Source organism: Scyliorhinus torazame, chromosome 28 (assembly GCF_047496885.1).
Source record: "Scyliorhinus torazame isolate Kashiwa2021f chromosome 28, sScyTor2.1, whole genome shotgun sequence".
NCBI classification, from domain to species: Eukaryota; Metazoa; Chordata; class Chondrichthyes; order Carcharhiniformes; family Scyliorhinidae; genus Scyliorhinus; species Scyliorhinus torazame.
The window spans coordinates 22,370,039-22,422,675 of NC_092734.1; the positions used below are offsets into that span (position 1 = coordinate 22,370,039).

At 45.0% G+C, this 52,637-nt stretch overlaps 1 protein-coding gene across 1 annotated transcript; it reads right to left on the bottom strand.

The window, feature by feature from the left end:
• Positions 1-5,694: 5,694 nt before the first annotated feature.
• LOC140403573 (erlin-1-like) lies at positions 5,695-45,853 on the bottom strand. The gene is made up of 12 exons (XM_072491631.1): positions 45,776-45,853; positions 32,184-32,306; positions 31,229-31,310; positions 26,962-27,008; positions 25,212-25,273; positions 23,223-23,348; positions 22,369-22,442; positions 21,932-21,990; positions 20,913-21,004; positions 15,842-15,931; positions 13,913-13,992; positions 5,695-7,948 (listed from the first exon to the last, which is right to left on the bottom strand). Exons 2-12 carry the CDS (start codon positions 32,297-32,299, stop codon positions 7,700-7,702), a joined length of 1,077 nt encoding a protein of 358 aa, XP_072347732.1. The 5' UTR covers positions 32,300-32,306; positions 45,776-45,853; the 3' UTR covers positions 5,695-7,699.
• Positions 45,854-52,637: the final 6,784 nt, after the last annotated feature.

The window sequence follows — 52,637 nt, forward strand, 5'->3', positions numbered from 1 at the left end:
ACAGATGTCGTCTTTTAAAATCTTTCCTACTTCAAGACTGTGTAAAGAAGGCAAATGGTTTGCTGGCCTGCAGTGAGAGAGGATTAGAGTACAGGAACAGGTATGCCTTGCTGCAATGATACAGGACCTTGGTGAGGCTAGACCTGGAATATTGTTTGCAGTTGTGGTTTCCTTACCAGAGGAAAGATGCTCTTGTTATAGGGGGAGTGCAGCAAAGGTTTTCCAGACGGATTCCTGGAATGGCGGGACTGATGTAGATGAGGTGCAATTGGTTAAGATTGATAGCTGCAGTTCAGAACAATGAGGGGGATCTCATAGAAACCTATAAAATTCTAACACAGGACTAGACAGATAGAACTAAAGATTTGGGGGGGGGGGGGGGGGAAGGGAAAGTCAGGGAACCAAGAGGTGAAGTAATCAGTGGGGCGCGTAGCTGCTTAGGAATACAAAAAAACACGAACAGACAAAACTCAAGAGTGGTTACGATTGTCCCCATCCCACAAAATATGACACAGTGTATGGAAAGGCTCAGTTAACCAAGGTCCACCACACTAAGAAAACAAAAAGGGACGGTCAATAGAGAATTAAAGGTGCTATATTTAAATGCGCGCAGTGTACGGAACAAGGTAGATGAGCTTGTGGCCCAGATTGTGACTGGCAGGTATGATGTGGTAGGCATCACAGAGACATGGTTGCAGGGGGTTCAGGACTGGAATTTAAACATTCAGGGATTCACAACCTATCGAAAAGACAGAGAGGTGGGCAGGGGGTGGGGTTGCCTTGTTAATTAGGAATGAAAGTAAATCAATAGCACTAAACGACATAGGGTCAGATGATGTGGAGTCTGTGTGGGTAGAGTTGAGGAACCACAAAGGAACCACATAATGGGAGTTATGTACGGGCCTCCTAACAGCGGTCAGGACCGGGAGCACAAAATGCACCACGAAATAGAAAGTGCATGTCAGAAAGGCAAGGTCACAGTGATCATGGGGGACTTCAATATGCAGGTGGACTGGGTAAATAATGCTGCCAGTGGACCCAAGGAAAGGGAATTCATTGAATGTTTACAGGAGGGCTTTTTGGAACAGCTTGTGATGGAGCCCACAAGGGAACAGGCCATTCTGGACTTAGTGTTATGTAATGAGCCAGGCTTGATTAAAGATCTTAAAATAAGGGAGCACTTAGGAGGTAGTGATCATAATATGGTAGAATTCAATCTCCAATTTGAAAGAAAGAAAGTAGAATCAGATGTAAAGGTGTTACAGTTAAATAAAGGTAACTACAGGGGCATGAGGGAGGAACTGATGAAAATCGACTGGGGGCAGAGCCTAGTGGGAAAGACAGTAGAACAGCAATGGCAGGAGTTTCTGGGAGAAATTGAGGACATAGTACAGAGGTTCATCCCAAAGAAAAGAAAGGTTATCAGAGGGGGGATTAGTCAGCCATGGCTGACAAAGGAAGTTATGGAATGCATCAAAGCAAAAGAGAAAGCCTATAATGTGGCAAAGAGTAGTGGGAAGTCAGAAGATTGGGAAGGCTACAAAAACAAACGGAGGATAACAAAGAGAGAAATAAGGAAAGAGAGGATCAAATATGAAGGTAGGCTAGCCAGTAACATTAGGAATGATAGTAAAAGTTTCTTTAAATACATTAAAAACAAACGGGAGGCAAAAGTTGACATTGGACCGCTCCAAAATGACGCTGGTAATTTTGTGATGGGAGACAAGGAAATAGCTGAGGAACTAAATAAGTACTTTGCGTCAGTCTTCACAGTAGAAGACATGAGTAATATCCCAACAATTCCAGAGAGTCAGGGGGCAGAGTTGAATATGGTAGCCATCACAAAGGAGAAAGTGCTAGAGAAACTAAAAGGTCTAAAAATTGATAAATCTCCAGGCCCAGATGGGCTACATCCTAGAGTTCTAAAGGAGATAGCTGAAGAAATAGTGGAGGCGTTAGTTATGATCTTTCAAAAGTCACTAGAGTCAGGGAAAGTCACAGAGGATTGGAAAAATCGCTGTTGTAACCCCCCTGTTCAAGAAGGGAACAATGAAAAAGATGGAAAATTATAGGCCAATTAGCCTAACCTCCGTTGTTGGCAAGATTCTAGAATCCATTGTTAAGGATGAGATTTCTAAATTCTTGGAAGTGCAGGGTCGGATTAGGACAAGTCAGCATGGATTTAGTAAGGGGAGGTCGTGCCTGACAAACCTGTTAGAGTTCTTTGAAGAGATAACAAATAGGTTAGACCAAGGAGAGCCAATGGATGTTATCTATCTTGACTTCCAAAAGGCCTTTGATAAGGTGCCTCACGGGAGACTGCTGAGTAAAATAAGGGCCCATGGTATTCGAGGCAAGGTACTAACATGGATTGACGATTGGCTGTCAGGCAGAAGGCAGAGAGTTTCGGAATGGCAACCGGTGACGAGTGGTGTCCCTCAGGGTTCAGTGTTGGGGCCACAGCTGTTCTCCTTATATATTAACGATCTAGATGACGGGACTAGGGGCATTCTGGCTACGTTTGCCGATGATACAAAGATAGGTGGAGGGGCAGGTAGTATGGAGGAGGTGGGGAGGCTGCAGAAAGATTTAGACAGTTTAGGAGAGTGGTCCAAGAAATGGCTGATGAAATTCAACGTGGGCAAGTGCGAGGTCTTGCACTTTGGAAAAAAGAATAGAGGCATGGACTATTTTCTAAACGGTGACAAAATTCATAATGCTGAAGTGCAAAGGGACTTGGGAGTCCTCGTCCAGGATTCTCTCAAGGTAAACTTGCAGGTTGAATCCGTAATTAAGAAAGCAAATGCAATGTTGTCATTTATCTCAAGAGGCTTGGAATATAAAAGCAGGGGTGTACTTCTGAAGCTTTATAAAGCATTAGTTAGGCCCCATTTAGAATACTGTGAGCAATTTTGGGCCCCACACCTCAGGAAGGACATACTGGCACTGGAGCGGGTCCAGCGGAAATTCACACGGATGATCCCAGGAATGGTAGGCCTAACATACGATGAACGTCTGAGGATCCTGGGATTATATTCATTGGAGTTTAGGAGGTTGAGGGGAGATCTAATAGAAACTTGCAAGATAATGAGTGGCTTAGATAGGGTGGATGTAGGGAAGTTGTTTCCATTAGCAGGGGAGACTAGGACCCGGGGGCACAGCGTTAGAATAAAAGGGAGTCACTTTAGAACAGAGATGAGGAGAAATGTCTTCAGCCAGAGAGTGGTGGGTCTGTGGAATTCATTGCCACAGAGGGTGGTGGAGGCCGGGACGTTGAGTGTCTTTAAGACAGAAGTTGATAAATTCTTGATTTCTCGAGGAATTAAGGGCTATGGAGAGAGCGGGTAAATGGAGTTGAAATCAGCCATGATTGAATGGTGGAGTGGACTCGATGGGCCGAATGGCCTTACTTCCGCTCCTGTGTCTTATGGTCCTATGCAAGAAGGATGTTCCCAATGGTGAGGGTATCCAGACCCATGGGTCACAGTCTGTAGAGGATACAGGGTTGTACAGAGGGGAGAAATTTCTTCACCCAGAGAGTGGTGAGCCTGTGGAATTCTTTACCACAGGAAGTAGTCAAGGCCAAAGCATTGCATGTTTTCAAGAAGCAGTTAGATATAGCACTTGGGATGAAAGGGATCAAAAGATAGGGGGGGTGGATGGGATTAGGCTATTGAGGATGATCAGCCATGATCATAATGAATGGCGGAGCAGGCCTGAATGGCCTCCTCCTTTTCTGTATTTCTACCTTTCCAGAGGCAACCCCAGCTCCTGCCCGAGTATATTTAACTTTTCAGCTGGTTACTCTTTTCTGCCAATTTTTGAGGAGGATACAGGGGTTAATATTGGCAGATACGTATCTGATCTTTCTAAATGGTGTAGTGGCCAAATGAAGCATTGAGTTTCTTCCAGACAAGAGGAATAAGAGAGTCAGATAACCCATTCACTTCCAATCTGTCATGGCAAGGAGGGACATTATGTAGCTCTCACGATACCATACTTCTTTGTGAGTTAATTTCCAATATTTTCTTATCATTCTTTGAAAGCTTTCATCAGTAAATGTGGGCCCATTATCTCACATTCCTTATCTGTTCTCAGGCCTGTCGTCTCATATCAGCTTGGGCCCATGCTAATTGTTCTGAAACCCAATTGTCAGCAGAGATGGTCTCTGGACAAAAGAACTTGTTAATGTAGTGCGGTGTCTCCCATGTCAGCAATTTCACATTTCATTAATTACATTCAGTGAAGGTTTCTTTTACTCAGTTTTGTAAAGCTCGACAGTTAAGTGCCAAGCACAAATACAGTTATCTATTGTATACCTGTGATTACGGTGATCATATCAAGACAGTAAATGTTACATATTCAAAAATACCCATTATAATAAAGAGGCATACAAAGTTACTATCTCCCATCTGTTCAGTCACCTTTGTATTAATAAATATACATGGTAAGTGCTCAGGAGAACCTTTTTGATCAATATGCCCCTGGTACAAGTCAACAACGTTGCATTAGACGTGATCTGGGAAGTAAGGCAAGTGTATGTTGTAGGAAGACTTCCACATTTTTAGAATTTTGACAGTGGAAATGAGAAAACAGAAATAACTTTCATGCAATGTGAATTAGTAAACTTAAGCACAGGAGCCAGTCATTTGCTCTTGTTGTGCCTGTGCTGGTTCTTAGAAAAAGCAATCATGCAGAGTTGTAGCTGTAACCCTGATAGGTTCAACACCTGCCAATTCCCTTTTTTCAAAGTTGTTACACATCTTTCAGGTAGACCATTCTAGATCCCAGAACAGTCAATAAAGAAATCTCATTGTCCCTCTTGATCAAAACAGTCCAAATGCTCATGTCCGTTAGTTAATCCTTATTTGCTCCATCAAAACCTATCTTGAAGACTTTTATTGGGTCACCTCTTAGCCTTTTCTGCAGGGGCTTTGTAGCATCCTGGTAAATCTCCTCCATCTTTCCTGAAGTTATGGCGTCCCAGAATTATTCACAATATGGAGGCCTAACCAGTGATTTATAAAATTCTAGTATGATCACTTTGGCTCTATATTCTATTCCTCGAATAAACCCCAATTAAACATGCCCTGCTTCACCTTTAAAAGACTATATGGACACCAATGTCTCTACTCGTCTACATTTTTCAAGATAGTACATCAAATGCAAGTCGTCCCACATGTCCTCCTCAAGTGCAGCACTTCACTGCATTACTCAGTTGCAGTTTAATTTTGCCTTTGTGCTACCCATGTTAAATTCCTTCTTAAAATCGTCGAAATTAGCCCTTCACCAGTTGAACATTTCTATCAATATTTTCTGGTCTCTTTCCACAATTATTTAAACTAAATTGTGTGGCTGCTGTTCTCTAGATGGTCTCCCATTTTAAGGCATTTCACTTCTCAGAACTAGATCCAATACTGCTTCCTTTCTTGTTGTACTGGAGACTAGATCCAATACCGCTTCCTTTCTTGTTGTACTGGAGACATAAATCGATCAAGAAAGTTCTTCTGTGCACAGAAATTCTTCTTCCATTTCTCAAAGCAAGACGTGTTTTCCAGTCTATCTTAGTAATTAAGGTCTCCTAATATTCCTACCCTATCTTTGTTGCGGCAGCACTTACTTGAAAAGCAACCCAAATGGAAAATATGGACAACAGAACAATCCCCTTTAAATAACACAAAAAGACAGACCATGTGGTATTAAAATAAGTTTATTTGTGAGTTATTGGAAAATGTCAATTTTGTGCCTTTATAAAATGTTGTTTTTAGAAGAGTTACTTATGTTCTTCAAATGCTCCGAACCCATTTGCCAGTTATTTAAACTTAGCTGATTTAAAAGATAAAATTCTAGGCCCCAGCTCAAAGCATTTAACACTTGTAAACTTTAACTTCACTGATTCCCATCATTTCCCAGATGCAGAAAATCTTAAGATGCTTAACAACTGAGAATCGGCAAGACAATCAGAATTTTGGAATTACTCAAGTGCAATAATTTTGTACGCTTCACATCAAAAATACCAATCTAAGACACAAACCTGCATTGTATATTCAGTGCCAAAAGGAGCAACATTATAAACCCAAATCCCAATATAATGAAATCAAATTTAAATCAATCCAGAGTGCTTTATATAGATTTTTTTTTTTTTTTTTTTTTAAATACTTTTTTGGTACACCATTTGAGACAGGCACAGCTTTATATGATGAGAAATAAGTCAAACCTATTGGAACCAATATTAAATGTTCACATCAAAATCTTAAATCTGGGGCAAAGTTCAGTGTCAGCTCAATACAAACATTGCATATAAAAGCTAAAACACTACAATATATCAACTACACATCATGATGTAAAATGGTTCTATTGTATAATGAATTATCAAAAATAAACATTAGTATCTGCATATACCAACTGCCCAGAAGTCAGAGCAGGGCTCTTTGCAAGGAAAAGTACTGTTAACATTTGCCTGCAATTCAGCCAACATTTAATATTTATTTTAAACTCATTTAATTTTTCCAACAATTAAGCAATACATGTGTGGGAGAACTCAGTTAGCAAAGACTATTAATGGAATCTAAGAAATTTTGCATTATTGCCTAGAGTTCAGATCAGTCGTGAATGACTACAGCAAATTTTCAGGGCGAATCTTTTGACCTGGCAGTACTGGATCCCACATCAGAACTGTAACTTGCAACTTTTAAGAGTTAAAGACAGGTGACTATGCACCATACCCTTGATCAGTGTTGTATCCCTACAATTGATAATTTCTAGTCTGCATGACAAATGTTGATAAATTGGGAAAAAACAGCAGTATAAAAATTATTTTCCTAATTTTACACTGCAGGAAATATGACACGTCAAAACAGTTTCCAAAACCACCTGTAACCAAATCAATGAGAAATGGAAATGATGCACCTTCAGCAAAAATCAACACTCCCTTTCACAAAGCAGTCTAATGGGGTTTGTTGCGCTCATTCTACAGGTAAACATCTTTTTATTACCTCTCAAAAGTAGTCACTGAGCACAGATGCCAATGTATTTTTAGGGCTGATGTATTTTTGGAAGGCAGGATAGAGTTAAGTACTCTCAGAAATAAAACAACATTAACATAGATTATTGTATTCGACAACTAGTGACTGGGAAGGTTGATTTTCATGGTTTCCGATAATAAAAGTAAATAGGGGGTGTGAATTGTAGAAATACTATAGCATTTTGATAATTCTAAAGTGTATTTTCCAATTCCACTGATCTGCTTAGAACAGTAGTATTGTAGTTTGTCCAAAGTTAAAAAAGATTTCTTCACCTGCCAATCATTTTCCTGTTGATTTGATCATAACAAAATCACAATAGCAAAATAGACATTCCAATCACAAACGCTGTGACATCCTTAAGTAATCCATATTACATGTATTTGTAAATTCACAGAATGCCAAAAATCAGCGTTCAGTTAGGCGCAACATTTTGTATCAGACATACAGCAGCTTTTGACATGGAATAAGTGTTTGGGAACACTGATCATTAGACAAAATGTCATCCTGTTGCCATTCCAGCATTGCTTTATAAAACCACTGAGTGTCCCTTAATATAATGCTGCACCCAATCTGACGGTCATCATACCAGAATCCATGTGAGCATAATCCAACAATGTTGTGAAATCCATATTCTGCCACATTTAACAAAACATTGCCTCTTTCATATGCTCACACTAGGTTGCGGTTTCTGTGGCGTCCTTTATCGCATCTTTTTGTTTCTTGCCTGATGCTGTTTTCGATGCAGACATCACCTTGTCCGTCACCTTACTGGAGGAAGCTTCCTCAGTCCTCCTTTCAGTGTTTTGCTGAAAGATATTAGTATCCACAAACATGCCTGGGATGTCACTGCCAAAGTAAATCTTGCTGTTTGCTGAAATTGCCTGGTATTTAGTCAGCTCCAAATACTCTTTAGTCAGTTTCAACTGTAAGGAGGGAAGGAAGGTGGAAAAATAGTTTTTAATTCACTTCCGAAACATGAATAATCCCATATGAATGGTGTATAATCAACGGTTGCAAAGAATTCCTGGGTCCTTATGATACACTTCCTTCTCATGGAAGTAAAACACTTTTTTCTTTTCCCTGTTCAGTTGGAATCTTAAAATAAACAATCTATTGAAATAAACAATCTATTGAATAAATTAAAACAAAATTACAATTGAGCATATCTTAACCAAGTAATATTTGCCAATGTCAGCTGGCATCGCCGCAGGCATGTGTGCATAAACAACCCCAGAATCATACTGATAAGAACAGAACAGAATATTAAAGAATCACCTACTCAAATCAAAGCTTCGTTAGTTGAGCACTAACGTGCCCCGAATACGCTGGAACAGGCAAGTGGATTTCACCTCTTAAAACGTACATTTAAAAAAAGTTAGGTCCTTGGAATTATTTGGTTAGTATCCATTGCTGGTGCAATTATTTTAATGCACATTTTTTTTTCTTATAAATCAGAATGCAGAAAGAATTTACACTTCTCAAGTCAGGCCATGTGCAGACAGCGGTTTGTCACTCCCAATATTTGCCTTCCAAATGATGTACTGGTAGTAAAATGGAGTATTTCTTTAACAAAGTGGAAGTTGAATAATTGCTTTACTGAAGTAAAGCAATCCTGAAAGGTAACTTGATAGGAGAGAACAGTGAACCAAGCTAGCTGGGCGGGTTAGCTCACGGAAGCGCAGTGGGGGGTGAGCAGATGTTATGCTTGTCGAAGGGGTCTGTTTACATTGTGCTGTTACGGGGGGGGGGGGGAGAAAGAGAGAGAGATGTTCTGCTGACGGGGGAGGGACTGTTGCTGAGGGACAGAAAGGAGATCGGGGGTGGAGGCTGCCTGGGAGCAGGCTGGTGGAGGAGTGTGGATGGAGACTGGCCCAAGAAAGGTGATGGCTGATCGACAAAGGGGGGGGGGGGGCGATGAGCCCCCCAACTAGGCTGATCACCTGGTATGTAAGAGGAATAAATGGGCCGGTTAAGAGGGCACGTGTTCGCGCATCTGAGGGGACTGAAGGTGGACGTGGTAATGCTACAGGAGACGCACCTTAGAGTAGCTGATCAGATCAGATTAAGGAAGGGATGGGTCGGACAAGTTTTTCCACTCGGGGCTGGACTCGAAGATGAGAGTGGTCGCGATCCTGATTAATAAGCGAGTGGTGTTCGAGGCGGGAAGAATAGTTACGGATGTGGGAGGCCGGTACATTATGGTCAGTGGGAACGTGGATGGGGTGCAGTTGGTAAATGTGTATGTGCCAAATTGGGATGATGTAGAGTTTATAAAGGGGATGCTGGGGAAGATCCCGGACCTACATTCGCATAAGTTGGTCATGGGGGGGGGGGGGGGACTTTAACACAGTTATTGACCCTGGCTTAGACCGGCCGAGCTCAAAGACGGGCAGGGTGCCAGCAACGGCAAAGGAGCTAAAGGGGTTCATGGAGCAGATGGGGGGAGGGGGGTGGACCCATGGAGATTTGGGCAGTCGAGAGTGAAGGAGTTTTCCTTCTACCCGCACTTGCATAAAAAGTGTACTCCCGGATTGATTTCTTTATTTAGAACAGGAGTCTATTGACAGGGGTGGTGGACACGGGGTATTCGGCTATCACAATCTCAGATCATGCCCTGCACTGAGTTGACCTACAGGTTAGCAAGGAGAGTAGCCAGCACCCACACTGGAGGCTGGACGTGGGACTTTTAGCAGACGAAGAGGTGTGCAGGCGGCTGAGGAAATATATTCAGAACTACCTGGAAGTCAACGACACGGGTGAAGTTTCGGCAGCGGTGGTCTGGGAGGCATTGAAGGTGGTGGTTAGAGGGGAGCTGATCTCGATACGGGCCCACAGGGAGAAGGTAGATAGGGCAGAGACGGGCCGACTGATAAGGGAGATATTGCAGGTCAAAGGAGGTATGCGGAGACCCCAGAGGCAGGGCTTTTAAGGGAACGACGGAGGCTACAGGCGGAGTTGGCTTGTCAACTACAGGGAGGGAGATAGAGCAGCTGAGGAAGGCAAAGGTGGTGATTTATGAGCATGGGGAGAAGGCCAGTAGAATGCTTGCACAGCAGCTTACAAAGAGGGAGGCAGCCAGGGAGATAGGGAAAGTAAAGGATGGGGAAAGGAGCCTGGTTGGGGACTCATAAGGGGTGAATAAGGCGTTCAAGGAGTTTTACAGTAGGCTGTATGGGTCGGAACCCTCAGCAGGGCCGGAGGAGATGAGGCACTTCTTAGGGGGGCTGAATTTCCAGAAGGTGGTCGGGGAGCTGGTTGAAGGGCTGGGGGCCCCGATCGGGTTGGAAGAGATAGCGGAGGATCTGAAGGCCATGCAGTCAAGTAAAGCCCCAGGGCCGGATGGGTACCCAGTGGAGTTCTATAAAAAGTTCTCTGGGATATTGGGGCCGCTGTTGATGAGGACATTCAATGAGGCAAGGGAGCGAGGGGTGCTTCCCCCGACGATGTCACAGACCACAATCTCATTGATCCTGAAGCACGACAAGGCCTGGAGTTGTGTGGGTCCTATAGGCCGATATCCCTATTGAATGTGGAGGCCAAACTGCTGGCCAAAGTCTTGTCCTCTAGGATTGAGGATTGTGTCCCAGACGTCATTGGGGAGGACCAGACGGGGTTTGTTAAGGGAAGGCAGTTGGTGGCCAATTTAAGAAGGTTGTTAAATGTGATCATGATGGTAGGGAGGTGGAGGTAGTGGTCGCAATGGACGCAGAGAAAGCTTTTGATCGGGTAGAATGAGAATATCTGGGACGGTTCGGATTTCGGTTGGGCTTTATTGGCTGGGTCAGGTTGTTGCATCAGGCTCCTGTTGCGAGCGTACGGACGAATAGGACAACATCGGACTATTTTAGGCTGCATCGGGGGACGAGATAGGGATGCCCCCTCTCCCCACCGTTGTTCGCGTTAGCCATAGAGCCGCTGACAATTGCGCCTTGAGCTTCAAGGGGCTGGAGACGACGACGACCACAGTGTCTCGCTTTACGCAGACGACCTGCTCCTGTATGTATCGGACCCATGAGAGGGGATGGAAGAAATGAGGATTCTGGGGGAATTCAGCCGGTGTTCAGGGTATAAACTAAATATGCGGTCCAGGCAAGGGGGCAGGAGAGGCGACTGGGGAAACTGCCGTTTAGAGTAGTAGGGGGAAGCTTTCGATACCTAGGCATCCAGGTGGCACGGGGATGGGAACAGCTGCACAAGCCGAATTTGGTCAGACTAGTTGACCAAATGAAGGACGATTTTCGGAGATGGGACGGGCTTCCGTTGTCACTAGCTGGGAGGGCGCAGACAGTGAAAATGATGGTCCTCCCGAGATTCCCGTTTGTGTTTCAGTGTCCCCCATCTTTATTCTGCAGTCCTTTTTTAAACTGGCCAATAAGGTAATCACTGGCTTTGTATGGGTGGGCATGACCCCGCAAATAAAAAAGGGGATGCTTGAGCGGAGCTGGTGGGAGGGCGGACTGGCGCTGCCGAACTTCAGTAATTACTATTGGGCGGCAAACATAGCCATGATCAGGAAGTGGGTAGTGGGGGGAGGGTCGGTATGGGAGCGTGTGGAGGCGGCCTCATGCAAGGCATCAGCTTGGAGGTGTTGATAACAGCGCCTTTGCCGTTCCCACCGGCACGGTACTCCATCAGCCCTGTAAGTGGTGGCGGCCCCGAGGGTCTGGGGGCAATGGAGGAGACACGTGGGGGCATCGGTGTGGTCTCCAATCTGTAATAACCATCGGTTTGCCCCGGGAAGGATGGATGGAGGGTTTTGGAGATGGCAGAGAGCAGGGATTGAGAGGATGGGGGATATGTTTATAGAGGAGAACTTTCCTAGCCTGAGGGAGCTGGAGGAGAAATTTGGATTGGCGAGGGGAAACAAATTTAGGTACCTGCAGGTGCGAGACTTCCTACGCAGCAGGTTTCAACCTTCCCGCTCCTACCACCAAGGGGGATGCAGGACAAGGTAGTTTCTGGAGTGTGGGTGGGAGAAGGGAGTGTCTCTGACAATTACAAGGAACTCACAGGGTCGGAGGAGACGCAGAATGAGGAGCTGAAGCGCAAGTGGGAAGAGGAGTTGGGAGGAGAAATTGAGGATGGTCTCTGGGCAGATGCGTTGAGTCAACACATCCACAACATGTGGCAGGCTCAGCCGGATACAATTCAAGGTCGTTCACCGGGCTCACATGACAGTGGCCTGGATGAGCAGGTTCTTTGGGGTGGAAGATAGGTGCACAAGGTGTGCGGGAGGTCCAGCGAACCACATTCATATGTTCTGGACATGTCTGAAGCTTAGGGGATTTTGGCAGGGGTTTGCAGATGTCATGTCCAAAGTATTGAAAACAAGGGTGGTGCCGAGTCTCGGGGTGTCGGAAGATCCGGGAATCCAGGAGGAGAAAGAGGCAGACATTCTGGCCTTCCTCTCTGGTAGCCCAGAGACGGATATTATTAGCTTGGAGGGACTCAAAGCCCCCAAAGTCAAAGATCTGGCTAACTGACATGGCTAGCTTTCTCTGTCTGTTCGACTTGAGAGGGTCACTGTTAGGGTTCGCCCGGAGGTGGCAGCTGTTTATCAACTTCTTTGCGGTAAATTAAGCGTCAGCAGACAGGAGGGGGGGGGGGGGCTGGAGGTTAGCTTAGTTTAGAGTAGGGGTTTAGTAAAGGTGGGACCTGTAAGAGAGGAAGATGGCTTTTGCACAATGTTTCTAAATTCATGTACATTGTTTATTTTGTTGTTGTTGTAAATCTATAAATACCTCAATAAGATGTTTATCAAAATTAAAAAAATGACAGTGACATTTCTAAACATTACTTCTGTACTATGAATGCATTCAATGGCCAACAGGCAATAAAGATTTCCGACGATCATTTAAAATTGCACATCAGAAAGCCTGAACCTCCGAGCAGGCGGGGAAGGCACCGGGACCCAACGGGTTCCTAGCGGACTTCTACAAACAATTTGCACCAGTCCTGGCCCCACACCCAAGGGATATGTTTGCAGACTCACTGGCAGGGGCACACTGTCTCCCATGCTAGCGCAGGCCACAATCTCACTGATACACAAATGATAAAGACCTGACGGAATGTGGATCGTAGAGACCCATTTCATTGCTGAACGTGGATGCGAAAATACTCGCAACGGTCCTGGCCAAAAGGCTGGAGGCCTGCGTACCAGAGGTGGTCGCAGAGGACATGCTCCTCTATGTCTTGAGGCCACAGGAGGGACTGAAGGCAAATACTGAAAAAGTTTGGAACCTTCTCGGGCTACAAACTTAACCTGGGCAAAAGCGAGGCATTCCCAGTGAACTCAAAAGGGGGAGAGTCAAAGCTGAAGGGGCTTCCGTTTAAAATGGCCCAGAACAGATTCCGTTATCTGGGGATCCAAATAGCCAGAGACTGGACACAGATCCACAAGTGGAACCTGACCAGCCTGGTGGAGGAAGTAAGAAAAGACCTTCAACAGTGGCTCACTCCCACTCTCCCTGGCGGGAAGAGTGCAGACGATCAAGATGAACGTACTGCCAAGGTTCCTCTTCCTGATTAGATCCATCCCGATCTTCATCCCCAAGGCCTTTTTCCAAAACGTAGACAGGCTAATCATGGCGATCGGAATGGAGACGGCACTGATCGGAATGGCGACATTCACAAAAGATCATGGTTTGGGGAAGTGGAATGGAGAAGTGAAATGTGAGAGAATGTTTAAAAAAACAAAATCAAAACAGGAACCATAGACAAAAAAGAAAATCAGGCACCAATTCTATACATTAAGCCACAAAGTTCCTCAGTATCTATTCAGAAAGAATCTCCGCTTTCACTACAACTATTCTACAATGGAATATACATAACACTTTGTATTTAGCAATTACATATGGAAATTGAGTGCACAACAAAGGGTTTCATACCTGGTTGGCCTGTGCAGCCTTCTGGGTAGTATAGAAGTCTGCATCTGCTTTAGCTTTTTCTTTGGCTAAATAAGTAGTATCTGCAAGCAAACATTAACAATTAAATCTCGTACCTCTCACTTTAAACATGGGATAGTTAAAAAACATTTTAACATCTAATCTATGTAGCAGCGATAGATTGCTACTAAGCAGAGCACAGTGAACTAGGCAGACAGAACTGTTAAAACCAGCAGCACCTCTTCCTCTCTACACAACCTCGAGCTGTGCTCCTTTTTGAAACTGCCATATCACGAGAAAGTTTGTGAATAATCATTTGTCATGTAAAGAATTGAAATTAAAAGCTATTTGTTTGTAAATCCCAAATCTATAGAATTAGAGAAACCAGCCAAGACCTCTATTGCACGTGAAACTTTATTTTGGGGCGGCACAGTGGTTAGCACTGCTGCCTCAACGCCAGGGACCCGACCCGGGTTTGATTCCGGCCTTAGGTGACTGAGGAGGTTTTACATTCTTCCCGTGCCGGAGCGGGTTTCCTTCCACAGTCCAAAGATTACATAGAATTACTTAGAATTTACAGTGCAGAAGGAGGCCATTCGGCCCATCGAGTCGGCACCGGCTCTTGGAAAGAGCACCCTACCCAAGCCTACATCTCCACTCTACCCCATAACCCAGTGACCCCACCCAACACCAAGGGCAATTTTGGACACTAAGGGCAATTTAGCATAGCCAATTCACCTAACCTGGTTTCGGGGCTGGTTTAGCACAGTGGGCTTAACAGCAGGCTTGTAATGCCGAACAAGGCAGCAGTGCGGGTTCAATTCCCGTACCGGCCTCCCCGAACAGGCGCTGGAATGTGGTGACTAGGGGCTTTTCACAGTAACTTCACTGAAGCCTACGTGTGACAATAAGCGATTAATTTTATTATATTATTAACCTGCACATCTTTGGACTGTGGGAGGAAACCGGAGCACCCGGAGGAAACCCATACACACACGGGGAGAACGTGTAGACTCCGCACTGACAGTGACCCAAGCCAGGAATCGAACCTGGGACCCTGGAGCTGTGAAGCAATTGTGCTAACCACTGTGCTGCCCAAATGTGCAGGTTAGGTGGATTGAACATACTAAATTGCTCCTTGGTGTCCAACGACGTGCAGGTTAGGTGGGATTAAGGGGATAGGGCAGGGGAGTGGGCCTAGGTAGGATGCTCTTTCAGTGTCAGTACAGACTCAATGGGCCAAATGGCCTCCTTTAGCCCTGTAGGAGTTCTATGGTTCATGCCTCACCATCATGACAAATAATATGAATGCAATAACAATGAAGCTCAGACTAAGCCACAGACTGTAAAATGAAAACATTCAACGAGGTTTCCAAAGAATCAAATGGGAAGCAGGATTATGTAGATATAGTGGTCACCTTTTGCATGCAAGTGATACTCCATTTATTGAAACAGACTGAAGGGGTGGGGGATGAAGTCAGAGACTCCAGCTGAAATGAAGTTCTACTTGGTTAAGCAATTTAAATGAATCTGTCCCAGGAGCTGGACTGCTAAATCTGGTTCCTGTGCCAGATTTTTTTTTGGGGGGGGGGCACGTGGCAGGTTTCCAGCTTGTGATCACTATTCAACAACAACGTCTGAGAAACAATTGTGAAGATAGTGAAATAGTCCCCTTGCTTGTCCATTTGATCTGGCAGATAGTAACTGGCACCACACAACTTTATCCAGAAGGAAATCAAGTCTTTTACAGGAGAGAAATTGGAACAAAAACTGTATGAATTAGATGGGCAGTTAGATACTTTGCATCCTAGTATGGATAATTAAGATCAAGCTATAAAAGATAAAGAGCATGTCACCGCCCAGATTAATTTCACACATTAAAATTGGTTTATACTTTAGAATGATGATGAACAGATGTTGACAAAATCTCACCTTCAATTTCTGAAATCTTCTTCAGTGTTTCCTTTTCCATAACCTTTTGTTGCAATTGAATCTGTGCTACTTGTGCATTTTTTTCTGCCTCTATTATATATTTTTAAAAAAACATGCAAGTCATGGTATTTACAAAACAAATGTTGAAGCAGTACAGTATTTTGCAATTTCCTGAAGGTTGCAAAAGATCATATACTTTATTTTTATTCATTCATGGGATGTGCAGTCACTTGGCTGGGTCAGCATTTATTGTCCATCCTGGAGGGCATTTATCCACATTGCTGTGGATCTGGAGTCACATGTAGGCCAGACTGTGTAAAGAGAGGACACAGATTTTCTTCCATGAAGGGCATTAGTGAACCAAATGGGTTTTTACGACAACCGACAATGGTTTCATGGTCAGCATTAGACTTTATAATTCTAGATTGTGTTTAAAAATCTGAATTCAAATGTCACCACCTTCCATGGTGGGATTCGAGCCAGGGTCCCTCAGGCATTATCCTGATTTACTGGATTACAAGTCCAGTGAAAATACCACCATGCCACTGTCTCCCTGATCAACTGTATAAAAATATTGTTTCTGATCAACCAAAGAAATATGGTTTGTGCCATTGTTATTAACTATATTCTTAATGGACAACATTTATTTAAGGTATGAAAGCACGAGTATCATGTACATAATACAATGGAACACCAAGTACTTCTTTGTCTTGCAAACCTTCACACCAAAAATGTTACAGGACAAATTCCATACCCCTAGCAAGCTAGAAAATGGACATCTAGCCAATGTGAAAAATTGTCCAGGCATGTCTTGTCCACAAAAAATAGCAGGACAAATCCAGTCCTGCCTTTTACTGCCTCAGCAGCGAGCACCTTGATCATCAGCAAAGTGACAGACGTGTTGTCGACAGTGCTATCAAGTGGCACTTACACAGCAATAGCCTGCATGTTCAGTTTGGATTCCGCCAGGACCACTCATCTCCTGATCTCATTACAGCCATCATCCAAATGGACAAAAAGTTGAACTCCAGAGGGGAGGCGAGAGTGACTGCCCTTGACATTAAGGCAACATTTGAACAAGTGTGGTAGCACCAAGAAGCCAGAATGAAATTGAAGTCAATAGGTATCAGGGTGAAAACTCTCCACTGGTTGCAGTCATACCTGGCACAAAGCAAGATGGTTATGGTTGTTGGAGGTAAATTATTTCAGTTCCAACACATCACTGCAGGAGTTCCTCAGGGTGGTGTCCCAAGCCCAATAATTTATCTGTTTCAATTATGTTCCGTCCATTTCCATCTGTTTCAATTGCCCTCAGTCCATCACATCATAAATTGGGGATGTTTGGACTTTGTTCATAAACATTTGCGATCCCTCAGATACTGAAGCAGCTGTGTACAATAGCAAGACCTGCACAACATTCAGGCCTGGGCTGGTAAGTGGCAAGTAACATTCACACTTCACAAGTGCCAGCAATGACCATTGCTATGATGACAAAATGAAACCATTAATGTCACTGAAATCCCCCACCAAATTCTTGGGGATACCACGGACAGAGCTGAGCTGGACCAGCCATATAAATATTGTAGCTAACAGAGCTGGTGAGACGCTGGAGTTCTGCAGTGAGTAACTCACCTCCCAACTCCCCAAAGCCTATACACCATCTACAAAGCACAAGTCAAGAGTGTGATAGCATACTCTCCACTTCCTGTATGAGTGCATCTCCAACAACAGAAGCTCACCAACATCCAGAACAAAGCAGGCAGTCTCATCTCATCAGCATACCATCCACCTCCTTAAACATTCACTCCCTCTAGCAGCAGCTTTGGCAAGATATGCTGCAACATGCCACCGAGATGGCCAAGGAAACAAATGAATTTGAACACTCTCCCCTGAAAGCTTGGTTCTCTTGACTTCGAGATAAGTGCCATTCTTTCCTGCTGTTGTATCAAATTTCTAGAATCTCTTCTGAATAGCACTTTGGGAGTAACAACACCAGATGGACTGCACTACCTCCTCGAGGGCAATTAAGGGCGAGCAATAAATGCTGGTCTTGCCAGCAGTGCTCACATCCCATGAACAAGAAAATAAAAAATTTACAAACGTAGTAATCCTTTGCAACGAATTCAAAATATTCACGACAGAGAAAATGTCAAGAAATGTGCAGCCTACCTAACTGCATGTTAAATGGTGTGCAGTTAATTAAACTAGCTGTCAATAATTTTAAATGCCTGAAGGAATTGGCAACAAAGCAATGGGTCAGCACTAAAATTTTAAACTGGCATTATGATTTGAAGGCAATTAAATTTATTCTATTGTCACAGATGATTAAATTATAAGCTATAGCATTGAAACAATCATTGTTGGGAAATGGAAATCATTCACTAAAGTGAGCATGGACTCTAGCTACTGCATGCAAGTGCTTGCAAATGCAAATCAACATTGCCCCTGGAAAGAGACATAATTTAGTAATTCTTTCACTCAAACCTTTCATTACTCATTTATGCCTGTAAGGCTCAGAAGCCAGGTCTTATGGGAAACATATCCCCCATTCTATACAACAAAAACAAGGTGACCTGTGTAAAGTAAATTTACTACATTAAGATTACCAGAGAATCAAACTGATTATTTTCAGATCTTCGATGTTACATGAGAAACAATGTTTTGTTATGATCCCATTTGATGTTACCACTGGACAAGTCAGATCCCAGGGTGGAATCCTGATTGATAAATCCTAATATTTATTTTCAGTTTAGTTATGTGGAAGGCAGCTACTGAACAGAGCTACACGAGTCAGCTGATTAACTTTTAACAAAAAGACAAAACAACATTTATTAATCAAAAGATTGTCACGTGTGAGTACCTTTAAGAAATGGGTGTTTATCAAATAGCTGCAGTGATGTCAGTGTGTGGGTGGAGCTGAGCTCTGCTCTGTCTTTTATTTTCAGTCTGAGCTGGTTGCCATTTTGTAGCTCTGTGTGTTTTAGTTTTGGCTCTGAGTTGGAGTGCTGCAGTGAATGCAAGCACATGTGTATCAATCTCTCTCTGCAATCTAAAGAATGTTTCCAGCTCATTTGATGATTTCAAATGTAAATTGTTTCTGTAAGGAATGCAAACTTGCTGTCTGTATTAAAAAAGGGTTTATGACTTAATGGATGGTGTTGGGAAAGTTGTTGAGGGGTACCTATAGAATATTACCTTTGGGAAAAGTATCGGTGTTAGTATTTGATAAGATGTTAATGTGGGTGTTTATAAAGTATTAACTGGATTCATAAAAATAAACATTGTTTTTGTTTAAAGATTCCTAAAGTCTCTGTTGCATCACACTTGGAAAGTAGGCCCTGTGCTCCCCACAACCAAAATCTATTAAAAATTGTGGGTCAAGTTAACTTGATATACTTTGGAGTTTGTTTAAACCCTGGTCCACTATAAAATGAACTATGATACACTACTGCTTTATAAGTATATCCAGGTTTGGAAGGGTAACAAGAGTTACAAAATCTATCTTACATTCTAATTTTCTAAGTGCACAGTCGTTGTAAACCAACAGGAAAAACGTAGTCCGACACCCACACTCTAAATGGTAGAAACCATCGAAACAACTTTCACGATTTCTCATCAATTCCCCTCAGACGTTTGTCACACTGAGGGCCAACTGGTCTCATTGGACCTCTGCTTTCCACACAAGTGTTTCTAATCTCCACTCTCGAAAGCACACACCTGAGAATCTTCCCCCAAATGACAATATTTCTCGGTTGTTCTCACCAAGGATTCAACTCCAGGGTTTCAGCCTCTCCTTTTGGTTTTCCTCTGCCCTAAATTTACACGCGTCTTCAACCTTCAGCTTTCTCACACTATTAGATGCTCAACTGTACCAACAGAATATCACTGCTTCATAATCCAGTAGCAAGGTGTCACCAATATTCTGGTCGCCTTGGACCTCTGGCTTCCCACCAGCCGAAAGTATCTAAGGTTGCACCTGCAGCCCTGTCTTCTACTCCTCACTCTCAACTTCACTAAACAGAACTCACCCCACCCCACGCACACCCCCTCCCGGATTCCTGTTCTTTGTTCCTTTGACCAGAAGCTCTTCCTGGAACTTGCTTCTGTCCCTCTTACTGGTTTCTAGGATTTGCTTTCTGTCCCTGTATATTGTCCTGCCTGCATTGGCAGTGTCAGTGAAGTCTTGCCCCCAACTACATTGACCTTCTTGCAACTGAACTAACTGTTTCTGCTTGTGTGGGACCACTGGTTGCTAGGCAAAAGCCCTTTTTTATACTGCTTTTTTTAGGGTTGCTAAAACCTCACTTCAATGCCGGCCATTTAAACACCAACCTAATAGGCACCTTTTTAAAATGAAACTAAACTGGAGGAAATAAGAAAACCAAAGGACAAGTGGATATTGACTTAATAAACCTTGTTATTTGTGAAGTTTGGCTTAATGACCAACTTACTTTCAATTTACATTCTAATTTTCTAAGTACACAGTCCTGGTAAACCACTAGGAAAAACATGGTCAGGCACCCCACACTCTAAGTGGTAGAAGCCACATTGTGTTTCATGTAACATCGGAGATCTGAAAATAATCAGTTTGATTCTCTGGTAACCTTAATGTAGTAAATTTTCTTTACACCGGTCACCTTGTTTTTGTTGTATAGAAAGGGGGATAGGTTTCCCATAAGACCTGGCTTCTGAGCCTTACAGGCATAAATGAGTAATGAAAGGATGAGTGAAAGAATTACTAAGTTATGTCTCTCTTTCCAGGGGCAATGTTGATTTGCATTTGCAAGCCCTTGAATGTGGCAGCTAGAGTCTTTTGTTCATTTTCCCACATGTGTTCAGCACCCTTTTTATTTCCTCTCTTCAGATTCTCACTTTTTCAAAGTTATTTGCATGTTTGAGAGATTTCTTCCTTGCTCATTCATTAAGGCCTGGGCCCACCTGGCTAGATGCTTTTTTGCTGCCACTGTCCCAGCCTTTAACACTCTTTCTGGCACTTTGCAGCAACTTTACCCCAACCCTGCTAAAATCTCAGAGGTTACGCACACATTAAACTTTCATTTGGCAAACATACCAATAATAGCTCGTTTTCTTTCAGTTTCGGCCTCTTGTTGTACAACCCTTTGCCTCTGCGTAGAAATAAGCAGCTTTGTCTTCTCCGCTTCCCTGAAATAAACAATTTGCAAACAATGCAGAAAATCATATGGCAGAGATGTTCACCCAGTGTGCCATAATAACTTTTGGTCCTTCCAAGTGAAAATCTAACAGAGGTTTTGGGAACCAATATTTCTCCACCAAGTAAGGAACTCCGGCGGCCAAAAATGACATACTATGAATTTTTTTTTTTTAATTTAGAGTACCCTATTATTTTTTTTCTCCGATTAAGAGGCAATTTAGCGTGGCCAATCCACCTAACCATCAAATCTTTGGGTCATGGGGGTGAAAGCCACAAAGACAGGAAGAACGTGCAAACTCCACACAGACAGTGACCCGGGGCCAGGATCGCACCTGGATCCTCAGCGCTGTAGGCAGCAGTGCTAACAACTGCATCACCATGCCGCCCTGTACTATGATTTTTAAACCTAGTGGTGTGTGTACACATTGGATCAAAAGCAAATGGATCCATTTTGTATTAAGTCCATGGTTAAAAACCTGTAGAAATTTGCTAACAATGGAACTCTTCACAGAGGTCACAAAATAACTTGATTTGGTGGCTAAATGCATTGATTACATTGAAGTACTTAGAGACTAGCTTATCAGTAATTTAGCTATAATAGGTATGTTGCTCTTTTGCTGGATTTAAACAACTGCAACTCCTTGATAAAAGTTGATAAAAAACAATATATGCCAAGTGAATAAAGATAATGGCATATAGGTGGAAATAAAATAACAAGTAGAGACAATGAGATTGGATGAAGATGATTAAAAAGTCGAGTTTAACAACCACAATCTTCGACAGCAAAACATAGCTGTCATTTCCAGAGTTCACCGAATCATTAACATTGGATGCTTGCTTAAAACTCTCATTCCAAAAGCAACAAATATTGAAGAACTGATCCAATATTGCACAAGATTGTGAAGCAACCAACTTACATCAGTTCAAAATTTCTCCTAATTGCCTCTGGAATTTTAGGTTTTGTAACTCGAACAGCCTGTTGGTTCACAAGAGAGGAGCAATTACAAGAAAATAATATTGTTCAACAAAGACTCTTAGTTCCAATGGTACAAAAAACATTCCACGTCTTTAGCATGTCAAATTAATAGATTCCTTTTCATTTCAATGGTGGCAGTTCCATAAATCTCATTCTATTGCAAGTGAAAAAACCCTCCAAATGATGTATTTCAGAAAACACCGAACATTTATAATACCAGACTGTTCAACATGTTGGGTCCTCCCAAATATTTTTTTAAAATTAAGATTTAGAAAGTACACACTAGAAAAAACTGCACAGACTCTCTGCAGTATATACAAAATGCACATTCTGTAGACCTTGAAAAGGTATTGTAAAGACAAGGGGTTTTTCACTTACTTGTACAGTAAGACCAGGTGCCATAACATTCAAGTCTTTTTGTAAAGCTAATTTGAGGTTCTCATCTATTTGATCTAAAACATAAGCAAGACAAAATGTAGGAATTTAAACAAGGCTGCAACATGCTTGCATGCAGTCATGTACCATATAAAAACATTCTATTATTCAAAATGTCAATCAATCCAAGATAAAAAATTGTAATTTTAACCATTGTTGCCCCATAGTTGGGGTTTCCATGTACTGTGCATGCAGAAGCGGAGGTTCAGTGCTCCACATAGAGTGTGAAATTTGCAGCCATACAATACTAGCTGCTCTCACACCCCCTTGGTGTGGTCCATGATCTAGAGATCCATGATCAAGTCTCCAACCTGTCCTCTCAGCCAAAGAATGCAGTGTCAGTAAAAACTAAACCAGATGGTAAAATGTTATGTTTTCCTCTCTCCCATCTAAAGTGTTGAATTTAAAATAAGACTAATCAAAAGCAATTCCACAAACTGGTGCTCATTGTCATGCTAACAGAAATTAAACAATTTTTCATCCGGAATTAAATTACAGTTAACTGAATAATTCTAGCTTTTCAAGTGACCACATGCAATTTTTTTTGTTCACACCCAAGTAAATAATTTTTCGACTTGATATATATTACAATAGGTTGAGCAACCCTTATCCGAAATTCCGAAACTAAAAACTTATACATACTCGGCCCCAAGCACTTTGGATACCTGTCCAGTACTACGTTGAAGAGCACATATGTCCATATGTCAGTAAACAGAACAATGATTAAAATAATGCTTCACAAGCAAATAGCAACCTACAATTAAAGGTCTCTTGAAATTAAGCTTAATAAGCCTTACCAAAATTTTCAATGTAGACCTCCTGTAAGGTGTGCACACTGCAAAACTGGTTCAACTCATGATGAATTTTGTTGAAAATCAATGTCTTATCATAGTCAGCGGTGTAGTTCTTAGCAATATCATACACTGAAGGGAGATACATTTTAATTTTACATTAATTCAATAATCCTGATTTTGCAGATTAGAAACATGAAGTCCACATATCTACATCCAAATCATTCAGAGACAAGAGTACAAGAGGAATGATATAGAAATTTATCAAAATAGGGGGTAATGACAAACTGTAAGGTTTAACACAGGAGGGCACAAAACAGATTAGCTCTGCGGAGAAGCAAACAGGAGTGTATATTCCGGTTCGGAGACTTTTTCCAATCACAACAGACCTGAAATGATAAGTCAGTTACTCTTTCCACAGATGCTGCCAGACACCTACCAAGAATTTCCAGCATTTTCTGTTATTAGCTCAAATTTCCAGCATCTATAGTATTTTGCTTTTTGCAGAGCCGATATTGCTGGCAGATGCAGTTCAACACATGCAAATGTGAAGTGCAGTTTGTACTTGATAACTCAAAGTTGCTTTTTGTACTAAAACTGTTTGCATTATCCTGTAAATCGCTACTAAGTAACGCAGCAAGTAGGAATTTATGGCTTAAACTTTTTCTCTCAACACTGAATAAAGCAAATTTACTTTAGTAAATTGTAGTACATTTTAGGAAATAAAGAGCGCAGAAATGAATCTAAGGGTATTAATTAATAAATCTTTATAAAAGGTGGTGGGAAAGATAGAAAATGCCATAAAACGACAAATCAGAATCTGGCTTTATATATTGTAGCACTGGATATAAAACAGTGGAAATATCCTCGTCCCCTTGGGGATATAATCATCTTTATTGTCACAAGTACGCTTACATTAACACTGCAATGAAGTTAGTGAAAGGCCTCTAGTCGACACATTCTGGCGCCTGTTCAGGTACACAGAGAGAATTCAGAGTGTCCAAATTACCTAATAGCACGTCTTTCGGGATTTGTGGGAGGAAACCGGAGCACCGAAGGAAACCCACGCAGACACAGGGAGAACGTGCAGACTCCCCACAGTGACCCAAGCTGGGAATCGAACCTGGGACCCTGGAGCTGTGAAGCAAATGTGCTACAATATGTAATCATACTGCCCATGATTACAGTAGCTCCTCTGTTGGCTTTAAGAGATTATTTTTCTCCTGCATAATCCCTTTAATTAATGAATGGGACTGTAGCATTGTCGGAATGGAAAAGTTCCCACATTTGTCACAGGATTTCTCACACACACATCAGATTCAGGGTGATTTCCCAGCATGCACTTCAACATCATCTCACCAAACGCACCACCAGTTTACTACTAAAACTTGTCACTTTAGAACCATGTATACACCAAAAATGGAGAATGCAACAAAATATTATGAAGCCCTGTTACTTACTTTAAAATATTTTTTTGGGGGGGGGGGCAAGGCCATGGCATTTTATGTTGAAGTCTCATTTAAAAAAATTATGGGCAGCAATTCAATTTATTAATCACTCAATTTGGGGTTTGGCACATTAGATGCCGAGAGGATGTTTGCCTGGCTGGAGAGTCTCGAACTAGGGTTTCAGAATTAGCAGGCAGCCATTTAGGATGAAGACAAATATCTGTTTTCACTCTTGAGGGTTGTGAATCTTTGAAATTCTCGAAAGGATTGTAGGTGCTCGTCATTGAGTGTATTAAAAAGACAGAGAAAACAACAACGAGGTAGGTCATCCATCATCGTACTGAATGGCAGAGCGGGCTTGAAAGGCGAAGGGTCTTATTCTTGCTCCAGTATCTTACGTTCTTGTGAAATAACTTGTCCTAGATAACTGGTTGTGCCTTAATGTTGTTACTCATTGTAACAAGGAAACAGGCTCTATTAAAGCAAGAATCCAGAATTAACCATTGTGGCCGAATCTCAAAAACTACAGGGCTCACCAAATGCTGACCTGCACTTGGAGCAAGGCTGTTTACCACCTCTATTCTGTCGAAATAGATCATGACACCGCCACTGCAAGGAAAAAAGCAAAAATGTTGTTAAGAACCAGCTCAGCCATCAATAGTCTCCAAGTTATAGTCTGCAAACTATATAACTAAAAAAGACTTTTGTCAACCCAGTGTCACAAAATATACATTTTCAAAAAGCATCTGCTTGAAGATCTCACAAGGTAAACCACAGAGGGCAAATCCATCATGGTTCATTACATCAAATCCAGTTCTACCTGCTTGCTTGATTAGTTGCAGTAATAAACAAGGTAGAGATCATGGGCGTCATTCTCCGACCCCCCGCCGGGTCGGAGAATGGCCGTTAGTCGCCGTGAATCCCGCCCCCGCCCCCGCCGAAGTCTCCGCTCCCGGAGATTGGGCGGGGGCGGGAATCCGGCCGCGCCGGTTGGCGGGACCCCCCGCTGGATTCTCCGGCCCGGATGGGCCGAAGTCCCGCCCAGGAATTGCCTGTCCCGCCGGCGTAAATCAAACCTGGTATTTACCGGTGGGACCAGGCGGCGCGGGCGGGCTCCGGGGTCCTGGGGGGGGGGGGGCGCGGGGCGATCTGACCCCGGGGGTGCCCCCACGGTGGCCTGTCCCGCGATCGGGGCCCACCGATCCGCGGGCGGGCCTGTGCCGTGGGGGCACTCTTTCCCTTCCGCCTCCGCCACGGCCTCCACCATGGCGGAGGCGGAAGTGACTCTCCCCACTGCGCATGCGCGGGAAACTGACAGCGGCCGCTGACGCTCCCGCGCATGCGCTGGGAAACTGACAGCGGCCGCTGACGCTCCCGCGCATGCGCCGCATTTCCGCGCCAGCTGGCGGGGCAACAAACGCCATTTCCGCCAGCTGGCGGGGCGGAAATCCCTCCGGCGTCGGCCTAGCCCCTCAATGTTGGGGCTAGGCCGCCAAAGATGCGGAGACTTCCGCACCTTTTTGCCGGCGCGATGCCCGTCTGCTTTGGCGCCAGTCGGCGGGCATCCCGCCGTTGGGGGAGAATTTCGCCCCATATTTCTCAATACACTACCTGGGTAGCATGCTTAGGACACAGGCACAGCTGCAATCCGTTTAATATGTCCATATTATTCATCTCTCTACCACTTGAAAATAAAACTATATTCACTGTATTTTTAATTGGCAAATTGGTAGAACTTGATGGAGTTACTGGTTCCGGCAAAGCTAAGCCACTTAAAATTACGTTAAATCCCAAGTAAACTGCGTGAATCATTCAATGCTACCTTATGGGGTTACAGGGATAGGAAGGGGGAATGGTCAACAGAGGGTCGATGCAGACACAATGGCTATGTTCTATGCTACATGACTGCACATAGGGAAAAACAAGTCTGTTATTCACACCTGAGAAACCTCATGCACTTAAGCTGCAAATTACAGTAAAAACTGTTTCCAGACAAAACAAACAATGCAAAGGAAAATCTGGTAAAAGTCTCCCCAACTTGTGCAATGCAGATCACTAATCTCGCCTCTTAATCAAATATGAATGTGCACCGCAAGTTCCTCACGGTCAGAAATGTTTTCTCCAAAGTGATTATTACAATTGCAGTCAATGAACAAATCAAAAATATGAATAAGATGCCCAGGAAATATAACCTTAATTAAAACTCAATTGTCGATGAAAGAATTTAGTAAATGCAAGAACCATTCCCAGTTCATTGTACAGTAGTCACAAAAAGACTCCACCAACATGTAACATACCTTGTCCCACAAGGCACATTTTTCACTTCATCTGTTTGCAAAGTAGTCTAAAACAAAACAAAGAAATGTTGTAAAAATATCCACTGTTCACTTTACAATTCATGTATTGAGCTGAAGAAAATACATCTCTCAGTGGGCAACAACGCAAGGCACATTTCTTTGTGCAGCATCTTTCCTTTGCTTACTGCTAGACTCATTTCTATATGGATAACTCTAGTACTTTTCCTATGTCAACTGCCAGACTAGTTTCTACATGGATAACTCCAGCACCTTTCCTATGCCAACTGCTAGACTAGTTTCTACATGGACAACTCCAACACCTTTCCTATACTTAGTGCTAGACGAGTTTCTATATAGATAACTCCAGCACCTTTCCTATGCTTACTGCTAGACTAGTTTCTATCTGGACAACTCCAACACCTTTCCTATGCTTACTGCAAGACTAGTTTCTATATGGACAACTCCAACACCTTTCCTATGCCAACTGCTAGACGGGTTTCTATGTGGATAACTCCAGCACCTTTCCTATGCTAACTGCTCGACTAGTTTCTACTCCAGCACCTTACTGCTAGACTAGTTTCTACATGGATAACTCTTAGCACCTTTCCTATGCTAACTGCTAGATTAATTTATGATAACTCCAGCACCTTTCCTATGCTAAACTCCAGCACTGTTCCTATGCTAACTGCTCGGCTAGTTTCTACTCCAGCACCTTACTGCTAGACTAGTTTCTACATGGATAACTCTTAGCACCTTTCCTATGCTAACTGCTAGATTAATTTATGATAACTCCAGCACCTTTCCTACGCTAAACTCCAGCACTGTTCCTATGCTAACTGCTCGGCTAGTTTCTACTCCAGCACCTTACTGCTGGACTAGTTTCTACATGGATAACTCTTAGCACCTTTCCTATGCTAACTGCTAGACTAGTTTATGATAACTCCAGCACCGTTCCTATGCTAACTGCTCGACTAGTTTCTATGTGGATAACTCCAGCACCTTTCCTATGCTAACTGCTCGACTAGTTTCTACTCCAGCACCTTACTGCTAGACTAGTTTCTACATGGATAACTCTTAGCACCTATTCTATGCTAACTGACTACTTTCTATATGGATAACACCAGCACCTTCCCTATGCTAACTGCTAGACTAGTTTCTATGTGGATAACTCCAGCACCTTTCCTATGCTAACTGCTCGACTAGTTTCTACTCCAGCACCTTACTGCTAGACTAGTTTCTATATGGATAACTCATAGCACCTATTCTATGCTAACTGACTACTTTCTATATGGATAACACCAGCACCTTCCCTATGCTAACTGCTAGACTAGTTTCTATATGAATAACTCCAAGCACCTTTCCTACGCCAACTGCTCGACTAGTTTCTATGTGGATAACTCAAGCACCTTCCCTATGCTAACTGCTCGACTAGTTTCTATAGGGATACCTCCAGTACCTTTCCTATGCTAACTGCTAGACTAGTTTCTATAGATGGTAACTCCAGCACCTTTCCTATGCTAACTGCTCGACTAGTTTCTACTCCAGCACCTTACTGCTCGACTAGTTTCTACATGGATAACTCTTAGCACCTTTCCTATGCTAACTGCTAGACTAGTTTATGATAACTCCAGCACCTTTCCTATGCTAAACTCCAGCACCGTTCCTATGCTAACTGCTCGACTAGTTTCTACTCCAGCACCTTACTGCTAGACTACTTTCTATATGGATAACTCTTAGCACCTTTCCTATGCTAACTGCTAGACTAGTTTCTATATAGGGAATTCCAGCATCTTTCCGATGCTAACCGACTAGTTTCTATGATACCTCCAGCACCTTCCCTATGCGAACTGCTAGACTAGTTTCTATATGGATACCTCCAGCACCTTTCCTATGCTTAGTGCTAGACTAGTTTCTATATGGATAACTCCAGCACCTTTCCTATGCCAACTGCTAGACTAGTTTCTATATGGATAACTCCAGCACCTTTCCTATGCTTCGTGCAAGACTAGTTTCAACTCCAGCACCTTACTGCTAGACTAGTTTCTATATGGATAACTCCAGCACCTTTCCTATGCTTACTACTCGACTAGTTTCTATGTGGATAACTCCAGCACCTTTCCTATGCAAAACTCCAGCACCGTTCCTATGCTACCTGCTCGACTAGTTTCTACTCCAGCACCTTACTGCTAGACTAGTTTCTACATGGATAACTCTTAGCACCTTTCCTATGCTAACTGCTAGACTAGTTTATGATAACTCCAGCACCTTTCCTATGCTGAACTCCAGCACCATTCCTATGCTAACTGCTCGACTAGTTTCTACTCCAGCACCTTACTGCTCGACTAGTTTCTACATGGATAACTCTTAGCACCTTTCCTATGCTAACTGCTAGACTAGTTTATGATAACCCCAGCACCTTTCCCATGCTGAACTCCAGCACCATTCCTATGCTAACTGCTCGACTAGTTTCTACTCCAGCACCTTACTGCTCGACTAGTTTCTACATGGATAACTCTTAGCACCTTTCCTATGCTAACTGCTAGACTAGTTTATGATAACTCCAGCACCTTTCCTATGCTAAACTCCAGCACTGTTCCTATGCTAACTGCTCGACTAGTTTCTACTCCAGCACCTTACTGCTAGACTACTTTCTATATGGATAACTCTTAGCACCTATTCTATGCTAACTGACTACTTTCTATATGGATGACTCCAGCACCTTCCCTATGCTAACTGCTAGACTAGTTTCTATATAGGGAATTCCAGCACCTTTCCGATGCTAACCGACTAGTTTCTATGATAACTCCAGCACCTTCCCTATGCGAACTGCTAGACTAGTTTCTATATGGATACCTCCAGCACCTTCCCTATGCTAACTGCTAGACTAGTTTCTATAGGCATACCACCAGTACCTTTCCTCTGCTAACTGCTAGACAAGTTTCTATATGGATAACTCCAGCACCTTCCCTATGCGAACTGCTAGACTAGTTTCTATATGGATACCTCCAGCACCTTCCCTATGCTAACTGCTAGACTAGTTTCTATAGGCATACCACCAGTACCTTTCCTCTGCTAACTGCTAGACAAGTTTCTATATGGATAACTCCAGCACCTTCCCTATGCTAACTGCTAGACTAGTTTCTACATGGACAACTCCAACACCTTTCCTATGCTAACTGCTAGACTAGTTTCTATAGAGGATAACTCCAGCACCTTTCCTATGCTTATTGCTAGACTAGTTTCTATGTGGATAACTCCAGCACCTTTCCTATGCCAACTGCTCGACTAGTTTCTACTCCAGCACCTTATTGCTAGACTAGTTTCTATGTGGATAACTCTTAGCACCTATTCTATGCTAACTGACTAGTTTCTATATGGATAACTCCAGCACCTTCCCTATGCTAACTGCTAGACTAGTTTCTATATGGATAACTCCAGCACCTTCCCTATGCTAACTGCTAGACTAGTTTCTATAGGGATAACTCCAGCATCTTTCCTATGCTAACTGCTCGACTAGTTTCTATAGGGATACCTCCAGCACCTTTCCTCTGCTAACTGCTAGACTAGTTTCTATATGGATAACTCCAGCACCTTTCCCATGCTTCGTGCTAGACTAGTTTTTATATAGATTACTCCAGCACTTTTCCTATGCTTAGTGCTAGACTAGTTTCTATGAGCAACTTTTACATGAACTGAAAACATTGTTTTATTGTGCCAAGTGAATGGATTGACATATCACCTGGGTTTAAATTAAATCTCATTTTCCCCCTGTTCCCTGCTGTTTCCTTTGTAGGCAGAAAGATCACAGCTTTAAAACACTGCAAACAGGCTAAACCTACCTGTACAAATTTAATTGACAAAATACGCAGGAAAACTACAAGGTCATAATAATCAGGTTTGTGTTTCACATAAATTGCATCTCTCTTTTTCAGTCATCTCAGCATGCTCATTAATTGTAGTATTCAAGACTTCTTGAATCTCCAAGTGTAAATGGGATAAATTTGCTGTATGGGACCATAGAATGGTTTGGGAGCGACAGAGTCGGAATCCCAATGGCGGGAATCGACAGAGGAATGAAACAGCCAGTGGCTTGACAGCAAGGTGACACACCCACAAGAGGGCAGTGGGAAACCAATCAAAGGATATAGGAACAGAGCATTGCAGAAAATCACAACAGCAATACAACTCCCAAAGTTATCATGGAACGTGAATCAGACATTTGCATCCCACCCTGCACCTATTGGCAATTTGAATAAAGATTGCTAACCTGAACAGATCTGAAGTGTGTAATAAATGGTACCATAATGTGGTATCCTGGTGAACTTGGACTGGCCAACAAAGCACCACCTCTAAAAGAAAAATAATTAAGTACATTTACCAAAATTAAAACAGCGTCACACACAAAGTGGTATCACAAGCAATATTGATGCAACATACAACAGGTTGTTGCCTACATTTCAGTTAAATTATATACTGAATCTGGAGAAATTGGAAAGAATTCACAGTACAGAAACATGCCAGTTGGCTCAACAGGTCTATGCTCCACATCTTACATTCCAGGCCTCTCATCTTACATTCAGGATATGATGTGTCAGCTGTGCCTCAGTTGGTAGCACTCTCACCAAAGTCAAAGTTGCAGGTTCAAATACCACTCCAGGACTGGTGCACAACAATCAAGATTGACCCTCTGATGTAGTACTGAGGGAGGGGGACACTATCATGGATGCTGTTTTTCAGATCAGATGTTAAAAAGAGGTCCATTCTTCCCTTTTACGGTGATGTATAAGATGCAATGCCATTATTGTGAACAGGAGAGTTAATCCAGTATTGTGGCTGATAGGAAAGAATGTAAGAGCTGGAGTAAGCCATTCACCCCATCGAGCCTGCTTCATCCTTCAATACGATCATGGCTGATCATCCACTTCAATGAGATGTGGGCGTTGCTGACTCGGCCAGCATTTCTTACCCCAAGATGGCGGTGTGACCACTAAAGTCCATGTGTTGTAGGAACACCCACAGTGCAGTTAGAAAGAGAGTTCAAGGCAAATCCACCTAACTTGCACATCTTTGAACTGTGGGCGGAAACCCACGCAGACAGGGGGAGAATGTGCAAACTCGACACAGTAAATAGCATAGCAAATTTAGATAAGTTGGTCTTCTTACATTTTTGAATCTCTATTCACCATACCCTCAAATCTGCTTCCACTCCAACAATTTAATACCTGTAGTAAATGCCGAGGTGCCCCTCTTCAATCTTGTGTATGGAAGAGTAAAGGAAGAAAGCTACCACTCCAGTTATAGCAGCCACAACTGCTCCAACATGAGTCATGGTCATCATACCTTATCTGCAAGGAAGGAGATGGAATAGCAGATAATGAAGCAGGGATATACTGAAACAAATATTTCACAATTATAACCTGATGGACAAGTTAGCATTTACTTCTCCAAAGATAAACGCATGGAAAATTCAGAAATGATCATGTGCTGGATAAGTAATTTTATACCACAACTTTGCAATATTGGAAAAGCTGAAGATAGGTGATTTACAAAGTGGGGATCGCAACCTGTGGATGGGTCGTGGGATGGGGTAGAATGGGTCACCAAAAGGTCACCAAAAATTATCCCAAAGATCGGCTGACCATGTTTTTCCATTTTTGCTCAAGGTAAATTCTCACTGCAGTACAGTGTATGACCACATGAGGCTGATGTAGAAGCCGGCGCTGTGGACTTTTTGGCTCTCTGGGCCAGACGCCAGAGTGTAGTTGGGCAGTTTGCAGTCAGAGACCTGTAAAATTCTCTTTGGGTGGCAGATCCTGTTACTGTTCAGCGCCAGGATCTGTATTATTTTGTGAGTTTGTGTCACTAACAAACCCAGTGCGTCTTTTATCATTCTCTCCGTTAATCTGAACAAACAGCCCCCTCCCTCCCTACAAGCACCTCTGTCCACTCGTTCCAACTCCGAATTGTTTCTCCACAATGAGGCTCTTGTCCTTCAAGAACACTTGGTTTGTTCATCACCTCCCAGCCACTATCCGGGCAGCACGGTGGTTAGCACTGTTGCTTCATAGCGTCAGGGTCCCAGGTTCGATTCCAGGCTTGGGTCACTATCTGTGTGGAGTCTGCATGTTCTCCCCGTGTCTGCGTGGGTTTCCTCCGGGTGCTCCGGTTCCCTCCCACAAGTCCCAAAAGACGTGCTATTAGGTAATTTGGACATTCTGAATTCTCCCTCAGTGTATCCGAACAGGTGCCGGAATGTGGTGACTAGGGGCTTTTCACAGTAACTTCACTGCAGTGTTAATGCAAGCCTACTTGTGACAATAAAGATTATTATCCACCCAATCTTCCCAGGTATTCGTCCCCGAGCATCCGTCTCTGCCTTCTGTCTACATGGACTCCATCAGCTGAATTGGTGCCTGAACAGGACTTTTGCATCTACCTTTATCAGGACTTCAACTGTTTGCCAAGGATGGCATTGGCTGGTGACTAAACTACACTCATGTATACAGGAGCCGGTGAAATGTTGCAAGTGTATGGAACGGAATGTGTCTGCACGTTTTGCATATCGGTCAGTTAAATTGTGCCCAGCATTGTTTTTTTTTAAAAAGCATATTTTAAGTCTGTTATATATTTTACTGGGAAACAGTGCCGACAGGTGTCCAGTGACATGCTGTCTGACGTTGTTTAGTTCAGCCATTAGGGCTCCTGTTTCTGAAGTTTAGAGTTTAATTTCCTATCCGAGGTGAACATGACTTTGTTAAAACCGTGCAATATTGAGCCTGTTAACCTTTCCAGCGCTTGCAGGCAAATCTCCATATGCTAACAATGGGTGTGAAGACAGAGAATAATACGGAGTTACACCCTTTAGCATGGTATCAGGGTGCAACAGTTCTTTTAAGGTGAAACAGCAGCTCAGTTTGCAATTTCACAGTACAATAATACAGAAGTGCCGACAATGAGTGTAACATTTTAAAAAGTAACTAGAGAGAATCCTTTGTGAATGTGGTGTGGGTCACGAGAGTTAGCCATTCTTTAAACATGGGTCGCCAGAAAAAAAAAGTTTGAAACACAGTGGCTCAAGTTGAATTTTGACATTTGATCAGTTTGTAAAATGTTTAGAAAATTATTTATAAAATGGCAGTTATGCGCACTTACTTAGTACCTTTAACAAAGCAAATTAAAAGCAGCAGAATCTTATGTTTAATCACCGAGAAACTAAACTTCTACCCAATTTCAATACCGGGACATTTTTTGAACCGCTTTCAATTTCTTGGCAGCATCAACATTGTTGAGACTATCATACCAAAAGGCATCTGCAAAGATTTAAACTTGCCAAGTTAAACTTCCACCCTTTTCTTTTCCGAATCAGCTCTACTTTCAAAACCCAAAGCTGTTCTTAATAGGCCAATTACACATAGTCAATTTCAAACTCAACTTCCTGGTTTCTTAATCTTCACCAAAGCACAAGAATGCAATATTTGCTGTCAAACGTGCGTGCATTATAAAAGGAGAGCAATAAAGAAAAAAGATTCTACGGCAGTAAAAAATTACCAGCAAGTTACTCAGTAACTTAAGCAAAATCTACTTCGGACAAGGTGGCTTGACTGGTTTATTAAATGCTGAACTGGTTGAATAAACACAGCACAAACCGCACCCGTAGCAGTAAACATTACTTTTCCTATCATTTAAAAATAGTTCAGATACAGTGTCTAATGCGTGATCTTAATCCAAACATCATTTATATAATCATAATGTATGCCCTTTTAAACATATTGCTTTCCACAATCAAGAAGCAGCTCCAGACAGAGCATCAACTCAATCAAATCAGGCATTCTTAATAGGAATGTCTTGTAGTGTAGTGGGTAGCGTCCCTACGTCTGGGCCAGGGGCTCCAGATTCAAGTCCCACTTCCGGACTTGATGGACATGCAAGCAATGCGCTTAACATGGTCAAACAGGTTGGTTGTCAGCCTGTAAATCCTTCCGATACTCCTGATGTCGGTGAGAAAGTTTCCTGGTCAGCCGAACAGCAAGAAGACATTGGCAAACCACTATTACTTTGCCAAACATAATTACGGACCAATCAAACGGAGATCCACGATCGCCAATGCCCTTTTAATCACCCTAATACACCAACTTACTTACAACACACACACTGCTTTTAATATTGTAAAAATGGAGTTCTATGTCTTCCATCATCAGTTCACAACTCTTGGTCATGTCGGATATCATTCATGAATTAAACTGTTGACATCAGAAGTTAAACAAAATAGAAAGAATCCAAGTATTACAGGCAAAAAGCACGGTACAATTTCTCCAAGTCAGAGAGGTGCTTACAAAACCGTGTAGGGAAATAGATCAGCGTACAATGTATTAATTTTCCAATACAATATCAACCATTTTTGATTTGATCAAAATCATATAGGCTAGTGTTGTCTCCAAAGGGTCAATTTGAAGCAAGCAATGTTAAAAGTAATTCTAAGTGAGGGTTCTGTTGCACTACTATTGGGCGGAGAATGCAGAGATGGTGAGGCGGTGGTGGGAAGGAGAGGGGCTAGAATGGGTTAGGATGGAGGAGGAGTCCTGTAGGGGGTCCGGGGCCATGGTGATGGTAGCGCTCCCGCTGACACCGAAGAGGTACACGGAGAGCCCAGTGGTACAGTCCACAATTATGGTGATGAACCAGTTGAGGCACTTTAAGATGGAGGGGACGTCGGTACCAACACTGCTGTGTGGGAACCATGGGTTTAAGCCGGGATAGGCAGATGGCATGTATAGGAGGTGGGGCTGGGGAGGGCAAGGGATTTATATATGGTGGAGAAGTTTGAAAGTCTGGAAGAGCTGCGGGAGAGGGTGGAGCTTCCGAAGGGAAGCAAGCTCAGGTATATGCAAGTGAGTTACTTTGCGCGGAAGGAATGGAGAAGGTTTCCCAAGCTGCCAGAGTATACCATATTGGAGCAGCTGCTGCTCCCGGATGTGGAAAGGGAGGATTGGGGATATGTACAGGTGGCTGGGGGAGCAGGGAAGCGCAGGTGGTGAGGATTAAGGAGAAACGGGGGGGGGGGGGGGGGGGGGGGGGGGGGGGGGGGGGGAGGATGGAGAGTGTGAAGTGAGGCAATGTGTAGGGTGAATTCGATCTTGTGTGCGAGGTTGAGCTTGATTCAGTTTAAGATGGTGCACAGGGCGCATATGATTTGAAAGAGGATGAGTGGGTTCTTCCAGGGGATGGCGGACTAGTGTGAAAAGTGCAGGTGAGGACCAGCAAATCATGCACCTATCTTCTGGGGATCCGAGAAGTTGGAGAGATAGTGGGAGGGGGTATTTGGGATGTTATCGAAGATTGTGGGGGCAGAGGCTGTGCCGGTACCTATGGGGGTGATTTTTGGGGTATCGGAAATGCCGGAGCAGATAGAGGGGAGGAAGGCCGATGGTGTGGCCTTTGCCTCTCGTTGCCCAGTGAAGGATTCTGTTGGAATGGCTGTTGACAATGTCACAGGTGGCAGCCTGGCTGGGGGACTTGTATGACTTTCTTCGGCTGGTTAAGTTCAAATTGAGGAGATCATGGAGGGCTTTGAGACATAGTAGGAACTGTTCATGACCATGTTTGAGGAATTATTTGTCATGGGGGGGGGGGGGTGAAAAGGGGGAAACATTTGCACAAACTGAACTGTGAGGTGTGGAGAATGTTCTCTGATTTATTTATGTTTTTGTATCTTGGAATAAAATACATTTAAAAAGTAATAATTCTGGGAACAAAGATGTATGCAAGTATTGACAGAGAATATGTGGGGAATTGTCAATTGAGTAGAGATGATTATTTTAAAATAATGAGTCTCTTACAGGTAGTACCCATCATAATGCATTCCAGGTCACTATTGTCTTGTGACAAGTCAAAACAGGAGTTTCACATCACAATTTCTTTGGTCAGAGGATACACTTTACATATGGCAAATGCCATAGGCCCCATACATTGTGGAGCTACAGTCCCTGTAATCTATGTTCTGTGGCACAGCGGAGTAAACTGGCTTGGCAAAATTCTGGCCACAGGAACTGTCCAAAAGTCAAATCAAGTGAATGCTGCACACCTTGTTCTTCTCCAGGTTTGACCACTGGCATCTTCACCAGATGCTGGGCTTTCATTTCCATAGTTTAGGTATTGTATCGATCAGATTCTGACATCATTGCAACAGCAATGTGTGTAAACCCTTTAGTATGTTCAGCATATTGTGATCCACATTTTCAATTCCACTTTAGGGTTTTCATTTCCTCTCTAATAGAATTCAAGGGGCCGCGCCACATTTCTATTTCACCCCGCCGGCAGGATGCTCCGTTACCCCAGCCGGTCAATGGGGTTTCCCATTGTGGCGCAGCCCCACGCCATCAGGAAACCCCGGGCTGCCGGAAAAAGGGCTCCCGCTGGCGGAGAATCCAGTTTTAAGCTACTTTGTTTTCTAGTACTGGTCACTCTCTCACGGTTCCCATATCTTTAAACATTGCCACGTCCCTCCTGCAGAATAGAATAAATTATCTGATGACATCACCAAATTGTTCAACAAAAGCTAGAGCTCTGAAAGTCCCAAGAACCAAGTATCAGACACGGCTTCCGCTGGCTCCTCAAGCACAGAGGACACAGAACTTCAATACATTAGCCTGCTCTCATTCCCACTTAAGCATTGTCAACAAGTATGGGCATGTATGAATATGCTACGATTGCCCTCAAGCCCAGCCATCCCATCCCATCATCCTGCGTTAGCTACATTTCTGCATTCCAACATGAATCTAGCTCAGTCATTACCTTCCTGCTCTCAGAATTATGACACTAAGTCAATCGCCAGGTGTTGTTCTCCTCCAGTCGTACCATCTTTTGCTCCCTCTCTCCTTTAGCGCATTAAACAGGTGCCAGAGTGTGGCGACTAGGAGATTTTCACAGTAACATCATTGTAATATTAATGTAAGCCTACTTGTGACACTAATAAAGATTATTATTATTAAACAAGGTCCACAAAGGACCAAACCATTTTCCTCCAATGATGTGACTGCAGGAAAGCCATGTGCCAATAGTTGACATAACTCAAATGCAAAAACAGATTACCCTCCAAGTCTAGATGTTGGATTGCTTATCTTTGAACCGTCACTGACAGGAGTGGCGGAATTTCAGCCTCCTATCTGGTTGTCCAGAAGTTTAACTGGTTTAGTGTTGATCTTCCACAGCTGGTCCAATGAGCTTAATTGGAGCTTAAGGTTTCTGAATCTCAACACCAGACACTCACCACAAATTTAGTTTAAATGGAGCCTAACTAACAACCTTTTAAAAAATATATTTTTATTAAGCTTTTGTCATTTTATGCAAAAATAAAAAACAGTAACTGCAAGTTAAAAAGATATTAAACGCAAACCCCTACCCTCGCAAAGTACTCCCTCCCACCTCTCTGGTGGCTAACAGGTGACCAATTCCTTGAAACCGTCTAAATGGTTGCCATCTCTGGTTGAACCCTTCAATTGACCCCCTCACAGTGTATTTGACTTTTTGAGGTGTAAAAGCGCCATGAAGTCCCCCAGCCACGCCGAGGCACTGGGAGGCATCGCCAAGCTCAAACACAACAGGATTCACTTCAGAGCAACCAACAATGCGAAGGCAAGGACATCTGCCCCCACACCAGTACATCCGAGCCCTCAAACATAGCCTCTAAAGGACAGGGCTCCAGCTCAATGTTCAGGATCACCGACATGGTGCTAAGGAAAGGAGGTCCAAAAACCCACATGGTTGGGACAGGACCAGAACGTGTGTGTGATTAGCAGGCCCCCTCGAGCAGCATTCACACCTATCCTCAACCCCACAAAGAAAGGACTCATTCGGGCTTTAGTAAGGTGCACCCTGAACACGACCATGAGTTGGGTCATGGCATTTACCCAACGAAGGGCCTCACTCCACACCTCTCTCCTATATAGACCCCAGCTCCTCCTCCCATTTACCGAGACAGAATCCTCCCCGAAAATCTGTCCTTATATGCCGGATGATTACCCCCTACGGACCCCGAACAGGAAAGGATCCTCTCCAGCAAGGAAGATGGTGGCACCATCGGAAAGGCCAGGAACATTCCGTCTAACAAAATTTCATATCTAGAGGAACCTAGATTTCTCTTTCAATTATTCCAGGCTAGCAAACTGCCCCTCCAGAAATAGATCACACCCTCTCTCCAGCCCCTTCCACACCCCAAACGTAACATCTAACCATGCCAGCTCAAACGGGTGGTTAACACAAATAGGGACAAGCCTGGACACTGACCCCAGCACAAAATGTTGCCTCCATATTTTTAAAGTGGAGACAACAACCGGGTTTGAGGAGTACTTTGTCTGCGCAAATGGAAGTGAGACCGTCACCAGTGCCCCCAAACTGGACCCTCTACATAACCCAGACTCCATACGCACCCAGGGAGACACCGGGTCCCCACACATCCCAACACCTTCTCCGCATTAGCAGCCCAGTAATAACATCTAACAACTTCAACATACTAATTTCCTTACATGTCTTAACGGGCTGAACCCTGAACTTAAATTCACATTTAGGCCATTAGAGATTGGAACAGGAGTAGGCCGTTCTCTCCCTTGAGCCTGCTCCGCCATTCAATAGGATCATGGCTGATCCACCATTCTTCACGTCCACTTTCCTGTGCTTTCCCTGTAATGCTCGATTCCCTTAAATACACCCGCACAGCTTTGCTACAAGGAGTTCCAAAGATTCGCAACCCTCAGAGAAGATATTCCTCTGCATCGCAGTCTGAAATGGGCACCCCTTTATTCTGAGACTATGCCCTCTGGTCCAAGACTCTCCCAGGAGGGAAACATCCTCTCAGCATTTACCCTGTCAAGCCCGTTAAGAATCCAATATGTTTCAATGAGATCACCTCTCATTCTTCTGAATTCCAATGAGTAGAGTCCCAATCTGTTTAACCTTTGTTCATAAGATCATCCCTCCATATCATCCTAGTGCACCTTCTCTGAACCGCCTCCAATTAAATAATATCTTTCCTTAAATGAGGGGACTAAAACTGCTCTCAGTATTCCAGATGTGGTCTCACCAGCACCTTGTACAGTTTCAACAAGACTTCCCTACTCTTATACAACCTCCTTAAAATTCCATTAGCCTTCTCGGTTACCTGCTGCGAGCTTTGTGTTTCGTGCACAAGTATCCCCAAATCCCGGTGTTGCAGCTTTGAGGTTTACCTCTATTTAAATAATAGTTTTCCCTTCCAAAATGAACTTCACATTTTGCCCACATTATATTCCATTTTCCAAATTTTTGCCCACTCACTTAACCTATCAATATCTCTTTCCAAACTGTTTGAATCCCTCTTGCAACTTGCCATTCCATCTATCTTTGTCTAGTCTACAAATCTGGCTACAGTACATTTGCCTCCTTCCTCCGGTCACTCATATATAATTGTAACAGTTGTGGTCCCAGCACTGATCCCTGCGGAATCCTATACCACCCTGAAAAAAAAACCTTATTCCGACTCACTATTTCCTTTCCATTAGCTAATTCTCTATCCATGCCAATATGCCACCTCTAACACCATGGGCTCTTTATCTTAAGACTTAACCGTTTGTGAGGTATGTTTTCGAATGCCTTTTGCAAGTCCAAATATATCACATCTACTAGTTCCCGTCTGGTTAAAACTTCCTCAAAAATTTCTAATAAATTAGTCAGATGCTATTTCCCTTCCCTGAAGCCATGCTGACTCTGATTGATTAGATTATGATTTTCTGGGCAGCACGGTGGCGCAGTGGTTAGCACAGCTGCCTCACGGCACCGACATCCCAAGTTCGATCCTGGCTCTGGGTCACTGTCTGTGTGGAGTTTGCACATTCTCCCCGTGTTTGCGTGGGTTTCGCCCCCACAACCCAAAGATGTGCAGGGCAGATGGATTGGCCATGCTAAATTGCCCCTTAATTGGAAAAAATGAATTGGGTATTCTAAATTTATTTTTAAAAAGATTATGATTTTCCAAATGTGATGTTATAACTTGCTTAATAATGGATTCCAACATTTTTCTCACAATAGATGTTAGGCTAGTCTACCTACAGTTACCCAATTTTTGAACAGGTGTGTCACATTGGCAGTTTTCTATTCCTCTGGTATTTCTCCAGAATCCAAGGATTTTTGGAAAATTACAACCAATATATCCACCATCCCTGCAGCTACTTCTTTTAAGATCCCACGGTGAAATAGAACAGTCACATGAACTTCAGCTTACCGGTTGAGGAATCTGCCAGGAGCTCTCTACCACAAGCCTATCTTCACTAGTCAATTTACTCAGTGGGATTTTTACAGTTCCACATGCTGGAAGATTGGTCTTATTGACATGAATAGGGCTCGAACATTTGCTCACCATGCAAGCTTCATGCTGAAGTAGGGCACATCAAAGGCATCCTCCTGAGGGATATTGAATACCCTGATCAGATCATCATGCTGTATATCACACAAACCCATGAACAGGCTGAAGACTTTGGCCTGAAAAGTGCCCAGTCTACCTCAAATTATCCAGAAAGGGCAAGGTAACTCAGAGATTTGAGCGACAGGTGTGGCTGGTTGTTCCATGCTGTTACGATGCAGCGGCAATTTCCACCAACAGGATGCTGCCGTCAAACCAAAAAGACACTCTGCCTCGCATATAATGGAGTAACATGGTTATGAATTTCAGTGCCAGTGCCTATGTCGGCTGTATGTAGGCAGATCGTATCAAGCAGCATGTCCCAGATGCTATTCGCAATGGACAAGGTACAGACGGTTCCCAGCCAGCCCGTGCTTGCAAAACTCAAAACGTAGTGTCCAACATTAGCAATTGGACACCATTTTCTAAATAGTCCTCAGTGCTAAGAATTATGATAACAACCATTTGAGGTAGTCAGTTGGGCTTGCAGCGTGGTGCATTTTCATGTACTGGAAGCTGCAGACAGAATAAACATGTACCTGTTTCAGCTGAACAGAATTTGCTGATTCATTCCTTGTCTTGGCCAATCAGGGTCAAACTGCCTGGCTGAAATTTCAAACAATACTTGGCAGCTATTGGTCAGTCACCATCAATCTTTTTTTATTCGTGGCATTGACTTTATTGTCCATTCCTAATTGCCCTTGAACAGAGTGGCTGGGCCATTTCAAAGGGCTTTTGCGGTGGGTCTGTAGACCAAATTAAGGATGGCAGATTTCCTTATATTGAGTTTTTAAACAACAATCAACAATGGTTTCACAATCATCATTAGACTTTTAATTCTGGAATTTTTTTAACAAAAAGAATTAATCCCAGATTTTCTGAATTCAAAGTTCACCATCTGCTGTGGTGGAATTCAAAGCCAGGTCCCCAGAGCATCACCCTGGGTCTCTGCATTACAGCCCAGCAACAATACCACTACGCCATTGCCTCTCCTTATAGTGGTACACCGCCTCCATCAATCAGCATTCCCTTCTCATACAGCACAATTGTTTCCCCTTACCCTGGTACTTTTGCAAGCGCCCTGATGAGTAACACAAAACGCTTTGACAGGTCTCTCTTTTCAGTGATACCCCAAATTCTGTACTAACAAACGAATGTCTTTGATTCTATACTTGTTCCCAGCTTCCAAATGCCTTCGGTTCAGCCTAGTTTCTATTGCAGAATGGCTTGAAATCAGACACTCAAATGCAAATCAATCAAATTTGCAGCTGATACCAAACCGAGAGGGTTAGCGTACTAGAAAATGGCAGCTCAAATTACAGAATTAACTAATTAAATAGCTAAGTGGACAGAACAAAGGCAGATTAAACTTTATAGAGGTATATGTGAAGTTCAACACTTCAGTGGAAAACACCCACATAGCTTGACTGGTTGAAATAGCAAAAGATGAAGCAGAAGAAAGACCTTTGTACATCATGTGCAAAATGGCAGAGTGCCAATAGAACATCAAACGAAAAGAGAACTTGCAGGTATATAGCACTGTACAAACCAAAAAAATACTTCTGGAAGTGCAGTCACACTAATATAGGATAACCCAGTCAACTAGCCTTCAGCAAGATCCCCCCAAAAAGTGAAAATGACCAACATCACCAAGAAGTTGAGGTTTCAATATTGTCTAGGAAAAATAGCACTGTGGGATCTTTTATATCCACTGAACTATTCAGCCAAGACAGTAGAATAAATCAGGAAATTTGATTGAACTTTACAGTGGTCTGGTCAGAGTACATTAGAAGAACAGTGCCCAGTTCTGTCACTGAATCATTTATGCCCTGGAGACAATGCACAAGTCTCAACAATTCTCAGCCAAGGAGAATTTAGGATTTTTTATACCCGGAAAGTAGATAGGCAAGAGGGATTTTATAGGAGACATACAAGATTATAAATAGTGTAGAAAAGGAAAAGTCAGGTGGTCAGGTTCAGGAGCTCTCAAATGATAATTAACTTGCCTCCCAAGCATGCACCATCAGCCCTGTAAAGTCAGTTTGAAGCTCTATGAACAATCTCATTAGCCAATGTATTCCGTCATATTTTTGCATAAGCCACGTACTTGCATCTGGAATTTTAATTGTCCAAATCTTTCAAGTGGCAAACACTCACTTGCTGTTTGTGTCTTGGCAATTAGCAGCACATCAAAACATCAAAGTTAGCCCAAGAAAGAAGACAAGAACATTTTAACAGTGGGCAGACTTGTATTCATAACTCAAAACAGCTGACAACAAGCATTGGAGGTGACTAAAGCATTGATATAAGAGGATTAGCAAAAGCAATAAAGCTTGGGGGGGGTTGCGGCAGAGAGATAACCTAGGACACAAGCTACAACAAGAGGAGCCACACAAACTCAGAACTGGATAAAACTGCACCAACCAGGCACAGGAAGGGCCTGCTGAGATTGAGAAAAGAGATCATGATTTAAAAATCCCTTGTGCTCAATTAGCAGGCAAGGGGTGGGGTCAGCAAACCCAGGAGAGCTGACTGGGCAAGATATGGATCAAGGGTTCTGGAGCTGGTCTGGGGAGCAGAGTGTGGAGGGAGGAATCTGGCTGGGAACACGGGCACAGAGCAGTGGGGTGGGCACAAGGGCAGGGGGTGGGCACAGGGCAGGGGTTGGGCACAGGGCAGGGGTTGGGCACAGGGCAGGGGTGGGCACAGGGCAGGGGTGGGCACAGGGCAGGGGTGGGCACAGGGCAGGGGCGGGCACAGGGCGGGGACAGGGCGGGCACAGGGCGGGGACAGGGCGGGGACAGGGCGGGGACAGGGCGGGGACAGGGCGGGGACAGGGCGGGCACAGGGCGGGGACAGGGCGGGCACAGGGCGGGCACAGGGCGGGGACAGGGCGGGCACAGGGCGGGGACAGGGTGGGCACAGGGCGGGGACAGGGTGGGCACAGGGCAGGGACAGGGTGGGCACAGGGCGGGGTGGGCACAGGGCGGGGTGGGCACAGGGCGGGGTGGGCACAGGGCGGGGTGGGCACAGGGCAGGGTGGGCACAGGGCAGGGTGGGCACAGGGCAGGGTGGGCACAGGGCAGGGTGGGCACAGGGCAGGGTGGGCACAGGGCAGGGTGGGCACAGGGCAGGGTGGGCACAGGGCAGGGTGGGCACAGGGCAGGGTGGGCACAGGGCAGGGTGGGCACAGGGCAGGGTGGGCACAGGGCAGGGTGGGCACAGGGCAGGGTGGGCACAGGGCAGGGGCAGGGTGGGCACAGGGCAGGGTGGGCACAGGGCAGGGTGGGCACAGGGCAGGGTGGGCACAGGGCAGGGTGGGCACAGGGCAGGGTGGGCACAGGGCAGGGTGGGCTCAGGGCGGGGTGGGCTCAGGGCGGGGTGGGCGCAGGGCGGGGTGGGCGCAGGGCGGGGTGGGCGCAGGGCGGGGTGGGCGCAGGGGCGGGGTGGGCGCAGGGCGGGGTGGGCGCAGGGCGGGGTGGGCACAGGGCAGGGTGGGCACAGGGCAGGGTGGGCACAGGGCAGGGTGGGCACAGGGCAGGGTGGGCACAGGGCAGGGTGGGCACAGGGCAGGGTGGGCACAGGGCAGGGTGGGCACAGGGCAGGGTGGGCACAGGGCAGGGTGGGCACAGGGCAGGGTGGGCACAGGGCAGGGTGGGCACAGGGCAGGGTGGGCACAGGGCAGGGTGGGCACAGGGCAGGGTGGGCACAGGGCAGGGTGGGCACAGGGCAGGGTGGGCACAGGGCAGGGTGGGCACAGGGCAGGGTGGGCACAGGGCAGGGTGGGCACAGGGCAGGGTGGGCACAGGGCAGGGTGGGCACAGGGCAGGGTGGGCACAGGGCAGGGTGGGCACAGGGCAGGGTGGGCACAGGGCAGGGTGGGCACAGGGCAGGGTGGGCACAGGGCAGGGTGGGCACAGGGCAGGGTGGGCACAGGGCAGGGTGGGCACAGGGCAGGGTGGGCACAGGGCAGGGTGGGCACAGGGCAGGGTGGGCACAGGGCAGGGTGGGCACAGGGCAGGGTGGGCACAGGGCAGGGTGGGCACAGGGCAGGGTGGGCACAGGGCAGGGTGGGCACAGGGCAGGGTGGGCACAGGGCAGGGTGGGCACAGGGCAGGGGCAGGGTGGGCACAGGGGCGCAATGACGAGGGTTTTTGCAGTTTGGACAGAAACAGGAAACGTTTAAACATGGTTTGACATGCAAGTCAATGGGTGGGAATGTTAAAGAGTTGCAGCTTAAAATGGTGGGGAGGGGGGTGACAACCCAGTCTGAAAAAATAATAAAACGCGGTTTATTTTATACAAAAGTTGAAAGAGGGAGGGAGGTCCGGGGACCGAACCCCTCACATCCGGAGCCCTGCTCGATCCCCGGGCGCCCGTACTCACCACCCGCTCCTGCCGCCGACACAACAACAACTCCCGCTTTCCCCCGCCCTTACCCGCAGCCAGTTCCTTCACTGCCGGGTCACCGAGTGACCCCCCGCCTTAAAGGGGATGTCCCCGCGTCCCCTTTAACTGCTCTGCCGACAGATATTTCACACACTCACTCAGCCAGTCCGAACTTTGGAAGTCCTTTGGAAGAACTGATTCATTTTCTCTCAACAACCACACAGCCTTTGTGATTTTTAATAATCTCATTACTTTCAGTAGTCCGACACTTCCAGGTGTCAGAAACTAAATGTGTTTTTATAATCGTCTTTCATAGGTGCGAATGCATGTTGCACAGGAGAGGAAACTATGAAAAGGAACAAATGTGCCTTTTCTGACCATGCCTTGTGCTTTATCACATAGGCTCCTGACCATGCCCCACACAGTATCATTCAAACAAATTGTCTGCTCATTGTCACATTGCTATTTATGGGAGCTTGCTGTCCACAAATTCACTGGGCGTTTCCGACTTTATAACAGTTGGCTATTAACTGCTTTGGTGGGTGTGGTGAACGTATTACTGCTACCATTCACCATTGTATTGCAGTAGTGTTTTTATTATGTTGATGCCCTTGTGGGCTCCGCCTATGGCTCTGCCCCCTTGGGGGAGGTATATAGATCTGCAGCCTGTAGGCAGCACTCAGAACTGAGCAGTCGGAGGCAGGCACAGATCTAGCTGATTAAAACCACTGTTCACTTCTACTCATTGTCTCGTGTGAATTGATGGTCGCATCAGTGGGGCCTGAGGCTATGGAGGGCGTTATACAAAAGCAAATCTTTCTTTCGGGGCAAATTACACGTTTTTTGTGCCCTAGGTTGGTGCTGGGAAATGGAACTCCAATACCTGGTACCGGCAACAAGCACTCATGTGTCACATATAACACAGCCCAGGTTCAGATCAAAACTCCCTCTACGCAATCCTAACAGCAAATCTCACTGTCAACGGCACTGCAGCTTCATGGAACACTCCAGCTATATTGGGTAGACTCAGCTGTTCCTACTTTGTGGAAGTACAATTTCTTTGGCTACTTGATTCCGTCATTGATATTGGATTACACTTTGCATGTATGGACTACAGCAACAAACATGGCTGGAAGGAGAAGATCAATGTTTGAACAAGATGGATGAGCTGTCAAAATCTATTTCAAAATAAGTAATTCTCCGCCATCTGTCTTGATCCCCTCCTCTGCCACTATGTTGTCTGACCACTTGTCCAGTTTTGAACGAGCTGCAATTTCCACCAATTAAAGACATCAGCCATTATATTCAGTGTCTTCTACAGACGCATACTCTTGCCACCGATTCCATGATTTTCCCAACTCAATTTTATTTGAACTAGGCCGTTTGCAGCCCTAACATCCTATTTAACCCTGAGTTGAGCTCTGACCCTACATCCTTCTATGAGGGTTGACTTATATTGGGCGCAGCTAGTGGCCTCGTCATGACCGACTTCATGACGCGATGAAGCCATTAAATCTCGGGAGAGGCCTCTCACGAGTTTTGCAATGCTTGTCAGATCTTGTGAGATGTCGCAATTTGGATCTCACGCTGGCTGGGCGAGATCCAGAATAATGGCTCATTTAAATATGTCGACACCGGATTCTACCGAGGCTGAGAAGTAACGGCCTCACCTGGGAGACCTCGCCAAGGCGCTGTTTAGTTCTGGTCCACACACATGGACCAGGTAGGGGGGTTCCCAGGCTATTCGAGGCCCCTGGGTTGGGCTCTGGGCAGGGTGGTATCCTGGCACTTTGGCACTGCCACCCAGGCACCCTCAGTGCCACCTTGGCACTGCCAGGGAGGGAGGGGTTTCAAGGGTAAGTTGGGGCAGTGGTGGTGGGGGGGTCTGGAGGCTGCTGTGGAGGAGCATCGGGGGTTACAAAGATTGGGGCGGCATTCAAAAATGGACATGTTCAAGAATTCTTTGCCCCGGGGGTCTTCGCCCTCTACACTTCACAGGCTTCAATTTCTCTTATATTGAAGAACAAAGACCCATATCGTTATTGAACGTGGATGCCAATCTACTTGCTAAAGTGTTGGCGCTATGGCTGGAGCCCTGTCTTCCCGAGGTGATTGCAGAAGACCAGGCAGGCTTCGTTCAGGGTCGACTACTGTCATTCAATATTCGGCGGCTGTTGAATGTGGTTCTTTCCCCCCTTTCCAGGCCCATGCTGGAGGTGATTATGTCTATGGATGCCGAGAAAGCAGTTGAAAAGGTGGGATGGAGGTATCTTGTTGAGGCTCTTGGATATTTGGTCTGGGGCAGAAGGTTATCTCTTGGGTTTGGTTATGATCAGGGCCCCACAGCATGATATAATGAAGCTACTGAGGTGCTCCTTCTCTAGGTACAAGTTGAATCTGGAGAAGAGCGAATACGTTCCAGTTAATCCCCCAGGAAGGGGAGCCAATCTGGGGGTGTTACCTGGGGCCAATCTAGGGGTGGCACAGTGGTTAGCACTGCTGCCTCGCAGCTCCAGGGACTCAGGTTCAATTCCAGCCTTGGGTGATTGTGTGTGTGCATTTTGCACTTTCTCCCCGTGTCTGCGTGGGTTTGAGGTGCTCCATTTTCCTTCCACAGTCCAAAAATATGCAGGTTAAGCGGATTGGTCATGCTAAATTGCACCTTAGTGTCAAAAAGGTTAGGTGGGGTTACGGGGATAGGGTGGGGGCATGGGCCTAGGCAAGGTGCTCTTTCCAATGTTTGGGGCAGGCTGAATGGCCTTCTTCAGCACTGTAATGATTCTGTGATATGATATTATGTTATGATATATTTTCATCCTGCCAGATCTAGCTCCGTTATTTGGGTATCCGGGGGCCCTTGATTGGGCCCTGCTCCATAAATTTAACTACACTAGTCTAGTGAGCAAAGTGAAGTCTGACTTGCAAAAGTGGGATATTCTTCCCCTGTCCTTAGCAGGCAGAGTCCAGTCTGCTAAAATGCACATCTCCCGAGGTTTTGGTTTTTTTTTTATTGTCTCCCTGCTTTTTCCCCTAAATATGTTTTTGTTAAGGTTAATGAGATGATAAAATTCGTTATATGGGCAGGTAGGGCCCCAAGATCCATGGGGCAGTTCTTCAGAGGCACAGATAGTCAGGGGGTGGGGGGTCTAGCGTTGCCCAATTTGCTCTTTTAATATTGGCGGCCAATATTGAGAAGGTGCTGGTGTGGTTTAGAGATCTGGGTTCCATATGGGGAAAGATGGAGCTGGGTTCGCTTAGGGGCTCTAGCTTAGGTGCATTGGTAATGCCCTCGCTGACGTTTGCTCTGGCGAGGTACCGGGCGGCACGGTTGCACAGTGGATTGGATTGGATTTGTTTATTGTCACGTGTACCGAGGTACAGTGAAAAGTATTTTTCTGCGAGCAGCTCAACAGATCATTAAGTACATGAGAAGAAAAGGGAATAAAAGAAAATACATAATAGGGCAACACAAGGTATACAATATAACTACATAAGCACCGGCATCAGGTGAAGCATACAGGGGTGTAGTGTTAATGAGGTCAGTCCATAAGAGGGTCGTTTAGGAGCCTGGTGACAATGGGGAAGAAGCTGTTTTTGAGTCTGTTTGTGTGTGTTCTCAGACTTTTGTATCTCCTGCCGATGGAAGAAGTTGGAAGAGTGAGTAAGCCGGGTGGGAGGGATCTTTGATTATACTGCCCGCTTTCCCCAGGCAGCGGGAGGTGTAGATGGAGTCAATGGATGGGAGGCAGGTTTGTGTGATGGACTGGGCTGTGTTCACGACTCTCTGAAGTTTCTTGCGGTCCTGGGCTGAGCAGTTGCCATACCAGGCTGTGATGCAGCCCGATAGGATGCTTTCTATGGTGCATCTGTAAAAGTTGGTAAGAGTCAATGTGGACATGCCAAATTTCCTTAGTTTCCTGAGGAAGTATAGGCGCTGTTGTGCTTTCTTGGTGGTAGCGTCGACGTGGGTGGACCAGGACAGCACTGTTGCTTCACAGCAGCATGGTCCCAGGTTCGATTCCTGTTTGGGTCACAGTCTGTGCGGAATCTGCATGTTCTCCCTGTGTCTTCGTAGGTTTCCTCCGGCTGCTCCAGTTTCCTCAAGCAGGTCCCGAAAGACGTGCTTGTTAGGTCAATTGGACATTCTGAATTCTCCCTCAGTGTACCCGAACAGGCGACGGAATGTGGAGACGAGGGGATTTTCACAGTAACTTCATTGCAGTGTTAATGTAAGCCTACTTGTGACAATAATAAAGATTATTAAGATGATTATTATTCTTCGAGCCCAATGGTTGTGTCCATTCTAAGGAAATCAAAGCAACGTAGACAGCATTTTAAGTTTGAATCCATGTCGTTGCTGGCTCCTATCTGTGACAACCATCTATTGGAGCTGTTGAGATTAAGATGCCAAGTTTAGGTCGTGGAGAGGGAAGGGACTTGAGAGATTTATGGATTTATTTGTGGAGGGACAATTTGCCAGCCTGGAGGATCTGTTGGTAAAGTTTGGACTTTCTGGGACAAATTTGGTCAGATCCGTAACTTTGTGCAAAAGGCTCTTCCGTAATTGATTGATTGATATTTATTGTCACATGTACCAAAGTACAATGAAAAGTATTTTTCTGCGGCCAAGGGAACGTACACAGTACGTACATAGTAGACAAAAGAATAATTGACAGAGTATATTGATAGTGGTGCATCAACAAATAGTGATTGGTTACAGTGTGGAACAAGGCCAAACAAGAGCAGCATAGGGCGTTGTGAATAGTGTTCTTACAGGGAACAGATCAGTCCAAGGGAGAGTGGTTGAGGAATCTAGTAAATAGAGGAGTCTAGTAATTTTCCCTTGATACCGTAATCATATTGGGAGGATTCTTGCTCTAGCAGGGTATGGTGGGGGGAGTATTTCAGGTATCTACGGGCAGATCCTGTCGGTGGAGTCGGCCCTGGTGGATGAGGTGAAAGCGAAGTAGGCGGGAGAATTGCAACCTATTTTGTATGAGTAGGTTTGGAGTGAGGCCCTTCACAGGGTGAACTCCACGTCTTCCTGTGCACGGCCCAGACTGGTCCAGCTCCAAGGTGATACATCCGGCTCACTTGACTAAGACCAGGATGAGTGTTTTTCTCGGGGGAGTCAAAGACAAGTGTGAGCGGTGTTCCCAGGGGCTGGCCAACCACACCCACATATTCTGGTCACGTCCCAAGCTGGTAAGCTTTAGGGTCTCCTTCTTCAGCAGCATGTCCGAGATTCTTAACATTGATCTGGAGCCGTGTATTTTGGTGGCCATTTTCAGGGTGTCGGACATGCTGGGGTCCGACAGTGGTGAAGGCCAATGTCCTCACCTTTGCCTCACGATAGCCTGGCGATGATTTTACTGGGGTGGAGGTCTCCGACTCCACCTAGCGGCTCGGTTTGGTTGAGTGACTTCATGGAATTTCTGCATCTGGAGAAGGTCAAGTTCACCGTCAGGGGCTCAATTGAAGGGTTCAGATGGCAGCCATTCATTTTCTTTAAGGAGTCACTGTCAGTTGTGGGGGGTGGGGTAGGAGATTTGCTTTTCCTTTTTTCTTTTCTGTTGGATGAGACTCACATGGTTGGTTGGTCTTTTGCTACAGTGTTTTATGTTAAATACGTTGTTTGTGATAATAGGTTTGTTATAAATTTATTATTATGAATGAAAAACCTTCAATAAATTTTTTTTTATATATATTTTAAAATCACGCATATTATCTAATGCCCATGTCCAAATGCAGCAAGAGCTGGATAATATCCAGGCTTGGGCTGACAAGTGGCAAGTAACATTCGTGCCACATAAGTGCCAGGTATTGACCATCTCCTACAAGAGAGAATCTAACCATCGCTCTTGACATTCAATAGCGTTACCATCATTCAATCCCCTACTATTAAGATCCATTGACCAGAAACTGAACTGGACTAGCCATATAAATACTGTGGCTACAAGAACAGGTCAAAGGCTAGGGATCCTATGACAAGTAACTCACCTCCTGACTTCCCAAAGACTGTTCACCATCTACAAGGCACAAGTCAGGAGTGTGATGGACTATTCCCTACATGCCTGGATTAATGTAGCTCCAACAGCACTCAAGCAGCTTGACACCATTCAGGCCAAAGCAGCCCAATGGATTGACACCTGGGGCGAAATTCTCCGGAAACGGCGCGATGTCCGCCGACTGGCGCCCAAAACGGCGCCAGACAGGCATCGCGCCACCCCAAAGGTGCGGAATGCTCCGCATCTTGAGGGGCTAGGCCGACGCCGGAGGAATTTCCGCCCCGCCAGCTGGCGGAAACGGCCTTTGTTGCCCCGCCAGCTGGCGCGGAAATGACATCTCTGGGCGGCGCATGCGCGGGAGCGTCAGCGGCCGCTGAGTTTCCCACGCATGCGCAGTGGAGGGAGTCTCTTCCACCTCCGCCATGGTGGAGACCGTGGCGGAGAAAGAAGGGAAAGAGTGCCCCCACGGCACAGGCCCGCCCGCGGATCGGTGGGCCCCGATCGCGGGCCAGGCCACCGTGGGGGCACCGCCCAGGGTCAGATCGCCCCGCGCCCCCCCCAGGACCCCGGAGCCCGCCCGCGCCGCCTTGTCCTGCCGGTAAGGTAGGTGGTTCAATTTACGCTAGCGGGACAGGCAATTTATCGGTGGGACTTCGGCCCATCCGGGCCGGAGAATCGAGCGGGGGGGTCCGCCAACCGGCGCGGCGCAATTCCCGCCCCTGCCGAATATCCGGTGCCGAATATCGGCAACCGGCGAGGGCTGGATTCACGCTAGCCCCCGGCGATTCTCCAACCCGGCGGGGGGGTCGGAGAATGTCGCCCCAGATCAACATTCACTCCCTCCGCGTGGT

Coding starts and splice junctions, on each gene's coding strand:
- LOC140403573 (XM_072491631.1), bottom strand. CDS start 32,299: ATGATGACCATGACTCATGTTGGAGCAGTTGTGGCTGCTATAACTGGA. Junction 27,009..31,228: donor CACACTTCAGATCTGTTCAG/GTTAGCAATCTT, acceptor GTTTTGTTTTAG/ACTACTTTGCAAACAGATGA. Junction 7,949..13,912: donor AGGCTGCACAGGCCAACCAG/GTATGAAACCCT, acceptor CCCTCCTTACAG/TTGAAACTGACTAAAGAGTA.